We start from the raw sequence: 72,089 nt of genomic DNA on the forward strand, positions 1-72,089 counted from the left end.
AGAATAAGAAATATTTAACACTTTATAATGAATTTCAGTTTGGTCTATAAGTGTCAATTCGGGGGCATAAACTTGTGAAAGGTGTCCGGGCAATATGCCATCAAGGGGTGAAAGTCGAGAGAGGAGTGGGGATGAATGCAGCTATGAAAATAAAACCTCTTGCAAATCAAAATAAAGTTGGTGACATGAATTATCACTTCCTGGTGACAGGAGCTATTCTTTTTTATTTAAGTGACAAGAACTTGTGCAGAAATTACAACAAACTCTGAAACAAAAACTCAACACAAATTGCCGAATTTATAAAATAAAAAATGATGTAGTGAAAATGGGGACAAGGCAACAACAAAGTTCAATGTTAATAAATTAGTTTCAACCATAAAACCAAAACAAAAAACAAAAAACCATTCCAAACATATCAAAAGAGATTTCAAAAAGCATGAAAGAAGTTTAAGAAAACAAAAGAAAGGAGAAGAGCCTCCCTGAGATGCTTCCATGATGCCTTTTGATTCTTCTCCCTTGTTTCTCCCCTCTCCAAGTCCCAAATGAGTGTAGCTCTTAGCTTTTATCACTAGCCATGGATGTCATATGGAGATTCAAGATGGCTGGATATGATAAACATGTTGGTATTTTGGTATGGTTTTGTCATTGATGTCAACACCTATTGAAACACTAGCACTTTGGAGATCCAGCAACATTTACCGGCAAGCAAGTAACTATTGCATAGTTACTAGTATATGGTTCACCGATAGGATATAATGTTCACCGGCGCTTGGAATGATATGGAAGACACTTGATAATGTTGAAGACATCATGTGGACACTTTGTTTTGAAGAATTAATCATTTGTATAATCATATTTGCATATTTGCTTTTATCAGCAAATAGGTCCAGGGTTACCTAGGGTTACATCGGCAGGTTTATCTTTTCCAGATCAGCATGGCATGCTATGGAGATGATTTATTATTGTTGTAAATGTATTAAGCCGACATGTTCAATCAGTTATTGCATCAGATATTATATTATTCGTAAAATATTTTTATTGTAATATCTTGTAGAGTCAACCTACTAAAATTGGTCTTACGGTATGGTATAAATGTAAGATCTTATTTGTAAGATCGAATGTGGAATGCGAAGAAGAATTGTGTGAAGGTATATGTGAGATTAAGTAGAGGTATACACGAAGACATCATTTGAAGGTGAAGCTAGGTTTTTGTAGAAGCATATCAGCATTACACCGGTACTGAATCTAGAATATGAAGATGCTATTTTGTATAGTACATTCTTATTGGATCTAACCATCCAATTGTAGTCAGTGTGACTCCCATCTTATGATTGAGCAGTGAGCTCTAGGCTGTTGACCTTGCTGCATGTGTAGACCCCATTTATGTACACTTACTATCTGTAGTAGTATCATCTGATTGTGGGTAAGGTTTCCCACCATGGTTTTTCCCCTTACAGGGTTTCCACATACAAATATTGGTGTTATGTGTTGTGGATGACTTTATGTTTATGTTTCATACATTAATCTTTACTGGTATAGCAATTTACTATTAACACTGTCTACCAGTATACTTAACTGGTTTACCGGTATTAAGCATTAAGTTGTTCAAATGATTTTTGGTTTGAATTTATTAGACAATTGATTCACCCCCCCCCCCTCAGTTGTCTCCGGGACCTAACAATTGGTATCAGAGCTTAGTCCTCTTTTGCAGAAGTTTAACAACTTGAGGAGATCCAATGTCTACTAATTATTTCAGGAAGGACAGTCCTAAACTTGATGGAACCAACTATGGAATATGGAAGATCAGGATGGAGACACATCTGAATTGTATTGGTAAAGACATCTAGGAAGTTACAAAGAATGGTTATACTGTTGCTGTAGCTGGTCAAACTACTTCAACTACCTTAGCTAAAGATGAGGAGAATGATTGCAAAGCAAGAGAAGCACTTTTGAGCGCATTATCAGATCAACATAGCATGGGATTATCAGATAGGTCTACTACTAAAGCTATTTGGGACCATTTGGAAACACTAAATGAAGGAGATTCCATAGTCAAGATTGCAAAACTTGAAAGCTTCCGAGTCAGGTATGAACATCTAAAAATGGAAGAAGATGAAAGATTTTCTGCTTTTATGGAAAGAGTAAATGAAATTGTTTTGGGTATTAAATGTTGTGGAGGAACCCTGAGTGAGGATGAAATTGTTTCAAAAATCTTAAGAGGATTGCCACCGGCATATAAAATGAAGGTTACTGCTATAAATGAGTTAAGAACAATGCCTAATACATTAGTAACTAGGGATACATTGATTGGAAAAATTTCAACCTTTGAAATTGAGGAATTTGGTCCTGTTGCTACTATAAAGATAGATTTGGCCTTTAAAGCATCAACATCATATGTTCCATCATTTGACAAATTAGACTGGAAGGCCTTTTATGCAAGAGAACTTGAAGAAACTAGGAAGGAGAATGAAGAGCTTGAAGAACTTGAAGCACTATTTGCAAGGAAAATTCCAAAAGGTCCAGTTGGAAGTAAGTATGAAGGTAAAGCACCCTTTAAATGTTTCAACTGCAATAAAATTGGTCATATGGCTTCGAAATTCCCTGATAGACATGCTAGACTAAGAGAAGAAGATACAAGAACATACAAGCCTAATCTTGAATATCAAAGATACAGATTTAAGAAGAACAAAGACAAATCTTGTTACATTGCTGATGAAGGTGTGATTGATGATTCTGATGAGGATCCAACAAACAATGGATAGGTTTTTGTTGGTATAACAGAAGATCAACTGGCACCTACTACACAACCAGTAGAACAAGCCCTAGCAGCTAAAGTTGAAGTAAAGGATGAATGGATCATTGACTCAAGATGCTCACATCATATGATAGGAGACAAAGGTAAATTCTTGAACTTTCAAGAATACAATGGAGGTTTAGTAAGATCTGGAGATGACAAAGCCTGTTCAATCAAAGGTAAGGGTTCAATATCTCTTGATGGTAAGCATAACACTAACAATGTCTACTATGTTGAAGGATTAAAGCATAATCTTTTAAGTGTTGGTCAATTAGTTGAGAAGGGATTTTAGTTACAATTTAAAAATGGAAAATGCAAAATCATGAATAGAACTAGTTTAGAAATTGCAACCGGTAATCAAACTAAAGGTAATATCTTTCATTTGAATAACAGTGAAAAGGCATGCTTGATTGCACATGTAGATGAAAGTTGGTTATGGCATAAGAGACTATGTCATGTAAACTTTGATTGCATGGTAAAAATCAGTACTTCCAAGGTAGTTAGAGATCTACCTAAAATTGTAAAATCTCATAATACAATTTGTAAGGAATGTCAATTTGGAAAACAAGTTAGAGCTAGTTTCAAAAGTATTCCAGAAAAATCCAATAATGCTCTTGATTTGATTCACACTGATTTATGTGGTCCAGCTAGAACTAAAAGCTTACAAGGTGATAGATATTTCATGCTAATTATTGATGATTATTCTAGAATGTGTTGGGTTACTTTTCTCAAAGAAAAATCAGAAGCACTTGGAAAGTTCAAACTGTTCAAAGCAATGGTTGAGAATGAAACCGGTAAGAAAATCAAATGTTTAAGATCAGATCAAGGAGGAGAATTCACATCTAAGGACTTTAATACATTATGTGAAGTTAATGGAATCAGAAGACAGTTATCAGCACCTCGGGCACCAAAGCAGAATGGAGTTGTTGAAAGAAAAAACAAAACTATCTTGGATGCAGCAAGAAGTATGTTATCTGAAGCAAATCTACCACACGTGTATTGGAGAGAAGCAGTTAGCACTATTGTCTATACATTCAACAAAGTTCACATCAAAGGTGAAATTGATAAGACCCCTCATGAACTATGGTTTGGTAATACTCCTACTCTTAAGTATTTCAGAATTTTTGGAAGTAAATGTTATATTAGAAGAGATGAGTATATTGGCAAATTTGATCCTAGAAGTGATGAAGGAATATTTCTTGGTTATTCATCTAAGAGCAAGGCATATAGATGTTTTAATAAGAGATTGCAGATAATTGTTGAGAGTACAAATGTAAAGATTGATGAACAATTCAGAGGAACTTCAAGGTATATAGACTCTGAACCGGCAACAAAAATTGTGACAAATGAACCTACACTAAATCCACCAGTACAAAATGAAGATCTAGTTACCCCGGTACCATCAGAGGATTCCACAGTAATTGAAGAACAACAGAAAACTAAGACACCCCGGTATGTAAGATTGAATCATTCTGAAGATCAAATAATTGGAAACAAATTTAAAGGAGTTATGACAAGAGGAAGATTGGAAAATGAAGAGGTATGTCTTATTCCTCAAATTGAACCATCATCTATCAATGAGGCATGTGAAGATAAATTTTGGATTAAAGCTATGGAAGAAGAATTAGGACAAATTGAGAAAAATAATACTTGGACATTAGTTCCCTAGCCTAAAGATAAAAATGTAATTGGAACCAAATGGGTATTTAGAAACAAACTTAATGAAGATGGTAAGGTTGTCAGAAATAAAGAAAGACTAGTGTGTAAGGGATATTCTCAGAAAGAAGGAGTTGATTATAATGAAACCTTTGCAACGGTAGCTAGAATTGAGACAGTTAGATTATTCTTGGCTTTTGCAGCCCACAAAGACTACAAAGTTTATCAAATGGATATTAAATGTGGATTTTTGAATGGAGATCTTGAAGAGGAAGTATATATTGAACAACCTGATGTATTTTCTTTGACAGATGACAATGATATGGTTTGTAGGTTAAGAAAAACTCTATATGGATTGAAACAAGCCCCAGGAGCTTGGTATGCAAAGTTGGATAAGTATCTTTTAAAGATTGGTTTTACTAAAGGAAATGCAGACAACAATTTATATTACAAAATAACTAATGATGACATCTTGATTATAGAAGTATTTGTTGATGATATAATCTTTGGAGGAGAAGATGGACTATGTAAGGAATTTTCTATTAAAATACAGCAAGAATTTGAAATGTCTATGATTGGAGAAATAAAATTCCTTTTAGGATTGCAGATTTCACAGACTGATAAAGGTATATTTTTGAGTCAATCCAAGTACTTGAAAGAATTACTAAAGAAATTTGGGATGGAGAACTCTAAACCAGTAAGAACACGTATGACTACAAATGACAAATTATCTCAAAGGGATGAATCTACACCTGTTAATCCAACTAGATATAAATCTATGATAGGAGGTTTACTGTATTTGACACAAACCAGGCCTGATATTATGAATGCAGTATGTATTGTTTCTAGATTTCAAAGTAATCCTAGGGAAAATCATGAATCAACAATAAAAAAGATTTTTTGTTACTTACAAGGCACTACAAAACTTGGATTATGGTATCTTAGACATGAAAATTTTGATCTATGTGCATACATAGATGCAAATTGGGTAGGAGATGTGGATGATAGAAAAAGAACCACTAGAGGAGAATTCTTTCTTGGAAAGAGATTAGTTTCTTGGTTGAGTAAGAAACAGAGTTGTACATCTTTATCAACAACAGAATCAGAATATGTTGCAGCAGCAACTAACTGTACACAGGTACTATGGCTTAAGAAAATGTTGAAAGACATAAAGGTAAAATGCAAAGAACCTATTACTATATATTGTGATAACACTGTAGCAATTGATATATCTAAGAATCTGGTATTACATTCTAAAACAAAACATGTTTCTATCAAAATGAATTTTCTAAGGGAAAAAGTTGAAGAAAAGGAGATAAAACTAGTTTATGTGAATACTAAAGAACAGCTTGCAGATATTTTCACAAAACCTTTGCCTAAGGAGACTTTTGAATATCTCAAAGATCAGCTTGGAATCATACCACCACCGATAGAGACTTAGACAATTGATGATTTTCATCAACCGACAGAATTGAAAGACAAATCTTTTACTCTAGTCCTCGATGAGGAAGCTACTTCTCAGGGGGAGTAGTTGGTATATTGAATTGATTGGTATTTTGTCTATGAACTTGATTTTTGTAACTTTGGCATTTGATGTCAAAGCGGGAGAGATATCTATGGCAAAACACATTATCTTCTAAGGAGAGATTGGTATTGAAAATAAATCTTTGGATAAACACATGTTGCTCCTAGGGGGAGAAATTGTTTAAAGGAGATTGTTGGTTTTTGGTATTTGGCATTTCTGTTTTGACACTTTGATGGTTTTTCCATCGTGTGTTGTCATCAATGCCAAAGGGGGAGATTGTTGGTATTTTGGTATGGTTTTGTCATTGATGTCAACACCTACTAAAACACTAGCACTTTGGAGATGCAACAACATTTACCGGCAAGCAAGTAACTATTGCACAGTTACTGGTATATGGTTCACCGGCAGGATATAATGTTCACCAACACTAGGAATGATATGGAAGACACTTGGTAATTTCTAAGACATCGTATGGACACTTTATTTTGAAGAATTCATCATTGGTATAATCATATTTGCATATTTGCTTTTACCAGCAAATAGGTCCAGGGTTACCTAGGGTTACACCAGTAGGTTTATCTTTTCCAAATCAGCATGGCACACTGTGGAGATGATTTATTATTGTTGTAAATGCATTAGGCTGACATTTTCAATCAGTTGTTGCATTGGATATTATATTATTTTTAAAATGTTTTTATTGTAATATCTTGTAGAGATGACCTACTAAAATTGGTCTTAGGGTATGGTATAAATGTAAGATCGAATGTGGAATGCGAAGAAGAATTTTGTGAAGGTATATGTGAGATTAAGAAGAGGTATACATGAAGACATGATTTGAAGTGAAGCCAGGTTTTTGTAGAAGCATATTAGCATTACACCGGTACTAAATCCAGCATATGAAGATGCTATTTTGTACAGTACATTGTTATTGGATTTAACCATCCAACTGTAGTCAATGTCACTCCCATCTTGTGATTGAGCAGTGAGCTCTAGGTGGCCTTTCTGCATGTGCAGACCCCATTTATGTACACTTACTATCTGCAGTAGTATCATCTGATTGTGGGTAAGGTTTCCCACCATGGTTTTTCCCCTTATAGGGTTTCCACATACAAATATTGGTGTTATCTGTTGTGGATGACTTTATGTTTATGTTTCACGCATTAATTTTTGCTGTTATAGCAATTTACTCTTAACACTGTCTACCGGCATACTTAACTGGTTTACTGGTCTTAAGCATTAAGTTGGTCAAATGGTTTTTGGTTTGAATTTATTAGACAACTGATTCACGCCCCCCCTCTCAGTTGTCTCTGGGACCTAACAAAACAAATGTTATGCAAGTGTAGAAGGTGGTGGTATGAGAAATCTCTATGCTAATACCAGTATAGTAACAATACTCTAATGCTTCCTTCTTTGCTTGAGGAGAAGGGTTCTATTTATAGAATAAATGGGGAAATGAAAGGTTAAGATTGAGAAAACTTAACAAGGGTTAGGATTAAAAGATATTCAATCCATGTGAGAATGTCAACCCAATCTTGTGTTGATAAGTGTCACCATGAGGAGGCTTGAGAGGAGAGATAAGGAGCGTTAAATGCTTGAAGGGACATGATGGTTACCCTAGGGGGTTGGGTTAGGGTTAGGTTAATGGATATTACTTTTATCCAAGGGATAAATGAATGTGCAAGGGTTAAATGGTTACCTTAGTCAAAGAAATAAATGCTTTGAAGAGACCCATGAGTCAAAATGATGGTTAAGTTATCTAGGAAAGTGTCTAACCAAAGGTCAAAGGTGAGTTAACCATAAATGGTTATGTAAGAGCCTTTAATGGCTATTGAAGACTTTGGAGGTTTTTGAGAAGTGACTTCCTCTTATTTAGGAATGTGACAATGATTAGGATAGCATTAGGCTAAATTGCAAGTGATTAGAAGAATCTAGAAGAGGTTTAGGCATGCAAGTGGATTTTGTAGGAGAATGCAAGTGGGAGGAATTTTGGGATTTTCAATTAGAATAAAATAATTTATTTCAATTAAATGGTGCAATTTGCATTTGGATAGATATTTAAATAAATATTAATTTATTTAAATGTGAATGTGAATTTTGGATTTCATTTAAATAAATCTTAATTTATTTAAATGAGAAAAAGGGAGATAAAACATTAAATGCTTGAAGACTTTGAGGGAAACCATTAAAGGCTTAAGAAGACTCTAGAAAGAAGCCATTAAGTTTGAAGACTTTAAGGTAAATCATTAAAGGTTTGAGAAGACTCTAGAAGGAAGTCATTAAGTTTGAAGACTTTAAGGAAAACCTTTAAAGGTTTGAGAAGACTCTAGAAGGAAGCCATTAAGTTTGAAGACTTTAAGGAAAACCATTAAAGGCTTGAGAAGACTCTACAAGGGAGCCATTAAGTTTGAAGACTTTAAGGGAAACCATTAAAGGTTTCAAGTGGGTGAAGATAAATATGATTTTAAATAAATAATTTATCTATTTAAAATAGTGGTGCAACTTGTATTTTCTAGAAAGTGCAAGTGGGTGAGGTTTTTAGGGATTTAAATAAATATTTATTTTTTTAAATGTGAGAGAGGGTATTTAATTAAACAAATATGATTTGTTTATTTAATTAAAAGTTAGAATATGGTTTAAGTGAATAAAATAAAATAAATTGAATAATTTATTTAATTAATAAGAGAAGAGGGTTAAGATGAATTAATTTAATATTAATTTAATTAATTGTTGATCGATGGTTAAATAATCAAATAAATACTAAGTATTCATTTAATTAAGTGGACAAATTTTGGTGTCTATATTTGCCCTTCTTTGAGATGGTGTGGTTTATTGCATTGTTTCAAAGAAAACCAAGTAAGCATAGTACATGCCCCAACATGCACCAAGTTGGTGGTTAGGTATGCCCCCTCGAGAGATGGAACAAAATTTTAAAAATTTGGGCGATCTCTCAAAAAAATTAAGAAAATTAGGCATGGATAGAATGGAGGATTTAGGAATGAAGGAGGAGAAGCATAAGCCAGTGAATACCCTTAGGTCGTACAGGAGATATAGTGCTTTTGATTGATGTTGTACAATTGATCAAAATTGGTTGGATAGTCTGGTGTAATTGGTTGAATTGCCCCAGTTGAGTCAAAGTGTGATAGTTGATGTCATTTGTTCACTTGGACAGGATAAATTCTGAGTAAGTGAGTCAAATTGACCTGATGAGACTTAGTCAATTGATGTAATTGCTCAATGAAATCAAGGTATCTGAAGCAAAATACTCATTGAGACTTAGACAATTATGTAATTGTTTGTTTTTATTGTGTTTGATTGGCTGATCAATTGATAGTGTTTGTGTTTTAGGTTGTTTGTGGTGTTTGTTGGACTTAGCATACCTATCGAGACTAGGAAATTTATGTAAATGCCTGTTGTAGTCTAGGTGTGCGTGAGTTGATCTACCTATGTAGACATAGTAACTTTTCTTATAGGATGACCTAGGTAACATAGTTTACACAACCCCTCCTTTTAGAGATGGATGGTGATGAACATGGCTTGATTGATTTGATGCGACATGATGTAGGGTATGTGGTATTGATGATCGAGATGGGGAGGGTGAGGTGGAGAAGTCAATTTTAGATAGAAGGTATGGAGGACCTAGGACTCACTCTTGTGGAAGAGGATCAAAATAGAGTTATCCGTTGACATGAATGGGGTGTGTATCATTGTACTCAGTCATGATTTTAGGGATATCCCTTCACACGTAGCTTTCTCACAACAACCCTATTCCTTGCATATGCATGTATACAAAATATTTAGAATATATGAATGAATAGATGTATGAGCGATAAGCAAAAAAATGCAATATAAATAGATGAGATGAAATGACGATCCATGGCTTATTCATAATGCTTTATTTCCTCATCGAGAATAATACTATTGATCTTGGCTGAGGTATTAGAAACCAAGGTTGAGTGTTTCACCTGTACGAAAACATCGCAGACAAGGAACATTCCCCTCCATTTTGGTTCATATACAAATGGTCGAGGTATACGCTATAGTCAGCAAGCCATAGTGATCCATGAAGTTCTTTTTGCATAGGATCTTAGAGCTTAGCGAACTTCTCACATAGGGTGGCTGCACGAAGTTGAGTCCCACTTTTGGGCAAAAAGTGGAACTATTTTTTCTATTTTTCAAACTTTCTATCGATTGATGTCAAAATTTGATGCACTTAGAGATTGAATCTCAAAAAACTTCAGGAACAGAAAATGTAGTGCTCAGAGTCTACTTTTCAAATATGTAATTTATTTTAATACTCACATGGTAAAAGTCTCTTTTTAGTAGGCATGTTTAAAAACTAGTTTTTCAAAATGCCTGTTTCAGGACCATAACACGTGTACAACCACCCTTTTTTGATGCAAATAAATGAATTTTTGCAAATCATTTTGGGAAATGACACCTAAGACACCAAATAAAGATAAGAATTTTTTTTCTTATTTTAATATTGAATATTTTTTTTTATTAATTTTTAACTGACAATAAAGTATATTTTCAAAACATCAGGTGTACGACCACCATAATTTCATGAAAATTTCATATTTTTCAATTTTTTTTTTAAATATTCAAAATAATTGTATGTAGATCAATATCATATAATTTATTTTTCTAAAACCCTAAAAACAAAAAAAGTTATCAAATTTTTACTGAACCTTGGTATTTTAGGTTTAGGTACCACTTTTGATTAGTAAATAATACAGAAATAGTAAAAAAAATCTTATCACTATGAAATTTATATTTCTAAAATAGGGACGCTGAAAACTCTAATGGATTTTTGTTTCATAAAAAAATTCAATCAAGAAGGCCCTCAAAAAGTTAGGCCAAGGTATCAATCTGATGTCATTTTACCTTAGCCATTTTTTTGGAGGTCAAAGCATAGTGTTGGTGGGACCAAGCCTATCCTAAAGCAAAAAAAAAGACTAAGGGTTGTTTCCTGCCCCTAATTTTAAAAAACAGGTGCCCGTTTCACTTTGTGTACCGTTGAAAGCGAAATGGGTGCCCATTTCTGAAAAGATCTGTTGGGCCAAAAACTGGTCCACAAGCACAAATCCCAATGATTCAATGATTTTTCAATCATTTCCTAACAAGTACGATCTACAAAGAGAATGTTTTGATTAATCATTCTTTTTTTTTGTCTTATTATCGATTTGGTAAGGAGATATATCCGAATTCAAAATTTGGTGCAGCCATGGGATCAAGTCAACACAGGAAGAGGCAAAGGAAGGTTCTGACAGCTAAGGAGATTGCAGAAAATATGGAAGAGGCAATCCATCAACGAGAGAGAAGAGAAAGAATGAGACAAGGAGCTTCAAGTTCCACAAACATTTCAAAAAAGGAGAACATCAATGAGACCATAAATGCTGACGAAGGAAACACAATAGAACCATTTAATTCAGGTGCATCTTCTAATCCATTATTGGATACATGTATGTCTTCATAGCCCTATGGTTTTTCTCATGAAGAAATTGATGATTTAGTAGAAGCAGATTACTTATTAAATCAAATGCCAATTGAAAATCAAACCCCAAATGAAATTAGAACTCAAGTTGAAACTAAAATTGAAATCCAAATTGAAACCGCAAATGAAACATGCTTGAATGGTAATCAAACAAATGAAAAATTTGAAATTAAAAGTGATGTACTAGACAATCTTCTTGGCTTGGTTTCAGGGAGACAGATTAGGACACATGCAAATAGATTGTTTAGACATTCTTTTTATAATAAGAAATTTGGGTTTCAATGTCAATTAATGGTACAACTAATTAAAATGACTAAAATGTGAAGTGATGAAGTTAGGCTTTTATGTCAAACCCAAGAAGAAGGATGAGTCTTTAAAACAAGTTGTATCGACTATTGCTAGTGCTTTTGATACAATCAGAAATAAAAGTTGTTCTAAAGATAAACATGTGGCACGACGGGCAATAACAACAACTTTAGTAAGTCAAACAACTTCTAATAAATTAATGATGAGTAACATAAGTAGATATCTTAATATTCATCATAAAAAATTGTCAAGAGCTGTAAAAAGAAGAGTTAACTTTGAAAGTGATTTGACAAACAATTTGTGGACTTTTAGTGGTAGACTACCAAGGTCTGATATGAAACTTACTGGTGAAGTCAAAACTTTGATCGAAAAATTCTTCCATGATAATACGAGAGTATCACCTAATGCTAGAGATATTCTTAAATTAAGAGTTGGGTCAAAAATTCATGATCCGCATCCAAAACATCTATTGGACATGACTAAAACTGAATTGTAAAAATAAAATTGGATGATAAGGTGCTGACTATTAGCATTTGTCAAAGGTATAGATTGAAAAGTGTAAACCTTGGTATGTTCAAATTAACAAGGAAAGAGTCACATATTGTTGCAATACCCATGTTCAATTTTGCTACTAGTATGATGTATTTCGATATATACATGTTACCATGCATAGTAATGCAATGTTGCAAGAATGTGTTATAAATATACCACCTGAAACTATAAAGGAGTTTATATCAAGTTTGTTTTGTAACCCACCAAAAGAGCAAAATTTTCTTTTCAATGCATGTGTTTTCAGCGTATGTGATATATGTGGCAATCTTGCATTGTTGGATGATTGTTTGCATCAAAATATTTCAAATATTTTGGACAACAGTTAGTTGATGTTAAAATATTTAAAACTATTGAGTATCCACTGAAGGATGGAAAGGTTAAAAGACAGTGTGATCTAATCACTGAAAATGTTAGTGGTCATGCATTTATGAATGAATTTAAGAGTAAGATTGTACTTAAATATATTAAACACTCTCAAAATGCTAGATGGCTTGATGGTCAGTTTTGAATATACAAAGATACATTTCCTGTTGGTAGTATACTGTCAGTCATTGACTTTGCGAAGAACTACATGCTTGCACCACAAGATGAGGTCCAATCACAATACTACAATTCAATGCAAGTATCAATTTTTGTCCATATTGTCTATAGGCATGCATCAGATAATACAAAAGAGGATCATAAAATTTTGAGAGAGTACCAATTCTATATGAGTGATAATAAATTACACTCATCGGATTTTGCCTAGTATTGCTTCAAGACCTTTTTTGATAATTTGAGGGAGAGAGAAATTCAGATGACACAATATCTAATATGGTCAGATAATTGCAAAAGGCAATTCAAGAATGCTAGAATGTTTTATTGGTGGAGTAGGATTCATAAGAAAACTAATATTGAACAAATGTGAAGGTTTTTTAAGGCTGGACATGGGAAAGGAGAACATGATGGTGTCAGTGCATGTGTTAAGAGAGCCCTTTGTAGAGAGCAACTCAAATTCGAGGAAAAGGCTAAATTTAAAAATGCAAGTGCAATTGTGGATTGGTGTAGTGCAAATTTATCCACGTGATCAAGTCAAAACTCTACAATTAGACATTTCTTCTAGCTAGTTAAAGAGGATAATATCCTTCCAAGATATTATTGTGATACAATCAATGGGTCAGCTAGATGGCATTCATTTAAGAGTTCTAATTCTAACACTTGGACTATATGGACTAGAGAGCTTGCATGTTTTTGTCAATTTTGTGTTGCAAGTGAATGGGAAGAATGTGGGAATATGAAATGGGTCTAAGAATGGCAACACAAATCCTTAACACCTAGTGAAACACAATATCAAGGTGTTAGAAGAAATGAAGACCTGGATCATGCATTTGCATCAGAAGATTATCATTGTGTTTTAGACCTCATACAACCTGGTAATTTAATTCAATTTATTGTTTATAACTTTAAATTATATATTTTTATGTATTGTCATATAATTTATGATTGTATTTGAATTATAAATTCTAACAAGTTTTATTGCTACATGTACTTAAATTTGTTTTCTAGGACATGTGTATGTTGTTGTTGCACCTAAGGATAATGATGAGCAGGTTGAGTATTGGCTAGTTAGATGTGTGGAGCCTAATAAAAAGTTGATATGTGATCAAGTAGATGATGATGGTTTTCAGTATCTAGTTGGGTCTGTTGTGGTAGTTGGCACATGGCTATGCAAATACTTAACAAGAAGGAATGACTTACTAGCTTATGAAGACTACCGATCAGAAAAGAAGATTATACACTATTCTCATTTGGTGGTGTCAACAAACATCTAATTAGAAAGATACAAAGGTAGACCTACTAATAAGGTATTATGGACACTTTCAGTACAAGAGCATGAGTCAATCATAGACGCATTGTAGAAGAGAGAGGATGTAGATGGTACATTAGGTTGAATCAAATTTATATGCATGTAAGTTTGTGTTAAGTGTGTGAACTCTTTTATATTTAATTATGATATTTTTTTTCTTTGTCCCTTTAACATTTTATTTTTCTACATTTGATACAATTTTGGTTTCATAAACAACATTGTATTAGTCATCTTCTTCTTAATGTTATTTTGTGCACATTGTAATTGTGTTACAATCATTCTATTTTTTTATTGTGTTACATTGTATTTGTCTACTTTAGATACAATTTTGGTTTGATAATAATTGAATGTTATTTTGTGCACATTGTAATTGTGTTACAATCATTCTAATTTTTTATGATATATTTATTTTATCGTAATATCTTCATAGATTAATTGTAAGTTCTTGTTTTTATTATTATTTTAAAAATAGGATGTTATTGTTAATTGGGACAATTATTTTATTGAATTATAAACTATTGCACTATAAGATGATCAATCACAATGTTAAAATATAAAGTCATAAATAGATCATATATAATCACTAGAGGACACCAAATCACATGACAACATCACATATATAATCACTAGAGGGTGCCAAATCACATAACAAGACCTGATATCATAATAGCAAGTAAATGACATAATAAAAAGTCCTATATATAACCACATAACAATTCCTGATGACATAATAACAAGTCATGAAAAAATAATAACAAGGAAATGACATTAAAACAAGTCCAAATAACATAATAACAAGTCCAAATAACATAATAACAAGTCCAAATAACATAATAACAAGTCCCAGGATAACATAACAAGTGTCATCATAAAAAATCCATAATCCAATAACATGACATGATCTAAAATATATAATCTAAGAACTCTCATACATCTCATCTGTAGTCCTCTTCAATCCATGTGAAGGTGGCTGAGATGAATCATCCTACTGCACGTGGTCCTGAGATGCACTTGTTATTAAAAATATAGGGACTTGTAAACTCAAATTGGATATGGGAAGTTTACATTAGGAAGTCTAACATTGACTATGTATTTAGTCTATGTGGTGGTGCAATTAGCTGGATGACTAGGTGACAGGTTGTGGCTTCTCTTTCCACTATTAAGTCAAAGTATATGACATGTTATCATTTTCGTAAATATATAGTATATCTTTAGAGATTGGGCTAAGTTAGGAAGTAGTGAGGATTAATAGTGATAGTTAGAGTATTATCAAATTTAAGAACCCTATTTTTCGCACACACAAAAAAGCACATTCATATTCATTATCATTTTAAAGTTCAATTTAAACATAAATTAAACATCAAAACATAAATTAAACATCTAACTTTTACAAAAGAACTCTATAATTAAATACAACATTTAGAAATATAAATTTAAACATTCAAAATTTTACGCACGCTTAAAATAGAGAGAGAGAGAGGGAGAGTAGGTAATTTGAGATACAATGAGTTAGAGAGAGAATAGATAATGAGAGATAGAGAGTAGGTAATGATAGAGAGAGGGTAATGAAAGAGAGAGAGGGTAACGTGTGTGTGTGAGAGAGAGGGGGAGAAAGAGGGGGTAATGTGTGTGAGAGAGAGAGGGGGAGAAAGAGGGGGTAATGTGTGTGTGTGAGAGAGAGGGGGTAATGAGAGATTGAGAGAGAGAGAGCGTAATGAAAGAGAGGGTAATGTGTATGTGTGTGTGTGTGTGTGAGAAGGGGGGTTTATTATTGATTTTCATCTAGGGTTTATTGTTTGTTAATTTTTAAGGGTTTGTTGTTCGTTTATTTTCTAGGGTTTATTGTTCATTTTTTTGTCCAGGGTTTATTGTCTTTTTTTTGTGTCTAATGTTTATTGTTTGTTTACGTTTTTGTTTTTTGTTTTTTTCCTATGGTTTTAAGTTTTTACTATTTTTTACTTTTCATGTTTTTTGCAATATTTAAAAACTAAAAACTATTTTAAACATAAAATTAAATAAAATAAAAAATGTTTTTCAAACTTTAAGACACTACAATTAAAAAATAACAATAAATTAACATTTTTTTATGAAAAATAATAAAAAAAAAAAAAAATATATATTAAAAACAAAACTATGTACTTGGAAGGAGGTAAAAAATGATCTGGGGGGGTTGGCTGGGATGAAAAATATGGGTACCCGTGCTCCTCTGAAATGTTTACCCATTTTTGAAATAGTGAAAATAATGGAAAATGGTTTAAAAATAAAAAATAAACTCAAAAAATGGGTAAAAGGGCGCTCGTTTAGCTTCGAGCATCCAAACCAAAATGGGCGCACGTTTTTGAAAAACGGGCGTGCATTTTTGAAAAACGTGCACCTATTTTTGAATGCCTCTAGTGAACTCTTTTCCCAACCTGCGGACTTCCTCGAGATTGGGACCCAACTTTGTGCATTTACCCCATAGACACCATTAGTACATGCCCCATAACTTCATTGGAACAATTCGTAGATAGAAAACAAAGGAAAAAAGATATCATGAACCATCCCGACCACTCTAATCACTTGTGGATATCCTAGAGTAGCGTAGGAACCTGATATAAATGCAAAAAATTTGACCAAGTGCCTATCAACCAAACATAATTTTCTTGTCAAAGAAAGATGTTACCATGTCTTGTTTGTAAGGAATGATGCATCCTTGTTAAGATAGTTGTGCTCAGATGTTTGATTGGCTGGTTGATTTGATAGGTGGTCATCGTTTGAGTAGTTCAAAATGTTGTTTTGTGTCTTTTGCAATGTTTATGTACAAGGAACAATTTTTTTGCAATGTTTTTGATTGTTTTGGATGTTTTTCTTCATGTTTTTGGATTTTTGAATGTTGTGAATGTTTTTTGTGTTTTCTTCAGGACATTTTTCAAATGTTTTTGGTATTTTTTGAGATTTTACGAATGTTTTTGATATTATTTTAGGACATTCTGAATGAGTAACTCAATGAATCACAAGCATGGAGAATCCACTCCCATCATTAGGTTAAGAACACTGCCCACAGTTAAGTGTCGGTATGAAAGCATGACATGGGACACATGAGGCAATAACCTTGATTGCAAATCAATAACAAGCCATCATATAAATGATGGATGAATGGATGTGATCACAACAAGTCTGAAAGACAATGGAGCCATAGCCTTTATTAATGGCACTTGTTTACCAAGTTTTCACTACCATACTTACCCAAGGTGCCACCAAAGTGGTTTTGACCATTTGGATGAATGATTTTTCTTTATTATTTTCTTGATTTTTTTATTTTTTTGTATTTTGTTCAGGACTTCCTGAAATTTTTTAATATTTTATGATATTTGATGAGCCTGATGCTCTACATAGATTATGTATGAAACCTTTTGAGATGCATGCTATTGATTGGATCTACTAGTGGTTATCTTTCTAAAATTGCTAACTGATATGCCTTAGACCCGAAGACTGCAATGATGGCAGATGGACCCAGCCAACTGGATTCAAATTTGCCTCGGTGTTCCCAATTTGGTTGATTGCAAGGATTCCATCTGAGAACAAGATCTCTTACCTCAAATGTGTGAGGTTTGACCCTATGATTTTAGCTTCTTCTCATGCACTATTGATAGGCTTTTAGATGATTGTAGGTAGCTTATCACTTTTCATCAAGCAGTTCCATGTTCTTAAGACGTGAGACCCGATACCTTCATTAGTAATCAAATTGCACAAGGAAACTTGTAGAGATGATAATTCAACCTCAATAGGAAAGATAGCCTATGCTCCATATACAAGTGAGTATGGGGTTGCGCCTATAGGGATTTGAATACTAATTCGATATGCCCATAGTGCAGGACTCAAACAAATATGCCAATCATGACCGACAACATTGACTGTCTTCTTGAGGATCCTCAATATATTTTTGTTTGAGGCTTCTGCTTGACCATTACCTTGTGGGTAATATGGGGTGGAGAAATGGTGTTGGATATGAAACTTCTCAAAAATTTCAAGAACATCTTGATTTTTGAAAGGAAGCCCATTATTTGTGATGATCGACATGGGTACACCATACTGACAAATGATGTAATTGAGGATGATCGAGGTGATCTTCTTTCTCATGACTTGGGTAAGCAAAACGGCTTCGATCCACTTTGTAAATTATTCTGTGGTGGTAATGATGAATTTGTGACTATTGGATGAGGATGGATGGATTTTAGCCACAAGGTCAAGTCCCCACTGACAAAAGGGCCATTGTGTTGTGATAGGTTGCAATTCTTGCACTAGGGCATGCATCAGATCTCCATGAGCTTGGCACTTCTTTCACTTTTTGACAAATTAGTAGGAGTCTATTTCCATAGAGGGCCAATAGTATCATGAGCGCATGATCTTTTTAGCCAATGAAGGGCCACTTGAATGAGCTCCGTAGATACCTTCATGTACTTCTTCTAGGTTGTGGTCACCTCACCTTTCTCTAGACATCTAAGGAGAGTACCATCAATACCTCATCAATATAGGGTTTTGGCAATTATCGTGTATCAAGCAGATTAGCGTATGAAGGTTTTTTGTTGGTTGTTTGATTGGTTAGGTGGAAGGATTTGATGGTCTAGGTAAGCGTAAAATTCTCCATAGCATGCGGAATTAGGATCGATGAGTTGACATACCATCTTGGATTTGGGATATCATAAGAGGGGATCCAAAGATGTTCAACTAAGAACTCATAGCATGTTGAATTTTGTGGTAGATTGAGGAGAGAGGCTATTGTAGCCATTGTGTCTACAGCTTGGTTCTAATCTTGAGGATTCTACTCAAAAGTGATAGTTGTGAATAGTTCTTTGAAGCTATCAACTATTTTATTGTAAGGCATGAGCTTATCATCCTTAGTTTGGTATTCATCACTAGCCTATCGGATTACCAGTTGTGAATCGCCATAGACCTGTAGCTCTTTTAAGTTCCACTACATGACCATGCGTAGTCTTGTGATCAAGGCTTCATATTCTGCTATGTTGCTTGTGCACGAGAATGTAAGCCGATATGATTTTGGAATGCTATCACCTTGAGGTGTGATGAAGAGAATGTCAGCTCTTGAACCATGTCTAGTGTACGAGCCATCAAAATATAACTTCCATTGCCGTGCTGGTAGAACTGTGAAGATTTCCTCATCTAGAAAATTTGAGATGAGTGGATGGTCTCCTATGAGTGGTATTTCGACCAACCGATCTGCAATGACTTTCCCTTTGATTGCTTTTTGGTCCACATACTCTATGTCAAATTCAATGAGGAACATAACCCACTTTTCCAAATGACCTGTTAGTGCTTCTTTACTAAGTAGATACTTGAGTGGATCTATCTTGGCAATGAGTTGTATTTTGTGTGTCAACATATAGTGCCTCAATTTGGTGGCTACAAAAATTACAGCTAGACAAGCTCGTTCAATAGGGGTATAATTGAGTTCATACCCTACTAGTGTTCTAGAAATGTAGTATATTGCACGTTCTTTGCCTTTTGCATTATGTTGTGTGAGTAAGATGCCTAAGGTCATAGTTGTTGCTGATATGTATAAAAATAATGGCCTATCTAGAGATGGTGGTGTCAGTAATGGTGGTGTCATTAGGTATTCCTTTAGCTGTTGGAATGCTTGCTGGCAATTCTCTTCCCATTTGAAATGAACATTCTTGTGAAGAAAATGTGTGAAGGGATGACATTTGTCGGCCAATTATGCAATGAACCACCAGATTGATTGTAGCCTTCCTTGTAATGTTCTTAATTGACTGATGTTCCTAGGAGGTGGCATTTCCATAATTTCTTTAACCTTTTTGGGGTCAACCTCAATTCCTTTGTTTCAGACAATGTATCCTAGGAGCTTCCCGAAGGTTACCCCAAAGACACACTTCTTTGGATTTAGACATACATTATATTGCTCCAGTCTGTTGAATATTTTATCTAGTACAACGAGGCGACCCTCTTTTGTTAATGATTTAGCTAGTAAATCATCCACATAGTCTTACATCACTATATGCATCATATCATGGAAGATAGTAGTCATTTCCCTTTGATATGTGGTGCTAGAACTCTTGAGACCAAATGGCATTACATTCCAACATATGTACCCCATGGGCATGCAAAAAATGTTTTGCGTTGATCCTCTTGAGCAACCTTTATCTAGTTGTATCCTGAAAAGCCATCATAGCATTGCATATCCTGTAGTGAGGTCCATGATCATATCAATGTTTGGAAGAGGTAAGTTATCCTTAGGACATGATTTTTTTAGATCTCTAAAATTTGTACAGATACAGATGCCCCCAATTGGTTTTTCCACTAGTATTAGGTTGGATATCCATTCTGCATAGTCAATGGGTCTTATGAAACCCATATCTAATAGCTTTTTGACTTCAACTTTTACTAATAGTGCGATCTAATGATGCATCTTTCTAAGATTTTTTTTACTGGTTTGGCTCCTTCTGTTACTATTAAGTGATGCATTACTTGTTCTAGATCAAGGCCTAGCATGTCTGGATAGGACCACACAAAATTGATTTGTCTCTTGCGAAAGAACTCGATAAAATCAAGATCTTTTGCTGCAGTCGGTGATTCTGCTAGATGTAGTATGTTTGGATTTTTTGGTGCCCCTAGATTGACTTCCTTTGTTTCTTCTATGAGAATAGATGATCTCTCCTGATTAGTGCTAAAGGGGAGAATGTCAAACCTTCCATCCTTAGGTGCCTCAGAGAGGTTTTCACCATTACATACGTCCTTTGTTTTTATTCTTTTTGTTTCCACAAGTGCCACAGTGTGGTTTTCACTTGAGGATCCTATTTTGATTGTAATATTTTTGTGACTAAAAGGTTTGGCATTCTCTCCACCCAGTTTGTGATCCCCACTTGGTATGTCATCCCGTAATTCAAGAAAGTCTATGATCGCGTCATTGTTTTGGAAGGTGTCAAGGTATGAAGGATCTTGTTGGTTCAACTTAATGAGCTCAGGGTGAATAATTGCCATTGCTTCATCAATCAGGTTAAGTTCATAGGATGCATTGGTTATGGTAAGTATGGAGGAACCAAGGTCATTGTCAGTACTATCCTCTTCGTAATCAGGCTCGAGGGGTGCCCTATCTGTTGTTAAAGTATCCTCATCAACTGGGTCCCAAAATGTTTTAAATAACTGCATCTCCTTCAGCTTTCTTAACCTCAAAAGTGTCCCCATTAGATGGTTGTGAAAATGAAGAATCCCACTCATATTCATGTGAATCCATCTCAGAATCACTCAGTAGAACTCTATCACTATATGTTATAGGAATGTCTATTGATGTGAAAGGTTTGTTGATAGTTGTTGCAGGGGTTTTATCTGACGGGGTTGTTGATGTTGCTTGGGTGTCTGAAGTAGACAAGAGTTTTATCTCAGGAGTGATAATTTGGTGGGCAACATAACTCCTTTGCTTACTTATTGTAAATTGAGAAGTGTTTTCGTAAATTGAAAATTTAGACCTGGTAGGCTGATTTGCAACAGATATTGTCCTACTTATAGAAGGGGTGATCTTAGAAATTGTTCTCTTATGTTTGCTTGGAATCGGAAGCTTAGAAGAGTCGCCTAAACAAGGGTTGAATCCGAGTCCAGTTGTATCTCGTGGTTGTAATAATAGTTGCAATGGCTCTTGTACACCTTGCTTCTAGAATCCCAATGCACTATGGCCATCATAGCCCATCTTTTGCATTACATTAAAACCGTTACCATACCTCTCTGTTGGGATCCTGACCTATTGTCTAGCTATGTTGGAAGGGTCTTTGTAGATCCATCCTGCCAAATCTTCATCAATAGTTTTTTGATCTTGTGATCTTCCTGGGATGAAGCCATCAAGTGTAGTAGTATGGACTGCAACAAGTGGTTTGAGTGACTATTGTGGTTTTCCATAAGTCCTATGTGAGAGGGATAGTTGGCCAACATAGAAAAGTTGACTAATATTATACTCTCCTGGGCCTTCATCTTGTACTTTCATTTTTCATATTTTCTTATTTGGGTGTAGGGATCAGTGGACTGGTACGGTTTACTGGGTGAATGCAAGATGATGAGGCGGTGGCTTCTCTATTGCTAGGGATTGTGATATTAAGTTGATGCCTTATATTGTTACAAAAAGTGAATGGGTTGGCAACACCAAGGATAGTAATCTCTACTCTGTTATATGGAAACTTGATGCATTGATGGTAAGTAGATGGTACTGCTTGCATGGCATGAATCCATAGTCTACCTAATAGGAGATTGCATGGAAGAGGGAGGTCTAGGACTTGAGAAACCACATTCTTCATCATAGTTCCTACCCTGACTGGTAGAGTGACACACCCTTTAGAGGAGTGTTCTACATCATCATAGGCGTTGATGGTGATCCGCTTTCTAGAATCTATTGCATCTTCTGCATATCCTAATGTTGTGATTAACTCTAATGTGCAAATGCTAAGGCCAACTCCATTGTCAATCAAGACTCTCTTGATTCTATGTTTATGTATTAATCGCTCAATGTGGAGAGGGGTGTTATGCGGTTGTTGAAAGGATGTGTCGTCATTCTCCACAAAAGTGAGACATGGTGATGATTTGAGACTACCAACCATGGCTTGATATTGATCTGTATTAAGGTCAGGTGGAACTGACGCTTCTTGGAGAGGATAATCTAAGATGGTTTTATATGAGTGTGATATGCGCAAAAGCTCTAGTATGGAGATAAGTTCTATAGTCTTATCTAACTGGTCCACAAGGTTATAATGTTTGGGCACATATGCTGCTCTTGATGGTACACCTAGTTAGACAAGTTTGCTATGGAGGGTAACCACATTGCATGCGGGATCTTTGCCTTTGATGGTAATGGTAGCAACTTGTTCATTGGCATCATAAAGATTATTGACAGTATAGGTATAGGTTGCACGTGTATAATCTATCATGTTATCTTGATTCTTACCTTGATGGGAGGGACCTCCTTTCTCATATGATGGGAGTTGTTGTTTGAACATGGTATGATCAGTATTGGAAATTTTAGCATTGTGACCATCCACTTCTATGTCACCTCGATCAATCAGGTCTTGAACAATATCCTTTAGTTGATGAAAATTGTTTGTTTTGTGCCATCTTCCTTTATGAAATTCACAATACTCATTATCTCTCCACCACGAAGGTTTGACTTGTGGTTCATAGTTTGATGTTTTAGGTAATGTGATAAAATCAGAAGAGATGAGTTGGTGTAAAATCTGTGTAAGAGATTCTCCCAAGGGTGTGTAGGTGTGATTGGGTTTGTAGGTCAAGTACCTATTTTTAGGATCCTCTTGCTGTGTGTTTGAAGGTTGATTTCCTAGATTGGTTTGAGGATTACCTTGATTGGTATTGGGGTTGTTGCGATTATTTGCAACCCCTACAATTTTGACTATGGGTTGGGTGGTTTTGACAGTTTGTGCATCCACAACACCATCATTAACAATATTTTTGTTATTAGCCCAAATTTTTTGTTTGTCACTTTTGTAGGCTGGTCTTGGACCCTCCTTGTTTTCATTGTATATTTTGACAAGTCCCTTTTTTATAAGGGATTTCTTTACTTTAAGTCCTTGAGCTATGGCATCTTTGAAATTGTCGAAATGGAAAAGGAATGTCTACTAGAAATGTGTCTCCATCTTTGTAAGAATGTTGATAATAACTTCCCATTCTTTTTCTTCGTGTTGCATAGATCAGCCATGGAGACATCCCATTCTATGTTATGCACATGATGAGTGAAATTTTTGTACAAGGTCCTCAAATGTCCTGATCCGGCCACCGGGAAGGCGTGAGAACCATTGCATGGCTGAGCCTCCACAACTTTGGGGAAAGAGGTGCATTAAATATGTATCCTTGTATGCAACCTCTAAGAAGGTGGAGAAAAATTATCTCACATGATCTCTAGGGTCTCCCTTTCCTTTGTATTTATCAAACTTTGGGGTTTCTGAGATGCGTGGGAAAGGAGGCATGCATATGTTTCTATCAAATGGATATGGACAGATATCTTCAAGAGCATATTGCTTTTGTGTCCTTCCTAAGTGCACTTGTTGGGCGAGGTCTTGCATCTATTTTCTTAACATATCCATTTTTGTAAGATGAGGGGGGATGTTGTCATGTTGATAGTTATCATCATAGTTATGTGTATTCCTTTCCCCCCTTTCACCATGATTTTTTTCTTGTTGATGGCTATGTTGGGCTTGTTTTGGTATATCCTTAAGTTACGGTACATCAATATCAACAGGAAGTTTGGCTCCTTCTTGAGCAATTTTTAGAAAATGGGCATTAGCACTTTCCTTGAGAAATTCTTTAAAAAGTCTATTAAATCTAGGGTTGCTAAGTGCGTCTTCTATTTGTGCTTGTGTAGGGGTATCTGGGTCTCCTCTTCTAGAAAAGGGGTTAAAATTCTCTTCTTCTTCTTCTTCCCATATTTCATTTTGAGTTTGTCGATGACTCTGAGACCTAGTCCTAGCCATGTTTGAAGCATGCATTTGTGGGTGAAAAAGTGTCTGGTTGATCCCTTGATAGGTCCAAGATTTTATGATGATGAAGATGATTTGAAATGTGTATGGATGAGTGATCTCCTTTTACCAAAGGTTGGATATCAACAAATTTCTTTTTGAGATTGCTTGCTTGGTTTCAAATAATTGTGAGATGAGGCATAACGAGGTTTTATGTTTTACAAAGAACATGCCACCTAGCTATGAGAGGATGCACTCAAAAGCTAGTTTTAACCTATCTAGATGTTTAGTAATGCCTCTTAGGATGATTGATCCTAGATGTAGAGACACACTATAAAGTTTGTTTTGTTGTGATTAGCAATATCCTAAAAGAACTAAGGATAAAAACCTTGGTATGTTGAGATTGGAATGGATTTGTGATGTGTTTGGAATGAGTGTGAACTTTGGAATTTACACTAAGGGACTATGAATTTGATGATTGATTTTGGAAATGATTTTGAAGTGAGAAAGATGGAAGAAAATGTAGGAGGATTATGTGAACCTATGAATCTCTAATAAATGATTGCGGGTTGTGGACTGTATGATGGAGGAATGCATTGATCGTGATTGTGACGATATGATAGAGCCCTTCTTTGAAAGAAAGCTTGTGATGAAAGTGGTTCTAATTCAAAGTCGTTGGTAAAATCGTGACTAAAATCATGATATCGATGGATGAAAGTGTGATGTTTCAACAACAACTTACGGTTTTTGTACAAGAAACTTATTCTCTTTTGGGTTTTCTTTTCACTTTGCTTCTTTTTGGTTTCTTGATAAATTGACTTCTTGGCGTATTTGAGAGATTTCCAAACACGAAGCATTGATAGCTCTTTCAAGAATTTTGTTTTGTTTGTTCAGATTGTTGTTGGGATGTATCTTGTTTCAATTGTGTGAATCCTTTGACAAGAAAACACATCAAATACACAAGCACATATTCTTGCATTTTCAAAAATGGCACAAAAGGTGTGGGTCTAAATCAATCCATTCATGAACTTTTGACCCTGATAAGGCGTGTATGTTCATAAGCCTAAAGTCGGCCCAAATTTCCACTGGCATGAAACAAGACGAAGACAACTCAAACACTTTTTATCCCTAAGGCAATGGCCACTTGCGATATTTTTAGCCCACAACTTGATATTTCTTCAACTTTGGTACTACATACCTTATGTATCCTGTCATGGCAAGTAAGGGTGTGATATACTAAGTCTTGCGCGAGCATAACAGATAGGTGGTCCCTATGATGGGGGAGTCACCACTTCCATCAAGCTACAAGTAGCCTTTCAAAAATCCCTATTTCTACTCAAGAAAATATGTATAGTGAGTATCTTGAGAAAAAAACCTTCTATACAAATGATTGCCATCATGAAAACCTTTACAAATGATTGCCACCACTACATGAATCTAGAAAGGGAGGAGATACGTGTTGCTGTTGTTTTCATGACTGAGTTTTAGTGAATAGTTTTAACCACTTCTTTAATATTTGAAACCAACTCCATGCATGTGAATATTGTGTGGCCTGTGGCCAACATTTCAAAACCGAATTCATACCAAAATACTAAGTAGAGAATGATTGTGGGCCACCTTTTACTCGCAGCTTCAGAAGATAAAACATGTGGAAAATGAGTCTTTGACAACTTGATAATGAAAAGGATCCACACAGATATTATGGAAGAAAATGGTTTTTACGTGAATTGTCCATCCCTCCTTCATGATTATAAGAGACCATGGAAGCGTAGGAAGGAAATATTGAGGTGTCTAGCTAGCAAATGAAGGAACTATAATATTGTATTGGCATCAATATGTCTTCACAACAACTCTTATTACATTAACATTGACTCTTAAGTAACTTAGGATAAGATATAGATCCTATAGTAGTAGCAAGAGCTCCAATAATTTGGTTATTAGTAAAAACAATATAAACATTATTTTTTATATTTCAATCTCAAAACTAAATTAAATACCTGTTATGTATTTTAGCCATATGAAACATAAATGACATAATATGATACATAAATGGAATATGAAAATGGGAATAAAAGGGTATGAAATAGGCTAAAAGATGACGTAAAGTGGGAAATAAATGTCTCTCATCAATATGTACCTTCTTCCCATTCACTGGTCATTGTATACAGTGTATGGTAACCCACATTCTAATTATGCATTACATAGGATTGAAGAAAAGATAAGAACCAACAACATAATATAAATGAAATTTTCATTCATTGTTCAAAAAAAAGTAAGGAAATAAAAAGAATTACACCCATTCAAATTTGATAAAAGCCACATAGATTTTATGTGTATATATTTCTTAGGTGGTAATTACATAGCTATGCATGTCATTTTCAAAAAGGGAGGGAATTTTTTTTTTACAAAAATTGTGTTATTATTGTTATTACTAGTTTTCGACAAGAAACACCTCACAATAGAAGACAAATCTTGAGTCAATTGGACACATTTTGGCTACCATCCTCATCCTCATCCTCAAAATCGCTCAACCACTCATCCCCCTCAGAGTCTAGGTTCTAATCAAAGACCATAGCCCTGAACCCTTCTATCCATTCCATGTAGTGTCGGGTCCTCTCTTGAAAGCCACTTGAGAAATTAATATGTGGGAATGGAGTGGTCCTAATGTTCCTCAACACACATGGTGCAAAAATTGCCAAGGAAGGGAAGTCGTGGCATGATTGAATCCTTCTTTATTAAGGCCTTCAAGTTAGTGGCAACAAGAAGTCCAACCCCATACTGTGCATGTTTCAAAACTTAGTCTAAGCCACCAATAAGGTCCTCTCCAAATAGCCCATGAGTCATTATAGCTATAATAGGAATTGGCTCACCCAAATCTAGCAGCGACCCTATGAAATGAGACACAATCTCTTTATCTACCTAATGTCTATCCTCATTAGTGAGGAAGTCCTTTCCAAGCACCCATTTCACTGCCACAATGATCAAGTCATTTCTATCTCAAGCAAGCGCTCAAGATGAACATTGCTAATCTTACCCAAGAAGGCCTGCTAGATCTTCATCGTCATCAACCTCACTGGAGTATCCATCACAAATATTAAAAAAAATTATCTCTCTACTAAACACTATACAAATTCCTTAATTTAGAAGGGCTAACTCTTTCACACACGTATTCCATTATTTTATAGAAGGGCTAACTCTTTCACACACGTATTCCATTATTCTAGTAATTAGCACTAACATGAAATCATTCCCAAGGAAGAGGCGCCGAACAACAGTCTCGAGGATGTTGGGTTCCCAATCCAAATATTCCTCCGCTTGGTAAGATTGATGTAAAATGTACACCTAGGGTTAAGTGAAAATCAATGCATTTAATATTATGTCTATGACATGTAAGATTTGTTTTAATCTTAGTGATTTTTCAATTTCATAACTAAAGATTTTGCTCTTTTGGAGTATCTTGTCATGTATAGGTGGAGTCTCCACAATAAAGTTATATTTAATATCCATACAGTTGATTGGGTGGCAAATTAGTAACCTCTGGATTAAGTGAAAAATCTAAAGGCCGCTCCTACTAGCACTCTGGTTCCCAACTTGTCAAATGGCTTAAACGTGCCTAAAAAAAATAATGATATACAAAAGGTTTATTTATAGCCTATTTTAAAAAGGAAAAATAAAAAGGCAAGTGATGTGGACAACTCTATCAACGCTATAGATTCCTCTTTGGCAATAGAGCAATGTTCTATGAGAACCAGGGTGATATCCTTATCGAGGCTATGGATGCTTGCTTCGCAACAAGGCTCTATCCAGTTAGATATGGGAGGTCAGATCCATCTACATAGCTTAATCCATTAGGTGTACTCTTTTTCCTATTTCAATCAAATGAAAGGAAGAATTAATCAAAAACACACACTCTCACAAGAGGAGTCACTTCCCCTAACATACAAAACTCCAAATAAGTGAAACATTAAATTACTAAAGTGAAAATTCATGAGGATTTTTATTCTTTCGCTATAAATATAATATTTCATGCTTGAGATTTTCTTTTGACTTCAGGTGTAAGTTTATGTTCTCTGTCCCTAGCAGAATAAATGACTAATTTTAGGAATCTCCTTCTCCCTAATTTTCATGAACTCATTCATTGCTCAATGTGGTGCCTCAAGTTGCCATCCAGGTCATTTAGAAGAAGGTTTAAATTTATTTTCAAGCCCACGTAAACAATGATTTTCTTACATTTGAACCTTTCCTATTTGTAGTAAGTTTGATCACGAGAAAAAGGGTTGAAATAATCGAGCGAGTTAAGTCTTCCCAAAAATAATTCAGTGGTTCGGGTCCATTGCTGAAAGTCGATCACATACATCTGGTATGGGCTACTAGAAGATCCAGTAAGTGGAAGCATCTTGTCTGCAAAAACCAAGCTCATGGGATTTATATTGGTGGGCTCCGCAAATACGTCAAAACTGGTTGCGTTTCCTTTTGGATTTCTTTGTATACATGTCATGTATTGCAATCATGGGGAGTTAAAATCACAACACGAGACCTCGCTTGGCTCCATTTGTCACCGCTATTAGAAGGCCTCACCAGGAACTCAAAGGGACAACCCAAGGCCTTGATTGTTAAACGCGTGGGTTGACAACATCAGCACCACAAGAAAGAAATGATCCTTGGTCATAGGATATAGAGGCCACGCAAGATAAATGATTAAATATACAAAAATATACCTATCTATCTCTCTCTACATACCTTTCTCCCTCCCTACCAACATCTCTCTCTCTCCATCCCTCCCTCATTCCATCTCTAATTTTATCTCCCTTCTATCCCCACTCTACCTCTCTAACTCTAGAGAGAGGTAGAAATAGAGGTGGGGAGGGAGATAGTGAGATTGATATAAATGGTAAGGGAAGGTTTGAGAGATAGAGGAAAAGATAGAAATAGAGGTCTTGTAGGGAGGGATATATATATATATATATATATATATATATATATATATAGAGAGAGAGAGAGAGAGAGAGAGAGAGAGAGAGAGAGAGAGAGAGAGAGAGAGAGAGAGAGGTGATATACAAAAGTAGAGGGGAGAGAAGGAGTGAGGGAGAGAATTAGAGGTATTTAAAGAGATGTCAGGTAGATAGAAATAAGTAGCTAGAGATAGAGTATGGAGATGGAAGGAGGGAGGGAGGGAGAGAGATAAAGGAAGAGAGAGAGAGGTGAGATAAATAGTAGAATGGAGGGAAGGAGGGAGAGAACTAGGGGAGATAAAAGTAGATAGAGATGGAAAGAGAGGCAGGTAGAGAGAGGGAGAGGGGATATAAAAAAGAGCAGGAGGGAAGATAGATACCCATATCTAGAGAGAAGAGATAAATACATAAAAGGAGAGGGGAAATAGAAAGTATAGATAAATAGGTACTTGATAGAAAGGTGGAGTAAATAATACCTCTCATTCCCTCCCTCACTTTGAATACTTCTCCTTCTCTCCCTCACTCCAACTCTCCCCTCCACTTTTTTATATCTCACATGTCTCTATCTCCTTCCCTCTGCACCTCTCTTTATCTATTTCCCCCTCTAAACTTATCACTATCTCCACTCCTCTCTCTCTATTCACACATCCCTCCCTCCTTCCCTCCACCTCTCTAAGTTTACCCCTCAAGAGATCATATGATCCCTTCTAACATCCTAGTATATGACATGAGCCCTTAGGACACCATATGACCCCTTAGGATAATGTGATCTCCTTAAGGGTCATATGGGGTCCTAAGGGGTCATATGGTGTTCTAACACATGTGTGGCCCCTTAGAACCTCATTTGACCCCTCATGACACCATATGACCCTTTTTAACATCTTGGTATGTACGACATGACCCCTTAGGACAATATGATGTCCTAAGGGGTCATATGGTGTCTTAAGGGGTCATATGATATTCTAACACACATGTGGCTCCTTAGGACTTCATATGACCCTAGGACACCATATGAGCCCTTTTAACATCCTGGTATGTATAGCATGACCCCTTAGGACACCATATGATCCCTAAGGACACCATATGACACCCTAAGGGGTCATATGGTGTCCTAAGGGGCCATATAGCTTTCTAACACATGTGTGGCCCCTTAGGACCCTATATGACCCCTTAGGACACCATATGATCCCTTAGTATTAGATGATGTCCTAATGGGTCATATGGTGTCCTCAGGGGTCATATGGTGTTCTAACACGTGTATGCCCCCTTAGGACCCCATATGACCCTTGACAACACCATATGACCCCTTAGGAGACCATATGACCTCTAACGACACCATATGATCCCTTAGGACACTATATGACCCCTCAATACACCATATCACCCCTTAGGTAACTATATGACCCCTTAGGACACCATATCACCCATTTTAAAATCATAGTACACAAAATGACCCCTTAAGACACCATATGAACCCTTACGACACCATATAACCCCTTAGGACAATATGATGTTGTAAAGGGTCATATGGTGTTCTAACACATGTGTGGCCCCTTAGGACCCCATATGACACTTAACAACACCATATGACCCCTTAGGACCCGATATGACCCCTAACGACACCATATGAACCCTTAGGACACTATATGGCTCCTCAGGGCATCATATGACCCCTTTCAACATCCTAGTACATGACATGACCCCTTAGGACACCATATGACCCCTTAAAACACCATATCAACCCTTAGGACAATATGATTTCCTAAGGAGTCATATAGTGTTCTAACACGTGTGGCCCCTTAAGACACCATACGACACTTTAGGACACTATATGACCCCTCAGGACACCATATGACCCCTTAGGACACTATTTGACCCCTTAGGATACAATATGACATCTTTTAACATCCAAATACATGACATGATCCCTTAGGACACCATATGACCCCTTAGGACAATATGATGTCCTAAGGGGTCATATAGTTTTCTGACACATGTGTGGCCCCTGAGGACCCCATATGACCCCTAACGACACCATATGATCCCTTAAGACTCCATATGACACATAATGACACCATATGACCCCTTAGGACAACATATGACACCTAACGACACCATATGACCCCCTAGGACACCATTTGCCCCTTTTAACATCCTAGTACATGACATGACCCCTTAGGACACCATATGAGCCTTAAGGACACCATATGACATCCTAAGGGGTCATATGGTGTCCTAAGGGGTCATATGGTGTTCTAACACATGTGTGGTCCCTTAGGACCACATATGACCCCTAACGACACCATATGACCCCTTAGGACACCGTATGACCCCTTAGGACACTATATGATGTCCTAATGGGTGATATGGTGTCTTGAGGGGTCATATAGTGTCCTGAGGGGTAATATGGTGGCATTATGGGTCAGATGGTGTCTTGAGGGTCATATGGTGTTGTTAGGGGTCATATGGGGTCCTAAGGGGCCACACATGTATTAGAACACCATATGACCCCTTATGACATTATATTGTCCTAAGGGGTCATATGGTGTCCTAAAGGGTCATGTGGTGTCCTAAGGGGTGATATGGTGTCCTAAGGGGTCATATCATGTCATTATGGGTCATATGGGGTCCCAAGGGACCACATGTGCTAGAACACCATATGACCTACTAGGACACCATATGACCTATTAAGACATTATATTGTCCTAAGGGGTCATATGGTGTCGTTAGGGGTCATATGGGGTCATAAGTGGTGACACATGTGTTAGAATACCATATGACCCCTTAGAACACCATATGACCCATTAGTATTCATCATATTGTACTAATGGGTCATATGGTGTCCTAAGGGGTCATGTCATGTACTAGGATGTTAAAAGGGGTCATATTGTATCTTGAGGGGTCATATTATTTTCTAAGGACTTATATGGTGTCGTTAGGGGTCATGTGGAGTCCTAAGGGGCCACACATGTGTTAATAGGTCATGTCCCCTGAGAAGATAACATGACCCCTAGTACACAACATGACCCCTTAGAACACCATATGACCCCTTAGGACATCATGTTGTGTACTAGGATGTTAAAAAGGGGTCATATGGTGTTGTTAGGGGTCATATGGGTTCCTAAGGGGCCACACATGTGTTAGAACACCATATGACCCCTTAGGACACAATAAGAGAGAGAGTATTAAAAATGATAAAAGGCTACACAGGGAGATAAGTACTAAAAGGACTTGGGGAGATAGAGAGAGAGATACTAGGATGTCTTAAGGGGCCCAGAATGTAATAAGGGCCCATCTTATGTAATAGGATGTCATAAGGGGCCTAAGATCTACTAAGGGGTCGTATTATTTGTCTTAATAGGTCCTAGAATGTACTAAGGGGTCCCGGGATGTACTAAGATGTCCTAAGAGGTGGTATGATGTCTTAAGATGTACTACTTGGGGTTCTAGGTGTCATAAGGGGTCAATAGATGTCCTAGGATGTACTAAGGGGTTGCATGAGTCTTAATATCTCTTAGGATGTACTAAGGCATTGTATGATGTCTTGAGAGGTCCTAGGATGTACTAAGGGGTCCTAGGTGTCTTAAGGGGTCAAAACATGTCCTACCATGTACTAAGGGGTCCTATAATGTCTTAATAGGTCCTAGGATATACAAAGGGGTCCTAGGATGTACTGAGGGGTCCTAGGATAACATTTATACATAACATTGAAAACATATAGAATGTATACATAACATCTAAATATATTAGAAAGAAATTTAAACATTTAAACATCTAACTAAGTAGGTAGGGAGAGAGAGATAGAGAGGTATATAGAGAGAAATGGAGGTAGGGAGGGAGTGAGGGGAGGTGCATAGAAAGAGAGGAGAAAAAGAGTAGAGAGTTAAGGATTTGAGAGAGAGGTGGAGAGATAGGTCTAAATTTTGGGATAGAGAGAGGAGAGAGATAGAGAGAGGGATAGAGGAAGAGTAATATGGAGAGAGATAGGTCTGGAGCTTGAGGGAGATAAAGAGAGTGATATAGAGAGAGCGAGAAAATGTTGATAGGAGCCTGCTGATTGCTGGAATTTGACTATTTGAAAATTTATAAGATCTTATAAAATTTAGAGTTCACATTATAACTCCTAGAGATCTGAAACCACTCTCAAACATCTTGCCAATATATACATGAAATATAACTTAAAGTAAAAGACAAAGGGAAATGTGACTTATACTTAAATGTTATATTTCATGTATAATATAGCTTATTTTTAATAAAAATAAAAAAACAATAACAAAAAAAAAGAAATGGGATTTGTTTTGCTTTTTTATTTTTTATTATTGAAAAAACAAAATGGGATCCTGTTTCTAAAAATTTTGAATTTTGGCCTGGTTTTTCCTTCAGGTTTTTGCTTGGGAAATGGCTTGGAGTTCCGAACCTTTGGCTTGGATCTGGTTTGACCTGCAACTCGAAGGCAAAATCAATCTTCATACAAAATAATGACTTCAAAAATATATTTGAACATCAAATTTTTAGATTTTTTTAAACAATGAAAACCCATTGTAGTAGAGATTGTCTAGATTTCAAATATATAATTTTTTTAGAAAATGGATCAATATTTTTATTTTTTAAATAATTTCTAATGAAAGAGGTCCATAAACTTGAAATAACAAGGTTTTTTTTGTTTTTAATAACTTTTTTGTCTTTAAGTTTTTTGAAAAAAAATATATGGCATCAAACTAGAGACAATTCTATACAATTTAAAAACAAAATCAAAAAATGTTAAGTTAGGTCAAATTATGCTTGCCGTACACGAGGATTTTTTAAAACAATAATTATGCCCAATAAAAAATTAACAAAAAAAATATGCAGAAAAAAAATTACAAAACAATATCCTCATCAATGGTGAGCGAGTTACAAATCTTTTCCTGAAAGGATTCAAAAAAATACTTTCATTTAGGTCAAATTATGCTTGTTGTACACGAGCATGTTATGGTCTTGAAAAGTGACTTTTAAACTATAGGTTTTAGTAATGCTTATTCAAACTTAATTTTTAAGATCTAGGTATTACAATAAATTACATATTTGGAAAGTACACTTTCAGCACTACATTTTCTATTACTGACTTTTTTCAAGATTCAATCTTTAAGTGCTTCAAATTTCTAGGTCAAACAAGCTGAAATCTAAAAAACAAGGAAAACACTTTTTGGCCAAAAAGTGGACTCAACTTCTTGTAGACACCCTGTGACACAGAGCCTCCCAGTAGAGAGGTGGTTAGCAACACTACTCATACCTCATCCCTTCTACCTTTGTCGCCAAGTAATGGTGTCTTTTGGGAGGAAATAATTATAAAAGTTAGAAGATGACTTATAAAAGGGGTCTTTTGATCTCTGAGCATTGTATGCTATCAGAAGATCATTTTTGAAAGGGAGTCCAAGATTCCAAGAATATAGAGCTAAAAAATGCTTTAAGACATCTTTGAAATAATTATTGATCTCTAATTCTTTATGCTTATAGTGATCTAAATTAGAAGCCTTTGTATTATTTAATGAATGATAAACTATACCTTATCGCTTTTCTATTACCATGAGTAATGCACTATTCCCTTTGGAAAATCTGTGATTATAGTTCAGTTGTGTTTCTCCAGTCCCCTATGTATGAAGTCTAAATCATGTATTATGTCTACTCTTTCATATTTCATAAAGATAGGTTATAGACTATACCATTTTCATAGGAAATAAAGTAAAATCATTTTTATAATAATCAAGTTATTAATTTCATTTGGCCTTTATACACATCCCTAGAGATGGCACCCTAATATTGCATCCTATGCCTTTGTTTCTTTGTGCGCCTTATTCACTCTTGAAATAGTGGATCAGTGATATGTTGTGCCTGATTTATGAAAAGAAGTATCTTCGTAACATATTGTTTCATAGAATGTTTGAAGTGATTAAAAGCTATACATTCAGATCAATGTTTTTCTTCTTAATTTGATCAACTCCTCTCTTTTTATTTTCCTCTCCCTTTTCTCCTCTCTTAATCAAAGTTTGAAGAGATGACTTCTAAAATCCTAGAGCTTGTTCCATAGGCTACACTCGGTCCCATGCTTGTGAAACTTCTTGATTGCCCTGTTCTTAAGGTGAAAGACTTCTTGGGGATCAACAAGATTCTCTCAAGTTCTTGGGATTGATTACTATGAGACTTTTGCATCATTTTCTAAGATGAATTACATTCAACTTGTCCCTGCTATATATACAATGCATCATTGGTAAGTTCATTAGATGGATGTGAAGAGTGACTTTCTTTATGGCGACCATTAGGAGGAAATCTACATGGATTAGCCACAAGGTTTTGTTCTAAATCCTTCACTTGTGTGTCAACTTCAAAAGTCTCTCTATGGCCTCAAACAAGATCCTCAAGCTTGGTATGCCAAGATGGATGGGTTCCTTTTGACAATTGGTTTCACTTGATTTTGTTCTATTTGAACACACACATTTTTCAACAAGATGAAACTCTCACACTTTTGGTTCTTTATGCTGATGACTTGTTGATCATAGGGAGTCACTCATCCAACATCAAGACACTGAAACATTGCTCTACATGATAGATTTATGAAGTTAGACTTGGGTCTTTTGCATTACTTCTTGGGGATTGATATCACTAAGTCATCTTTAGGTATCTTCATTAGACAACCCAAGTATGCACTCAATATTCTTTCTAGATTTCACATGCCTGACTATAAGCCTACACTAACTCCATTTTTTCAAGGGTCAAACTTGAGGATAAGTTCTCTTCACCCTTGGTTGATGACACTTTATACTAATAGCTTGTTGTCAGCCTCATGTACTTGAGTCGTATGTAATGTGATATTTCATTTGTTGTGGGTATAGTCTCTTGATTCATGCAAGACACACATGACTTGCATTGAAAAATAGCTAAGTGGATCCTCCACTATATTTAGGGTACTCAAAATTATGGAATTTAGTACATGCAAAAGGTATGTATTTTGACTTGGTAGGATGTATAGATTCAGATTCGGCAAGTGATTCTCAGGATTGCAAGTCTACTTCAGGATATTTTTTCTCACTTGGATTTGGTTCAGTTTCTTGGTTGAGCAATAAGTAGTTTTCAATTTCTCTTTCATCGACAGAGGTTGTATTGAGGGGTAGTTAAAGCCACAATTGAGACTATTTGGTTTCAAAGTATTCTCACTTAGGTCAGCATTCTAATCAGAAAGCCTAGCATCATCTTTTGTGAGAATAAAAGTGTTATATAGGTCTCAAGAAATCCAGTTCATCATTAGAGGACAAAACACATTGAGATAAATATGCACTACATTTGAGAGCTTATTCAAGAAGGCAACATTGATCTTAAGTATTGTTCTACATTAGATCAAATTGTAGACATCTTCACCAAACCCTTCACTGAAAGCAAGTTCCTTCATTTGCGATCTTTGCCTAGGATGTGACATGTGTCTACTTCAGGAGGGACATATTATTCCTTCATTCTCTATATTCTAGGGAGGCATTTTTCTCTCTCTATTTGGAGCAACTATTCCTCTTATGGTGGGATTTTGGTTTCAGGGGGATCTCTATGTACATAGGTACCTAACATGGCCTCATTTGTCGAGAACCATATTTTCACCCATCTAAACTATGCTTAAGGGGGGGTGTTAGTATAGGTTTTTATTTTTTATGTTAGGGGGTATTTATTTTTCCTACACATTATTTAAGCTTGCTTAGGTTATTAGGAGTGGTTAATACAAGGTCGCATGGAAAAATACTTCAGCTACATGTGTAACTCTCTCCCTCACATGTGTAGTTGAGTTAGACACCCTCTTTTGGCTTGTTGTGCTACCTGACATAACCACTATTTTGTCATTTTCTGAGTGGGTTATGGGGTAGTTGGGTTTCTCATCCTCTTTTGTATTTATGTGCCAACTTTCACAAGTTCTTTCATATCTTCATGTAAGGAGGTTATGTCACATGTTTTTGTATTTTACCAAGTACGTAAAACCTCCCGCATTATATGGGGAGTAGGAGTTAGTGCACACATTGGATGTGTATGATATTATTTTTTTATATAATTAATACTTACTCTCACATTCACTAGTTTAATGATATCTCATTGAGATTATTGAGAGTCTTCATTTTAAATTTCTTTTCATCTAGTTGTTTTTTTAATCTTTGATCAACTATGGCTTGGAGTTGCATATGATCTATGACCAACATCAGATCCTTGCCCAGTTCTCATTTCTCACAAAATCTAACAAAACCTATAAAAAGAACATCTTTTATCATTTATGAGGTCTAAGTTACAATTTAATTGAACAATCACTTCATATCTGAGTATTCAACACTGGGCAATAGACTACAACACTCTACATCAAGTGTGATTTCATGTTTTTCATTTATGTCTATCATGTTACTACATTAACACTTGTGGGGCTTATATAAACAGAATTGCATCACCACATTTATGTGATACTTTATGAGAGGGTTTCATATCTAAGGTTTAATCATTTAATTTCAACATTTTCATTAATTTTTAGCCTATATCCTCCCTAGGAAAATCTCTCTTTCTTATCAATCATAGTTGTCATGAAGATGGGAACACCAACACAAGGTTTAACTTATGTAAGCCTCAATAAAACATAACCATCATTCCCTATTTTTGTGTGTGTGGGTTCATATACGATAGTAGTGACTATTACAAGAGTGTGAAGTAGACAATAATAGTTAGTTATAGATTTTGAATAAGAGAAAACACTAGGACTAAGACACCCAACACACCAATTTGGCTCTTTTTGGATATAGTTTTTTGGAGATAGACATACATAACCTCCTCACTATATTTTTAATCTATTTTATATGTTTGGACACACCTTGGACTAGGGTGCCCAACACACCAGTATAACACTTTCAACTCTAGATTGTAGGTCTAGGTTCCTTTCTATGTCCTTTTTCTAGATTTAACCTACTATGTTGGGTTTTTGTTCTATAATTTACCATTATCAATAAACATCATCATTTTTATATCATTTGAGCTAGTTCACTCACACACACTTCACAATCTCAAATCTATTGCAACAAAGGAACATAAACCCAAGTGTTTAGGTCTCCTATTAGGACTGTAGATGAACCTATTTGTGTTTTAATCATATGTTATGGAGATTTGAGATCTTTAACATTCATAGGCATGGGATTCGATTTATATACATGTCATAAGTATATAATATATAGGATTTAAAATGAAAACTATGACGACATAAAAGGTAGATGCCAAGAATTTCCACATAAAAATAATCCAATGCATGCATGCTCTCAAATATCCCTCCATGACATGCACAATGCTTGCATACATGCAACACCCTTGCATGTAAAGCATTGTCATGATTGGGACCCACCTGTCATAAATCAATCATAATTGAGTATTACACTATTATAATCTATCATTTGATAATATAATTAATAAATATATCATAATTAGTCATAAGAACTCTTAGCACATGACACATATCAAAATTTTAGCTACATAGTGGGGTTTGCCAAGTGGGATGTGTATTTCAACATAAATAGCTTGCATGTCATTCTAGTTGTGCCTACCACGTGGGATGTCACCTTACTAAAATAGGCCCCATAGAATGACACCATTAGATGAACATAAAATAAAATATAAAATAAATAATTTAGTGAGTGTTAGGACTTGCAAAGGTTGAGACACCCTAATCCCAACATGTTATGTGAAGAAAACCCTCAACAATGACATCTCTTCGTTGGTGATAGTTATAGAATACATATAGTATAATTTTTCTATAACTACCACCTATTATGGACAAATATATATCTATGTAGGACACTCAACTACAAAAAATGGAAAGGGAGGAGGAGCGTGCAAATGGAGCTGAAACAGGCACGAGCAGCTCTAAGGAAAGCTGCGAGCTTTTAATGATTTTAGTTTTGTTTTTCTACGAATCTCAAATGTCCTTTCATTTCATACACCATAACGATATTTTTTTTTTACTTGGTTCTTTTATTTTCTGTTATGTCATTTCCACCATTTTTAAGAACTTCATAAATCCACTTTTAACTTTTTACTGTCATTTTATTATGTTACTTCTCATTTCAATTTGATGAGGTTTCATTCCTTATTCAATGGAGAATGCTCTAATTTTCTCTAATTTTCGCTCACATCCATATGAGATTGTGTGGTAGTAACGTGTATTTACAAAACAAGAAACTGAGAAGTCAACACCCTTCTCTTTCACCTTCTCTCACTGCAATTGAACCTTTTACTTAGAATGTGGTGTATTCAAGAATGTAATAGAAAGACTTAAGAAAGGCATGCATGCAACATTAATTTGTGAATCTCCAACATTAAAATTGGTGTCAATTCTCAAAGAAATAAATTATAATTAATGAGTTCATTTCTTAAAATATAGTAATTTTTTAATTGATTTTTACTTTTTTAAAAATATCTTTACTATTCTCTAATAAGTAATTCTCTATCATAATATTTCAATGTTAAATTGATTAAAACATAATTTTAAAAAAATCTTTATTATTTATTAAAAAACCGAGTTTTTAAATTACAATAGATAAATGGGAAATAGATAAGTTCCAAGAGCATTAGTTGTTTTAATAACATATACAACAATTAATGGTCTAGGTCATAGGTGGAGTGAAAAGGATAGGCTCTCTAATTTTTGCAAATAAGATGTGTAATCTCTTCTATAAGCCCTATGTTGTTAATGGAAAACATATTTCACAAAAAGTTGAAATATGAATTGAAAGCACAAAATTTTAAAAAGATTGATTAAGAATTATATATAGTGAAATCAGTTTTAAAGTTTTATTAAGTTTTTTGTTAAATTTATTGTAATGTGAGCTAGCTGGTGATTAGACATATTGGTTTTTAAAATTAAAAATTTGATATCTATCGGCGATTTTTACATAAATTTTTTAAAATATAGGTATACAAGTTTAGAGCAATAAAACAACACCTGCACAAAAGCTGAAACATGGAATATTTCATGCATTTACTTGTCATTTCCATATCATTGTTTCAAAAATAGACTTTTGTTTACAGACATTTTGATGTCATTGTAGATGCCTCTCAACATAAAAATATCTATACTAATAATTAAATCCTCTTGTTCCTAAAAAAAAATATTTGGAAAATCATTGTTCAGGAATGTCAGATGAATTAAACCTTGTTAACTACTAGTATACCTATATTCTTAAAAAAATACAGGTAAAATAATGCCGAGAGAGATCACATAATTGTCTTGCATGTTTATTAGTTGTCAAGAAGGACATGGAGCTGAATAATGGTGCACTCTTTCACTTTCATTAAAGATGTAACAGTTTTCATATACTTAGAGACAAGTGGCGATGATTCTATTTTATTCATAATAATAAAATAATACTTATAGAGAAACTGAAACATGCATGCATTTACCTGTCATCTACACGTCAAATTTATTCAAAATCAGTTTTTTGTTTACTAATACTTGTATGTCATTGTAGATACCTCTAGGCATAATTAGACATTCCATCCAATTAATTGACTGAGATATTTTGTCGGCCTTTCAAGCTGCAGACTAAATACTCTTATCATGCCTTGCCATCTTCCTTGGGAGATCTCTCATTGTTAGATGAAATCACCTGAAAAAGCACTTTCCCGAGTTAGAATTTGTATGAATATTTTCAAGAGTCAATAAATTCGATATACTTTTGATCTAAACACAACCTGGTCCTCCTCGTTGTTACTCAAGGTTTTCACTGAAGTTTCTGAAACAGTTGTATCTTCTGTCAACCTATTTCGCTCGGCATAGAAATTGCTTGCACGTTCATCATTATGCTTTGACTGCACTTCTTCGAATACAACTGCTATTTCCCTCTCTGGATCTGTGGCTCCATGGTATAATTTCCTCTTGTTTCTTCTCCCTGTTAGGCATTCATATCAGCATGATATACAATGATCTACAAGTACAACATATGAATAAAACCCAAGATGAAATGAAAAAAAATGGGTAATACCCATGAAATAAGTTAACTGAGATCCACGAATATCTCAACAAAATCATATGTTAAGGGGAAAGAACCAACCATTCCTATCCTGTTCCCGAGATGTGTCATTACTGCTGCATATCTCCTTCAATCCATACTTTTTTGAATGGTTTTGAACATCATGATAGAGGCTAGGCTTTTCTGGTTCACTTTCCCTTTGGCTTTCCTCAGGAAACCCAAACAGTACTTGACCAAATTCAACTTCCTATGCACCCACAACTAATCGCTTCAAGCACTATCTTATGTTCAGATACAAAATCATTCAAATTCAATCAAAGAAGAAAATAATGATGCTCAAAAAGCAAACCTCATTTAAATCCAGACCAAATACAGAGGCTATTTCTCCTCTATATGCTTGCCATCTTTTACAGGGATATGTATAATTGCCTTTCTGATAAAGTACTGAGACAAAGGCATCCTCTATGTACTTAATATACAAGCTGTGATTTTCATCGGTCCAAGATGATTCCCATAATGTGGGATCCTCCAACAACTGTAGCAAAACAATTACAACCATATAAAACTCAAAGGAAAACTTAGTGTTGTAGCAAGAACTGCATCAACTCTATCAAAAGAGTAGACAAGTATACAATAAAAACATTAGTCTTTCATTTTACCAGGTTGGCATGTTGCGAATGAATTCCTGGTTTGGGCATTCCCTACGCATATCAATCCCTGGATTTGAGCAAGTCACAGGTTCAATTCTCAAATTGAAACTTTTCTCACTATCAATCAAACATATATAATGCCCAAAACTTCCCATGTTTTGTAAACAGTTGTACATCATCGAATCCTAACTTTATCTTTATTTTGGCCTGTTTTCAGCAGTGTCTTAGATATTTAATGGAAAAAAATCCCAAAAGATCAATAATATCTAACTTTATCTTTATTTTGGCCTGTTTTCAGCAGTGTCTTAGATATTTAATGGAAAAAAATCCCAAAAGATCAATAATATCTGATTAACTCTAAGTGGAAACAATATACTATTTTCAGCCAATGAAAATGAAAAAGTAAAAAAAGCAAAGTGAAGTGCACTGTTTCGGGACAGAAATGAGTAATGGGAGGCCCGTAAAAACTGTACAAATGGAATAATTTACTCTGCACATATGCCAGTCTTAAATATCTGGAATAATAATAGTTGGACCATTATTGTCAAAATATCTTAAATATCTTCCCATGGTCTATCCAGCAGCCACGCACATGAAAATATATGCACGATAATATCTTGCACTTAACTACTCATTTATTTCTCGTGCAATATTACTTCTAAATTTTTTATTAGATTTTTTTTTTCAAATCTTATTTTAAAGGATCGTAGTTTATTGGTTGAGTAGAGTTGATGTGATGATCATATGTTTCTTGATTATGACATCCATCAAGATTGAAATCTTTGAAAAGGACAAGAGTCATAATATAATATGAGAATAGATTGAATGGGAATTAGGGGCACTTAAGTATAATATATTTGATTTGTGTTCGTGTTGTGTGCTCACTAGTTACAAGATATTAGATCTCAATAGAGAAGTGATAGAAGAATGAATCAATACCAATATAAACTTATCTAATAAGAAGTAGATAATACACTCTTCTTGATGACAAATTAATAATTATTAATAAATTGGTACTTAAATGCTATAATATTAGTTAATATAATATTAATAAGTATTATGAAAAGTAATAACATGACAGGAGTAGGAGGCAAAGTGCTAGGGTTTTTGGAGGAGGAGATGATGTAGAGGAGGCAAATGAGGGAGATGGAGATGGAGATGGAGATGCAGAGACTGATGGTGTTGGTCGTGGGTTGCATGCCCTATTCTGGCTCTTTGGGATATTGCTGCTCTCCGCTCTTATACCATCGACTATGTTTTCCCTGCTCCGGTTGGGTGTAGGGGTTTGGTTTTTGCTCTTGCACTGCCTTGTTTTGGGTTTTGTCATTGTGGCCTCTACTTTGTGAGGTGCTTGGTGGATTGTGGAATTTGGTGTGATAATGATATGGGTTGCATTTTTTGTATCCTAGCAGCAGTGCACCTATCCCTAGACATTTATTTGTTCTGTATCACTTTTTCATTATTGAATGTTTCCCTAACTATTGATAGTGTTTATAAATTTGCTTCTGCAGTGGGGTTCGAGGTTGGGTTCCTAGTCTTCTTTGGGGCCTATGTGTTGTTTGGAGGAGGCTCAATATTTTTCCTTTTGGGGTCTCCTCTATGGTTTCTGGTAAGAGTTCATGCCTTTTCCCCAAGTCTAAGTTTGGTCTCATTGTGCACGTTTCCTACTCTCTGGTGTCTTTTTTGTTGGGAGCTAGGGTTCTTGGTGCTAGTGTCGTTGGTGGTAGGAAGATGATTTCTGTCACTTCTGGGAGATAGGGAGGAATTTTTTCCCCTATGGTCCTTCCTTTGAAGATACCCATGCCTTTTCCTATGATGTCTAGGAGGTACTCTTCTATTACCTTCCCTATTTAGGTGGGGGATTTCAGTTTGGGCACTCTCTCGACCTCAGATGGTTCCTTTGTGGAGAACATGGATTGTTGCCTTGCTGATAACATGCATATTCATGTGCCCCTGAAGCTTGTGCTTGTAGGGGTAGTTATGCTTAAGTGATTCTACTGCCAGAGGACCTATGGAGGGGATCCTTATGTGGGCAGGTTATTTGTTTCCAAGTTTAGGGATGCCTACCAAAACCCTATTTTGGTTTTGATTCAGTCTCTTGTTATTATGGTTTATGATTATTTGCTTAGGACTAGTTTTTTTATGATTGTAAGTTATATGGATGCCCCCAGATCCTTATAGTCTCCATCCATGGTTGAGAAAGTCTCTGCTCACGTTGATCCTTCACAAAAAAGGTTATGTGATAACTTTCAAAACCTACTATTATTTTTTTGTTTCCTTCATTGTTTGGATAGTGTAAGGGTTTTTGTTTGGTTTATGGTTCAGGGCACTTCCCTAAACCCCTTTGTTCTGAGTATGAAAACCTACTGAGGGTTCGAGACCTTTGTTACCACTAGTTGGGTGCTCCGATCAAAATCCCTTCTTTCAAAAAAGGGGTGTCCTCTTTTTTGGTGTCTAGTGGTCTCATAGCTTGTGAGTTCCTCTTTATTATGTAAGGGTATAGGCCCTCTCTCTCTTTTAATTAATTAGAACATAATTATCAAAGCATTATTATATTTGCAAGAGATTTATCACATCTAATTAATCGTTTTAAGTTAATTAAAGAAATGTAATCATTGAAGTAACAATTAGCTTAGATAATAAAGTAAGTTCAATTGTTACCACAAATTGTAAGTAAATAGAAATAGGAAAATTAAACAAAATAAATGTGTAGATACTTAGCTTTAAATTTGTTGTAGAATATTTCTTTAAATGTCAAGAATCTATTTTTCAATACTTTATATTTTTCCTCTAATAATGAAATAATTTGTACAAGAGAAAAATATAATAGGAAATATATTGCAAGTACTTGATAATAATAATACCCTTGGAGGGGGTAGCCTTCAAATGTGGGCCACTTTAAAGGGGCTACCTCCAATAGTCTTTAATGAGAACACAATAAACAACATGATGTAATTAGCTGACCTTTACCTTTCATATATACCATACTTATGTCATTGATGTTACCTAGACTAACCTAACTTCTTGTATAATCATACAACTTAATTAAGGGTTATACTACCCATAATTCAATTGTAAATATACTCATTCAACTGTAGGTTAAGGGTGTAGCATTTCTCTCCCCTTAAAATCAACATAATTCCCAATATAGATACAACTAAAGGATAAATTCATCTTCCCATGTCACATGAGCTTCAATGGCCAATTTCTTCTAGTTGATAAAAAAATCTATAAACTTTATCATTTACAACCTCATAATGTGTGTCTAAAGAACTTCCCTATGTTGTAACTCTATCTATTGAAATTATTTGTTAATCAACATGCTACTTTATCCTATTTTAAAGGATTGTAGTTTATTGGTTGAGTACAATTAATCATGATGATCATATGTTTCTTTATTATGTTGTCCACCAAGATTGAAATCTTTGAAAAGAACAAGAGAGTCATAATATAATATGAGAATAGATTGAATGGGAATTAGGTGCACTTATAAGTATAATAAATTTGATTTGTGTTCATGTTGTGTGCTCACTACTTATATGATATTAGTTCTCAATATCCAAGTGATAGAGGAATGAATCATTGCAAATATAAACTTATCTCTTAAGAAGTAGATAATACAGTCTTCTTGATGACTAATTAGTAATTATTAATAAATTAGTACTTAAATGCTATAATATAAATTAACATATTATATTAATAAGTATTATGAAAAGTAATAACATAGCGGGAATGAAAGGCAAAGTGCTAGGGTTTTTAGAGAAGGAGATGATGTAGAGGAGGCAAATGAGGGAGATGGAGATGGGGATGCAGAGACTGATGGTGTTGGTCCTGGATTGTGTGCCTTGTTTTGGGTCTTTGGGATATTGCTTCTCTTCACACTTATACCATCGACTCTATTTTCCCTTCTCTAGTTGGCTATAGGGATTTTGTTTTAGCTCTTGCAATGCCTTGTTTTGGGTTTTTTCGTTGTGGCATCTACTTTACAAGGTGCTTTGTTGATTGTGGACTTTGGTGTGATGCTGATATGGGTTGTGTTTGTTGTATCCTATATTGTCTTGTTGATGTTCATTGGACACTCTTTGCTTTGGACTCACTAGTTGTGGCTCATGGGTAGCTTTTGTGTGGGGCTTTTATCCCCTTTCTTGGCACTAGTGCATTTGTCTCTAGATGTTTCTTTGTTGTGTATCACTTGTTTGTCATTGAATGCTTCCCTAACTATTTATAGTGTTTATAAATCTTCTTCTACTATGGTGTTCAAGGCTGGGTTCCCAATCTTCTCTAGGGCCTACGTATTGTTTGGAGGAGGCTCTACTCTTTCTCCTTTCGAGGTCTCCTCTATGGGTTTTGGTAAGAATCCATGAATTTTTCCCAAGCCTAAGTTTGATCTCATTATGCACATTTCCTTCTCTTTGGTGTCTTTATTGTGGGGAGCTAGGGTTCTTGGTGCTAGTTTTGTTGGTGGTAGGAAGACAATTTCTATCACTTGTGGGAGATAGGGAGGAAATTTTTTCCCTATGGCCCTTCCTTTGAAGATTCCCACAAATTTTTTTGTGCTTTATGGGAGGTACTCTTCTATTACCTTTCCTATTTAGGTGGGGGATTTTAGTTTGGGAACTCTCTCAACCTTAGATGGTCCCTTTTGTGACAAGTGTGGTTGTTGTTGCACCAAAAGATTGACTTGTTAATGCTTGATACAACCACTAGACTTATAGAATCCATAAGAGGTGGTTAAGCCATGTCACAAACCTGAGCACTACATTGCACAACACAAGGAGACCAAGCGCGCACACCTTTCAACAATCCCCCCAGTGCAAGCGAGGAGTTTGAACCTATGAACAAGCTTTGATACCACTTGTTACAAGTGCGGCTGTCATTGCACCAAAAGATCAACTTGTTCATGCCTGATACAACCACTAGACTTATAGAATCCATAGGAGGTGGTTAAGCGTTGTCACAAACCCGAGCATTGTATTGCATAACACAAGGAGACCAAGGGCGCACACCTTGCAACACCTTTATGGAGAACATGAATTGTTACCTTGTTGATAATGGGCCTATTGATGTGGCCCTGAAGCTTGTGCTTGCAAGGGTAGTCATGGTAAGTGATTCTATTACTAGAGGACCTATGGAGGTGGTCCTTATGTGGGTAGGTTTATTTGTTTCCAAGTTTAGGGATGCCTACCAAAACCCTATTTTGATTTTGATTCAGTCTCTTGTTATTACGGTTTATGATTATTTGGTTGGGACTAATTTTTTTATGATTTTAAGTTATATGGATGCCCCTATATCCTTATGGTCTCTATCCATGGTTGAGCAAGTCTATGCTCATGCTAATCCTTCAAGAAAAAGGTTACATGATACCTTTCAAAACGACTAGTAGTTTTTTGTTTCCTTCATTGTTTGGCTAGTGTAAGGGTTTTTGTCTGGTTTATGGTTTAGGTTGCTTCCCTAAACCCCTTTGTTTTGAGTATGAAATCCCACTAAGGGTTCGAGACCCATGTTACCACCAGTTGGGTGCTCCAATCAAAATCCCTAGTTTTAAAAAAGTGGTGTCCTCTTTTTTGGTGTCTAGTGGTCTCATAGCTTCTGAGTTCCTCCTGGTTATGTAAGGGTATAGGCCCTCTCTTGCTTTTAATTAATCAGAACGTAATTATCAAAGTATTATTATATTTGCAAGAGATTTATCACATCTAATTAATCATTTTAAGTTAATTAAATAAATGTAATCATTGAAATAACAATTATCTTAGATAATAAAGGAAGGTCAATTGTTACCACAAATGGTAAGTAAATACAAATAGGAAAATTAAACAAAATTAATGTCTAGATACTTATCTTTAATTTTGTTGTAGAATATTTCTTTAAATGTCAAGAATCTATTTTTCAATACTTTATATTTGTCCTCTAACAATGAAATAACTTGCACAACAGAAAAATATAATAGGAAATATATTGCAAGTACTTGATAATAATAATCCACTTGGAAGGGCCAACCTTCAAATGTGGGCCACTTTAAAGGGGCTACCTCCAATAATCGTTGATGAGAACACAATAAACAACATGATGTAATTAGTTAACCTTTACCTTTTATAAATACCATACTCATGTCATTGATGTCACTTAGGCTAACCTAACTACTTGTATAATTATACAACTTAATTAATGGTTATACTACCCATAATTCAATTGTGAATATACTGATTCACACTATAGGTTAAGGGTGTAGCATTTCTGTCCCCCTTAAAATCAACATAATTCTCATTATAGATACAACTAAAGGATAACTTCATCTTCCCATGTCACATGAGCTTCAATGGGCAAATTCTTCTAGTTTATCAAATACTCTATAAATTTTATCATTTACAACCTCCTAATGCATATCTAAATAATTCCCTATGTTGTAACTCTATTTATTGAAATTATGTCTTAATCAACATGCTACTTTATCCTAGTACATGTTGACCTTCTCCTTGTACTCCTTAAGACTAGAGAGTGTCTCTTATTGGCACTACACGTGTTCTTCTATTGCTCTAAATTTTGAGTGTACCCTCAAAGAAAAAGTGATGGGTGGTGCATGGTTGGTCCTAGTAATATTTTTGAAATAGATTAAATCAGGAGATGGCCTAAACCCAAAATAAACTAGGGAGGAACTCACAAGAAGTGAGACCACCAACACCTACAAAGAGAAAAACCCTTTGTAGCAAGAGAGGCTTTTGACTGGAGCATCCAAATAGTGGGAACAAGGATCCCAAGTCCTCAAAAGGCTTACACTTTTAGAATAGAGGGGTTTAGGAGATCACCCTAAACCATATTCCAACTTAAAGCCCTTGCGCTAAGAACAAGCTATCCAAGGAAGTTAAAAAAGAAACATCGAGTTTTGAAAGGCTTCTTCCAACCTTTTTCCTGAAAAGACTTCCTTTTACAAAAACATACTCTAAAAAAGGAGGAAAACACAAAGGTGTCAAAAACAACTAGTTTTGGAAGGCACCCAACATCCCACAAATAGACAAAACCCCTAAGAGACCACCTTGATATGGGGCAATCTTAGACATGGGATGAGGCCCCAAAGATCTTTAGATATCTTGAGACCTTGTGCCAAAAATAGGTCACCTAGCCATTCCAACATAATATCAAATAATAAACACAAAGAATGAACTATAAAAAATAAACACATAGGGTTTTGAAAGGCCTCCCTGAACCTTATTGAGTTGGGAATCCTTGTAGACAAAGAAACATGCAACACCTCTATACGTCTGCTGCTTGCAGTAACACTACGAGGCAAGAGACTAGTAGTAGAAACAAGACTATTAGGAAAATCCCCCTCTATAGGATTTGTATGACATAGGTCATTCTCTAAGTCCACCTCCATAAAACTCACAAAATAATGAACAGGTATCTTGACATCTAAATCCCCATCATCATCCATGAAACAAGCCCCAAGAAAAACACCATCCATGACTCCACCAAACAACAATGGAACCCAAAACACATAGATGGCTAAAAAATTGACCACCATGAAAATTGAAGGACAATAGACACCCTCTGTGCGGGCTAGTGCAAGAAGTTCAATCCACTTTTTGGCCAAAAAGTGGACGTGTTTTCCCTGATTTTTAGATTTTGCCACATTTGACCTAAACATTTAAAGCACTTAGAGATTAAATCTTGAAAAATGCAAGTAAAATGAAATTTATCACTCAGAGTCTACTTTCCAAATATGTAATTTATTTTAATTCCTAGATAATAGAAATTGACTTTCGAAATGGATTTCTAAAAACCACTTTTTAAAAATGCTTGTTTCAGGACCATACCATGCACGTGTATGACCATCACTTTTCGACACAAATAATTTTTTTTTTTCAAAACCTCTTGGGAAATGATCTCTAATACACTAAAGATTAATGAGGATATTTTTGCGTAATTTTTTTTTATTAATTTTTTATTGACCCTAATTGTCGTTTTAAAAACTCATCGTGTACGACCAACATAATTTGACCTAAACTTATCTCTCTTTTTTCAAATTAAAAAGAATTTTGTGTAGATTGATGATGCATAATTATTTTTTCAAAAAACGTAAAAACTAAAAAGTTATTAAATAAACAAAATTAATCAATATTTCAAGTTTATGGTCTAGTTTGAGTACAAATTAATTGAAAAATAGATAAAATAATGAAATATTTAAAAAAATTACATATTCAAAATCTACACAAAATAATCTAAAATGGTTTTAATTTCCTCAAAAAATTCTTTGATAATGGACATGAAAAATATGGCAGAAGTCAGTATTTGAGCATTTCATTGAAATAAGCATGAACTTGCAGGTCAAAGGATAAGGGTTGGGAATTCCATGTCTTTCTCGAGCCTAAACCCGATGCACATAGCATGCTTTGGTTTCAAAATCTAAGTAGCGGGGCCCCATTATTTTTTTAACTGTTAATTTTCATAATGGGGCCCTGTTATTTAAATAGCGAGTTCCCGTTATAAAAATAGCCATTACTGTCAAAACAAGGACAAAATGTAGTAATTAAAAATATTGTTATTGGGATCTGTACTAACAGAGAAAAATTACAATTCAATTATATTAATGTTACACCTAAAGGAAAAAAAATTTAAAATTGAAAATAATACACTACTCTCTTTGAATGGAAATGAATGCAATTTTTTTAATATTGAAAGCAATGCGTTAGATAATCTTAATGGTCTAGTTTCTTGGAGGCAAATTATAACACATGCTAATAGGTTAGATAAACAATTTTTTTACAATAAAAAGATAGGAATTCAATGTCAACTTATGTTACAATAAATGAAAATGTTAAAAATGTGTAAAGTCATGAAAAAATTAGGAATATATATAAAACTAAAAAGGAAAGATGAATCATATAAGAAAGTTGTATCCATCATTGATAGTGCCATTGATTCTATCGGAAAAAGAAGTCGATCTAAAGATAAGAATGTGGCACGACGAGTTATAACAACTACCATAGTTAACAAAACAACTGCAAATAAAATAATGTTAAGTAATATAAGTGGCTATTTAAACATACCTCGTAGAACCTTGTCAAGAGTGGCCAAGAGAAGAGTCACTATTGAAAGTGATCCGCTAAATCATTGTTGGAGTTTTGGTGGTAGACTTCCAAGGTCGAACATGAAATTAAATGTTGAAAGTAAATCATTAATTGAAATTTTTTGGCATGATAATACAAGAGTTTCATCTAATGCCAGAGATGTTTTGAAGTTAAGGGTGATGGTCTTGAAAAGAACTGAGAGGGGGGGGGGGTGAATCAGTGACACGAAAACAATCAATACTTTAAACACTAACCGGTAGATGAACTTAACCAATAATTTGAACAAAATAAATGCTATCCAAAATAAAATAACAACATCCACATAAAGTAGAACATCCACCATAACACAAGTGTTTATACGTGGAAAACCCAAATAGGTAAAAACCACGGTGAGATGGAACTCACAAATTAACTTTCTGCAGTAATAGATAACTGACCGGTTAAGGTCTTACAAAGTGCTCTGCTAGGAGCGAATCTTGTTAGAGATCCCAAGCTTGATTAGAATCTTATACCCTTTAAAGAGTACTACCCTGTTAAGAGTAACCTTGCTCGAGGATTTTAAAATCCAAACTAATGGATCACCTTGTTAGAGGATTTGTACAATGAAGCTTGTTAGAGCTTACCCAGTTAGGGGATTTGATTCTATTGTAATGATTAGAAAACAACAAGAAAGATTTGATCTATTCTGAGTAGCACAATACTTTCTTGATCAAATCATTCTAAGTACATTCAACACTTCTCTTCATCTAAACACTTATCACTCTTCAACAAAAGATTTCACTCTTTATGCATATCAGTATTTGCATAAATCTTCTCTTCTATATCAATTCTCTCTCTTTAAATGATTCACTAAGATGTCTTTAAATAGACATACAAATCTTATGTCGGTCATAGGAACACAATTTCCTAGGTGCAGTGTATCTAGACAATTAAACATAACTCATCAAAAAAATGATCGCCAAACAAACAATGCTAGTAACTCATCACAAAAAAATGGATACCAGTTAGAACAGTCAATATCGGTTGGAACAAAATATGTGAACCATTGTCCTGGAATCTTCCGCTTGATCTTGATCTTCATCTTTATCTTCATTTTGATGTCGAATTAATGTAACCATAGGTTATCTCTTAGGCACATACCGGTTGACACAGAGTACTGGTTAGAGATAGACCTTAAACATACCGGTTAACAGTGTAAATCATTGAAGTTACACTGGTAGTCAATGTAATCATATGTGTGTGAGAGTGTTTCATCAATGACAAGTGATGAATACATTATAATCATCATCAAGCCAACAATCTCCCCCTTTGGCATTGATGGAAATACTTAGAATTTTTTTAGAGTAATACAATACCACTAAGTGTGCATACACAACATTTATACATATGTACTCATATTCCCCTTTTTTTAATGCAATACTCCCCCTTAATGCATGCATAAATACAAAACTTTCAAAAACTTATACATATTATTACTCCCCCTTTGACAACAATGCCAAAATGATAAAGTAATATATATATATATATATAGAAAAAAAATTTCAAAGTGTTCATCATATATTACAATTTTAAACGAGTTCATGCATTGGCTAGTCTCATAAAAATATCATTGAAATTCTGTTTCATTTGGGATAAAGAATTGTCCCATGATTCCAGTATGTTATCCATATACTTAGAGGTATACACCAACTGGAAATAGAATTCTTCCATTGAGTCTAGTGTGCATGTTTCAGTAGTAGCAAGAATAGCTTCTGTATTGGAGTAGGCTCTCTGAAGAATGTCAACCTATGAGGTGAGCTGAATCTTGAGCTCTCATAGAGATCAAAATCTCTTAGCCTTCTCATTATCATTCATGTTTAGTCTGTCATGCAAGTCATCTATAGATCGGTTAAAGGCATGAAAGGAGTCCTAGATTGGGAAATATGCCTTGCATAACCTTTCTATTTCCTGCTCAATTTCAGCTTGACTCTTAGAAATAGTAGAATAAAAGAAAGTAACATTGGAGGTAGAGGCAAGATACCTCCCTCCAGATTCAATATCTTTCTTCAATAGACTTCCATTATGAGATAAAGCCATTTTGCCACTTCCAATGTTCTTAGCCGGTTTATCTCCGTATTTCTTCTTGTGGCTCTTCTTAGCAGACATTTGAGCAGCATCTTCAAGTGATTTGATTTGATCAAATGCATCTGCAACTAACTGACCAAGTTTTGTGATGGGAGTGGGAAGATGTGCAACAACTGTGTCCAGTAATAAACCAGATAAAATTTGTACTGCATTTTGGATTGTCTCTGCTTCAATCCTTTTCTCTTTCAGTAGCTTCTTGTGTGCTCGAGATTGCATAAAATTAGCAATCTTCATCATTTCTGATGCACTCAAGGTGTTCATGTCGATAGGTCCTGAGATACTTAAAGAATCTTCCTCATCATCATCAAGTAGTTTTTGTTTCGCCGGTTTAGGGGATACACTCTTAATGATGGCTCTTTATGTTTTCTTTGTGGTATCTTCAGTTTGTTGAGTAATAGCTTCCTTAGTAAACTCCTTTTGACTAGTCTCAATGACCGGTTGAGATTGGGGTTTCTCTAGTTGTTCTGTCGCCGGTTCATTATCCACTATGAGTTGAATGCCCGGTTGTTCAACTGATGTAACCTGTACTTCAGTGATTGTAGGAGGATCCATATCTGGTGTAGTAATGTCTCCAGATAGGTCTACTGTGTCCTAAAAATCTTCATCAACAAGAATAATGGAATCATCCTTCTTCTTGGTTGGATAGACTACATCAACTTGAACAATTTCCTCTTCATCCATTTCCAGTCAAGGAACATCATCTGTAGTATCATCCTTATTGCTAGAGTGGATGACTTCTTCCCTCTTTTTAATTACATAGGCTACCTAATGTGTCTCAGACTCAACAACTGACCTTTTTACATTAAGAAGCTTCAATCTTCTCACTTTAAAATCAAAATATGCTTTGTATTGCTCAAGTAGAGCACTAATTCAATCCAATGATAGATTGGGAAAATACTGTACAAATATTTCATCAAAAATCTTCTTTTCCAATTGAATTGCTTCCTCCCACTTATCTAACAAATTATTATACAAAGAGATTGAAATATCTTTCTCCAAATCATGCAGAAATCTATTGTAATGACCCAAATAAGTTATTATCTATTGGATCACTTGCTTCTACTCATCTTCAGTGAAAGAATCATATTGTTCTTTGACATTGTCAAACCTGTTTCTTCCTAATGACTTCACTGTCCTCTCAAAGACTATGTCAGGTTTGTAGGTAGCAATATCTATAGGTGTAGTTTCCTTTGGTACTATCTTTACCTTCTTAGGTGTTCTGCCGGTTGCTTTTTCCTTCTTTGGTTCTTCTTCAAAATCTATACCCTCAGACTCTAGTTGCAAAATTAGTTTCCTATTTCTCTTCTTTGGTGCATTCTCCTTTTTTTCATATACTTTAGGTGTTGGTTCCTTCTTGATTAGGACACTCTAAGTCACCCTTGTGGTCTTTTTCATAGGAGATTTTTCATCAGATTTCTTTTTCTTTCCTTATACTTTAGTTACAAGTGCAGTACCGATTTTAGTTGGTGCAACTTGGACTACCACAATGTCCAATTTTGCCTTCTTTTTATCTTTAGGCGATGCTAATAGGGTATTAGCATAGCCGAGCAGTAAATCATGATTAACCTCATAGCTCATATCTTCCATCTCTTCCTCTCTAGGTTCAATTGCTTGCATCAAGCAGAAGTCAGTGGTAACCGTGAAGATTATGTCTTTTTCAAAGTGTTTTACCACATCTTCAGGTAACCTCATTCTCATGCTCATATTTTTCTAAAATTCATTAAAATACTTGTTCATGGCAGCTGAAAAATTATTCTTCACAACCTTAATGTTGTTCTTGATATGTGCATTGACTAGTTGTTCCTTGGACCATTCAATATCTCCAATACCTAGTAGGAAGTTCTAAAAATAGAAAAATAACCTGGCTAACAGCTAACCATATTTTAACTTTTGTGTGTTGTTCTTCTTAATGGATTTCAAATTTTGAAATATTTGGTTTCTGATAGCTTCACAAATATCATAGTCTGCATTATCAACAATCATCTATGTGTTGTGTGAATTGCTGTAGATGGAACACTGTTAAGTCTACTAGAGTACAATACCTGGTAGCCTATCACCATTGCTACAAGTTTCACCGTAGGGTCTCTAATAGTGTTGATAGAGAAAGCACGCTTATCAGATGTAGAACCGGTTAGCTTGAAGACAATGTCCTTTGAAATTCTTCTTAACACAAGAATTTCACCGGTTGAGCAATAACTTGTTACAACCCTAATAGCCTCCTTAGTTATTGTATGGGTCCTTTCCAAATACATATTCTCTCTATGGACTTGACTCAAGATGATTCTTATGTGTTCATCCTCAAAAACTTCAAGAAAATATGCGGCATTATGAAACCCTTTTTCAAAAACCCTAGCATACTTTGCTTCAATTTTTTCATTCTTATCACAAAGTGATTTCAACTGAGTATAGATGTGTAGAGTGTTAGGACCTGGAGGCAACTTAGAGGGGGGGTGAATCAGTTGTCTATTAATTCCAACCCAAATATAACTTAGTCAAACTTAATGTCGATTGACAGTTTAACAATTAATAACAATACCGATAAAGATTAATGCATGAAACAGAAATATACATAACACAAATATTTGTATGTGGAAACCCTGTAAGGGGAAAAACCACGGTGGGAAACCTTACCCACAATCAGATGATATTACTGCAGATAGTATGTGTGTACAAATGGGGTCTGCACATGCAGAAAGGCCAATTGCCTAAAGCTCACTACTCAATCACAAAATGAGAGTCACACTGACTACAATTGGATGGTTAAATCCAATGATAATGTACTGCTCAAAATAGCATCTTCATATGTTGTATTCAATACTGGTTAAGCTCTAATTGTCTTCTTCATACCTTCCTTGAATCTTCAAATGATGTCTGTGTTTATAGCTCTACTTAGATTTGCATATACCTTATTATATTCCTCTTCCACACCTTCTGCATAATCTCACAAATGAGATCTTACATATATAGGAAAACCTAAGAATAAATATGTAGGTTGGCTCACTAAGAATATTACAATTAAATCAATTACAAATGAATCAATATGTGATGCATCATGTCAGCTCAATACATTTACAATAATAACCAATCAATAAATCATCTCCATAATGTGTCGTGCTGATCTAGAATAGATAACGCTTGCGAGTCCATAACCTAGACCAATTTGCCAGTAACAACAAATATGCAAACTCGATTAGACCAATAACAAAATCACCAAAACCAAGTGTCCAAACCATGTCTTCGACATAACCAAGTAATCTCCAGATGATAACAGATCATCCTCTGTGTCGGTGAACCAAATACTGATGACTGTGCATAAGTCACTGAACATGTCGGTGAACATAACCAAAGATCTCCAGTGTTGATAAGTGTTGACATCAATGATGAAACCAATTCAACACATCCATAATACCAACAATCTCCCCCTTTGGTATTGATGGCAACACAAGATGGAAAAACCATCTAAGTACCAAAGCAGAAATGCCAAAAACCAAAACTAACAATTTCCTAAAGAGATCAATTAGCAGAAATCAAAATACATAATATCTCTCCCCCAAGGAATAATCTCCTCAAAATATAATGTGTTTTCCCATAGATATCTCTCCCCCTTTGACATCAAATGCCAAAGAAATACAAAAACCAGATACAATCAGTTCATAGAACTAATTACAAATACCAATTGTTATAACCAACTATGCCCCCTGAGAAGTATCCCTCCTTCATTAAAGCTGAAAAAAGATTTCTCTGTTAATTCCTGTCAGTCTGATGCCATGCTCCAACTGTCTAAGTTTCTACTAGTGAGGGTATAATGCCAAGCTGCTCTTTGAGATATTCAAAAGTTTCCTTAGGCAAAGGTTTAGTAAAGATATCTCCAATCTGCTCTTTAGTATTCACATAAACCAATTTCACTTCTTTTTTTTCAACATTCTCTTTCAGAAAATTGAATTTGATAGAAACATGTTTAGTTTTAGAGAGAAATACTGGATTCTTGGATATATCTATTGCTGCCATATTATCACAGTAAATAATTATAGGTTCTTTGCATTTTACCTTTATGTCCTTCAACATTTGCTTAATCCATAATACCTAAGTTCAATTAGTTGTTGTTGCAACATATTTTGATTCTAATGTTGACAATGATGTACAACTCTGTTTCTTGCTCAACCATGAAATCAATTTTCTACCAAGAAAGAATGCTCTGCCGGTGGTGCTCTTTCTCTCATCTACATCTCTTGCTAAATTAGCATCTGTGTATGCACATAAATCAAAATTTTCATCTTTAGGGTACCATAAACCAAGATTTGTTGTGCCTTGTAGATACTGGAAAATCATTTTTATTGCTGATTCATGATTTTCCTTAGGATTACTTTGAAATCTTGAAACAATACATACTGCTTTCATAATATCAGGTCTTGTTTGTGTCAAATATAGTAAACCTCGAATCATAGATTTATATCTTGTCGGATTAACAGGTGCTGATTCATCCTTCAATGATAGTTTATTAGTTGTAGTCATAGGAGTACTTACTGGTTTAGAGTTTTCCTATCAAATTTTTTTAGTAGTTTCTTCAAGTACTTAGATTGACATATGAATATACCTTTATCAGTCTATGAAATCTGCAATCCTAAAAAGAATTTTATCTCCCCAATCATAGACATTTCAAATTCTTCCTGCATCTTATTAGAAAAGTCTTTACACAATCTATCTTCTCCTCCAAAAATTATATCATCAACAAAAAAATCAATAACCAAGATGCCATCATTAGTCACTTTGAAATATAAGTTGTTGTCAGCATTACCTTTAGTGTAACCAAGCTCAAAAGATATTTGTCCAATCTAGCATACCAAGCTCTAGGAGCTTTCTTCAATCCATATAAAGCTTTCCTTAACTTCCAAACCATATATTTATCATTTGTCAAATAAAATCCATCAGGTGCACATTTAACATCCATTTGATATACTTTATAGTTCTTGTGTGCTACAAATACTAGAAATAGTCTGACTACCTCAATTCTAGCTACCAGTGCAAAGGTTTCATTGTAATCAATTCCCTCTTTCTATGAATATCCCTTACACACTAATATTTCTTTGTTTGGTGCAAAGGTTTCATTGTAATCAATTCCCTCCTTCTGTGAATATCCCTTACACACTAATCTTTCTTTGTTTCTGATTACCTTACCATCTTCATTAAGTTTATTTCTGAATACCCATTTAGTTCCAATTAAATTTTTTTTTGTAGGTCGGGGAACCAATGTCCATGTGTTATTCTTTTCAATTTGTTCCAATTCATCTTCCATAGCTTTAATCCAATGTTTATCTTCACATGCATCATTAACTGATGTTGGCTCAATTTGAGAAATTAGATATACCTCTTCATTTGCCAGTCTTCCTCTAGTTATTACACCTTGATACTTATTCCCAATTATCTGATTTTCAAAGTGATTCAATCTTACATACCTGGGTGTATTCACTTGTTGTTGTTCTTCAGTCACTGTGGAATTCTCAGATGATGTCGGTGTGAATGGATCAACATTTTGTACTGGTGTATTTGGTGTAGGTTCATTTGTGATTATCTCAACTATCAGTTTAGAGTCCATAGGCCTTGAATTACCTACCTCTAAACTGTTCATCAATCTTCACATTTGCACTCTCAATGATTTGTTGCAATCTCTTATTGAAACATATATATGCCTTGCTCCTAGATGAATAACCAAGAAATATTCCTTCATCACGTCTAGGATCAAATTTACCAATATAATCATCTCTCCTAATATAACATTTGCTTCCAAATATTCTGAAATATTTAAGAGTAGGAGTATTACCAAACCATAGTTCATGAGGGGTCTTACCAGTTTCACCTTTGATGTGAACTATGTTGAATGTGTAAACTATTGTGTTGACTGCTTCTCTCCAATACACATGAGGTAGGTTTGCTTCTAATATCATGCGTCTAGCTGAATCCAAAATAGTTATGTTCTTCCTTTCCACAACTCCATTTTGCTGGGGTGTCTGAGGTGTTGATAATTGTCTTCGGATCCCATTCACTTCACAGAATGTATTAAATTCCTTAGATATGAATTCACCTCCTTGATCTGATCTTAAACATTTGATTTTCTTACTGGTTTCATTCTCTACCATTGCCTTGAATAGTTTGAATTTTCCAAAAGCTTATGATTTCTCCCTAAGAAAAGTAACCCAACACATTTTAGAATAATCATCAATGATTAGCATAAAATATCTATCTCCTTGTAAACTTCTAGTTCTTGCCAGACCACATAAATCAGTATGAATTAAATCAAGAACATTATTAGATTTCTCTGGAATACTCTTAAAAGTTGGTCTAACTTGCTTTCCAAATTGACATTCCTTACATACTGGATTGTGAGGTTTTACAATCTTAGGTAAGTCCCTTATTGCCTTAGTAGTACTGATCTTCACAATGCAATCAAAATTTACATTCAACAAAGTCTCTTATGTCATAACCAACTTTAATCAATATGTGCAATCAAGCATGTCTTCTCATTGTTATTCAAGTGAAAGATATTATCTCTAGTATGATTACCAGTTGCAATTTCCAAACTAGTTCTATTCATGATTTTGCATTTACCATTATTGAATTGTAACTGAAATCCCTTTTCAACTAATTGACCAACACTCAAAAGATTATGCTTCAAACCTTCAACATAATAAACATTGTCAATATTGTGCGACCATCAAAAGATATAGTGCCTTTTCCTCTAATCAAACAAGCTTTATCATCCCCAAATCTTACTAGACCTCCATTGTATTCCTGAAAGGTTAAGAATTTACTTTTATCACCAGTCATATGATGTGAACATCCGGAATCAATGATCCATTCATCCTTTTCTTCAATTTTAGCTGTCAAGTCTGTTGGCAAATGCACACTTCAATGAGAAATTGTAGGTGATTGAAGGTTTTGTCATTGATGGCAACCTTGTAATCATATGATACTGGCAAGACAATTATACTGGCACGGGCAATGACAAACTCTACACTGGCACACAGAACACCGGCAGTGAAAGAGAGGATACCGGCACCCAGGCCGACAGGAATTTTATTTGTAATTAATTGTAAAATCATTGTAAGCCAACATGGTGAGTTGTAAGATGACTCATATATGTATGACATCATTATAGAACATTTAAAAATGAACAATAGGTGAAATAATGCAAACCTAATATGTGAATTTTAGGTTAAGGGTTTATGTATGTAGTAAAGCTAAAACCAGTACTAGATCTGGCATAGAAGATGCTATTTTGAAGCAGTACAAGACATTGGATTATTATAATCCATTTTTGTAATTGAGCAGTGAGCTCTAGGCACTTGGCCTTCCTGCATGTGCAGGCCCCTATTGTAACAGTAATATTCCCTTATTGGCCAGTAAGTGAATATTCTGGGTCACAAATCCCATTGAGTTTTTTCCCACACTGGGTTTCCTCGTTCAACTACTGTGTTATGATGTGCTCTTCATGTGGTTATTGTTTTTCTTGTTTACTATGTTACTTTTGATTTCTCAGTGTTGTACAAAGCTATTGATGATACAATCCCAATTTTGAAAATGATTGCACCCAAGTGTAATATGGATAACAAAGATTCTTTAAATCAACTTGACACATTGTCTAACTATATTACTTACAACGTTGTGACAATTGAACAAATAAATGAGGAAGCATTCAAAGAGAAAATTGAGAAAGAAAAACATAAATTCTTTGAAGAGGAAATAAAGAAGTGCATGAGATAATTTGACAGTCTTTTACCAGCACTATGTAAAACACTAAAAGAATTTAAAAAGTTGTACAGAGATACATGCAAAACAAACTTTTTGATAGTAGATATAGACAAGAAGATCAATATGGTACAGGAAGAAATAAATAAATTAGCTGATAATTTCATTAATTCATCTGAACCATTATCAGTTTTTGAGCAGAAAATAACAAGTTTTGAGGAGGAACTTCAGAAATTTGAAAGAGAGAAGGAAAGAATAAAAGGAAAGGCAAAAGATCTGAAATGGAGACTTAGTCCAAAATTGGACTACCTCGCCTCCTTGAAAAAAGAGATATCTGAGGCATTGGTTCAAGGACAGACGACACCGAAATAGCAAATGCAACACCTCACTGGTAGAATTCAGAGGACAGAGGTCGCATTAAAGGACAGTGAATGATTCACTGAGAGCCTGAATCTAGTATTGGCTGACCTTTTTCAGATTGTAACCAACTGGTTATAGGGATGAAGCTGGAAACCACACTCTGTTGACACTTTGAAAATCTTTGTCATTGATGCCAAAGGGGGAGTAGTGGTAATGAGAAAAATGACTAGCAGAGAAAAATGATTAGCAAAAGACACCATCAGCTCAAGGGGAGCACATATGTTTCGCACACAGTTTTTGGTAAGACAATTTTTTTAGATTCTTTTTGGACGACACTTTTTGGATTTTTCTCATGAGTGTTGCCATCAATGCCAAAGGAGGAGATTATTGGCAAATGTACACTTCAATGAGAAATTGTAGGTGATTGAAGGTTTTTTCATTGATGGCAACCTTGCAATCATATGATACCAACAAGACAATTATACCGGCACCGGCAATGACAAATTCTACACCGGCACACAAAACACTGGTAGTGAAAGAGAGGATACCGGCCGATAGGAATTTTATTTGTAATATATTTTGTAACTAATTGTAAAATAATTGTAAGCCGACATGGCGAGTTGTAATATGACTCATATATGTATGAGATCATTATAGAACATTTAAAAATGAAGAATAGGAGAAATAATGCAGACCTAATATGCGAATTTTAGGTTAAGGGTTTATGTATGCAGCTGAGCTAAAACCAGTACTGGATCTGGCATAGCAGATGCTATTTTGAAGCAGTACAAGACATTGGATTATTATAATCCATTTTTATAAGTCACTGTGACTTCCTTTTGTAATTGAGCATTGAGCTCTAGGAACTTGGCCTTCTTGCATGTGCAGGCCCCTATTGTAACAGTAATTTTTCCTTATTGGCCAGTAAGTGAATATTGTGGGTCACAAATCCCACCAAGGTTTTTCCCACACTGGTTTTCCTCGTTAAAATACTGTGTTATGGTGTGCTTTTCATGTGGTTATTGTTTTTCTTTTTTACTGAATTACTTTTGATTTACTGGTACACTGTATTGACATGCTTTACAAGTTTTAAATCAAGCAAATCCTTAAACCGGTTAGATACAAATTCACCCCCTCCTCTCAGTATCTTTGGGAATCCTAATAAGGGTGTATTCTACTGGTTATATAGTAGGTGTTGGTTGATCTTTTGTTATTGCAATAAAAGCCCATCCATTGTCTTCTGGTTCCTCATAAGAATCATTAGTAACTCCTTCATCAGCATAGTAACATGATTTGTCTCTATTTTTCTTAAATTTGTATCTCTGATATTCAGGGTTAGTCTTGTATGTTATTTTAGCTTCTTCTTTCAATCTTGCATGTCTATCAGGATACCTAGATGCCATATGACCAATTTTATTGCAGTTAAAACATTTAAATGGTGCTTTACCTTCATACTTACATCCAATTGGACCTATAGGCATTTTCCTTGCAAATAGTGCTTCAAGATCTTCAAGTTCTTCATTCTCTCTTTTGATTTCTTCAAGTTATCTTGCATAAAGTGCTTTCCAATCAGATTTCTCAAATGATGATGATGATTTTGCAGATGATGATACTTTGAAAACTAAATCTCTCTTAATTTAGCAACAAGACCAAATTCCTCAAGTTCAAAAGCTAAAAGTTTTCTAACCAAGGTATCTCTAGATACTTATGTATTAGGCATTGTTCTCAATTCATTAATAGAAGTTAGTTTTATTTTGTATGCCAGTGGCAATACTCTTAAAACTTTAGAAACAATTTCATCTTCACTTAAGGATCCTCCACAACATTGTATACCCAAAACAATTTCATTAACTCTTTCCATAAAAGCAGAAATCCTTTCATCTTCTTCCATTTTCAGATTTTCATACCTAACCCGGAAGCATTCTAGTTTTACAATTTTGACAATGGTATCACCTTCATTCAATGTCTCCAATTTATCCCAAATAGCTTTAGCAGTAGATCGGTCTAATAATCCCATGATTTGTTGATCTGACAATGCACTCAAATTTGCTTCTCTTTCTTTGCAATCATTCTCTTGATCTTTAGCCAAGGTTGGTGGATTAGGTTGACTCTGTGTAGGAGCAACATAGCCATTCTTTGTAACATCCCATATGTCTCTTCCAATGCAATTCAGATGTGTCTCCATTTTGATCTTTCGTATACCATAGTTAGTTCCATCAGGTTGCAGACCGTCCTTCCTAAAATAGTTAGTTGCCATAGAATCTCCTCAAACTATTAAACTTCTGCAAAAAGAGGACTTAGCTCTGATACCAATTGTTAGGACCCTGAGGAAACTAAGAGGGGGGGGGGGGGAGTGAATCGGTTGTCTATTAATTTCAACCCAAATATAACTTAATCAAAATTTATGCATAATACCAGTAAACCAAACTTAGTGTTAGTTGACATTTTAATAGTTAATAACAGTACCAGTAAAGTTTGATGCATGAAATAGAAAGACAAATAACATCCACAACACATAACACAAATATGTGTACGTTGAAACCTTGTAAGGGGAAAAACCATGGTGGGAAACCTTACCCATAATGAGATATACTATTGCAGATAGTATGTGTGTACAAATGGGGTCTGCACATGCAGAAAGGCCAACTACCTAGAGGTCACTGCTCTATCACAAAATGAGAGTCACACTAACTACAATTGGATGGTTAAATCCAATGATAATGTACTGCTCAAAATAACATCTTCATATGTTGGATTCAGTACCGGTTAAGCTCTGATTGTCTTCTTCATACCTTCCTTGAATCTTCAAATGATGTATGCATGTATAGCTCTGCTTATATTTGCATGTATACCTTATTATATTCGTCTTCCACACCTTCTACATAATCTCATAAATGAGATCTTACATATATGACAAAACCTAAGACCAAATGTGTAGGTTGGCTCACTAAGAATATTACAATTAAATCGATTACAAATGAATCAATATGTGATGCATCATGTTGGCTCAATGCATTTACAATAATAACCAATCAATAGATCATCTCCATAACGTGTCGCGCTTATCTGGAATAGATAATGCTTGTCGGTCCATAACCTAGACCAATTTTCCGGTAATAGCAAATATGTAAACTCGATTAGACCAATAACCAAATCATCAAAACCAAGTGTCCAAACCATGTCTTCGACATAACCAAGTAATCTCCAGTTGATAACAGATCATCCTCTATGTCGGTGAATAATATAACTTGCTGGTGAACCAAATACTGGTGACTGTGCATAAGTCACTGAACATGCCAGTAAACATAACCAAAGATCTCCAGTGTTGACAAGTGTTGACATCAATGACAAAACCAATGCAACACATCCATAATACCAACATAGAGTTCCTAAATCTTCCATTTTGCAATCTATATAGCTGGACAAGTCACCTTTGACCACAACACCACTCGGGACTTGCGATAATGCATTATAAGATGTAATTTTATCTACCTTTAGAGCTTCCTCAGGCTCAATAGTGATCATCAACCTCTCTATAGGTTTAGAAGTACATGCCTTTCTAGATAAACAAGTTTTGAAGCGGTATACAAAGAAATACCTTGTATCTTGCATGTTGCTCCATTTTCTAGTTGAAATGTTCAAATGCACACCCGTTCGCCTCTCTGCAACTTTTGATTGAGCTTGATTTCTCTAATCACAATGAAATTTGCCAATTTACACCAAGAGAATCTTGTTTTTCTCTACAATTGCTTTAAATTTCTTTTTCAAAAGAGTTAGGGTAGAAATGATAAGGTAAAACTTATATTTATCCTCTTTACCAACTGTAATAAATGCTCGCACTTTAGATTACAAACCCTAATTTTTATTTACCACTTGAGAGAAATACTAGTTGATAACACGTTAATCAAAATGTCACAAAAAAAGTATAATTCAAACATTCTTTCCCGCTCATTTTACAAGGGGTCCGGAGATGATTTACCGTTACGCTCCCCTTAGCCATGTTAGACAGGCTTAAGTCACCGGTCCTGGGTTCTCTTCACTTGGTGAAGGAATAGTTTCTTCTCTAGGAGAGTCATCACCTTTATTTTTCAAAATTTGATTCATATCTTCTCTAGTTTCCTCAATATCAACTTTCTATTTGCCTTTCTGATCCTTGAAAGAGTTGACCGGTCTATTATTTCTTGATCTGCAAAACTTTGCTAAGTGCCCTGGTTTGTTGCAGTGGTAACAGACCATACTAGATGATCTCCAGGATCCTGCATTTCCTCTTCCTATTCTTCTTCTGCAGTTCATAGCCACATGACCAAAGTTATTACAAAAGGTGCAAACAACATTTGTTTCCTTTTCCATTTCGAATGGACTATACCAATTGCCATAAGATCTTTGCCAATTCCGGTTTACCCAGTTATCAAAATTCCTTATCCGGTCACCATTTGGTCTAGGATGCATGTGTGGTATAGGATTGTTCGATCCATATCTGCACTCAATATGTCAATGCCCATACATTCCACATGTGTAGCAATGACCTTTAAAATTTCTAGACACATACCTAGCATTAGTATTATAATTTGCATTTATGTTAGGTTTGTTTCTACAAACATTTGCAGTATGACTAGGCTTGTGACAAACAAAGCAGATAGGTTTAAAAACCTTCTTATTGATAGTCTTATTGAATTTAGAAGCAGTTTTGTTCTTTGTACCAGAGGATTCACCTTTTTCAGTTGTATGAAAACCAAGTCCAGAGATATCACCCTTCATTCTCTATGATTGAATTTGTTCTTCCAGCATGGTAGAACTTTTGATGAACTTCTCCAATTTCTCATTGGCTTCAGTAAGCTTTTTGACAAGATCTTCATTATGCTTAGACATGTTCTCTTTCAGAGATGATGCCAACTCAAGGTCTAGCTTTAGGTTCTCCTTTTCTTCTATTTTAGCAATCAAATCCTCATGTATAGTGTCTTTTTCCCATTTGATCTTTATGATCTCTTGATATCTTACCTTGATAATATCTTCAGTAGCTCTTTTGGTTTCCAATTCCTGACTCATGTGGATAGTGAGACCTTCTAGTTCTCTTCTTAGATTCAGGTTTTCACCATTCACCTTTTCAACTTCATCAGTTGGCTAAAGCTTAAATATTGGCTTCATTTGAAGAACTATTATTAGATATTTCTAGCACTATTTCAGATAGCTCTCTCCTTTTGACTTGACAAACTTTCACTTTGCCCCTAAGGGATTCAATTTAATTTCTGCTAGCTACTAGCTCTCTAGCCATCTCAAGTAGCTTTTGTCCCCCATGGTAGTTTCAAGATTCCCTTCTAAGCGGTTAGGATTCAAAGAATTTAGGCTCTGATACCAATTGATGGTCTTGAAAAGCATTGAGAGGGGGGGGGGGGGGGGTGAATCAGTGACACCAAAACAATCAATACTTTAAACACTAACCGGTAGATGAACTTAACCAAGAATTTGAACAAAATACATGCTATCCAAAATAAAATAACAACATCCACATAAAGTAGAACATCCACCATAACACAAGTGTTTATACATGGAAAACCCAAATAGGTAAAAACCACGGTGAGATGGAACTCACAAGTTAACTATCTACAGTAATAGATAACTGACCGGTTAAGGTCTTACAAAGTGCTCCACTAGGAGCGAATCTTGTTAGAGATCCCAAGCTTGATTAGAAGCTTATACCCTGTTAAGAGTAACCTTGCTGGAGGATTTTAGAATCCAAACTAATGGATCAACTTGTTAGAGAATTTGTACAATGAATCTTGTTAGAGCTTACCCGGTTAGGGGATTGGATTCTATTGTAATGATTAGAAAACACAAGAAAGATTTGATCTGTTCTGAGTCGCACAAGACTTGCTTGATCAGATCATTCTAAGTACATTCAACACTGCTCTTCATCTAAACACTTATCGCTCTTCAACAAAATATTTCACTCTTTATGCATATCATTATTCACATAAATATCCTCTTCTATATCAGTTCTCTCTCTTTAAATGATTCACTAAGATGTCTTTAAATAGACATACAAATCTTATGTCGGCCATAGGAACACAATTTCCTAGGTGCAGTGTATCTAGAAAATTAAACATAACTCATCACAAAAATGACCGCCAAATAAACAGTGTTGGTAACTCATCACAAAAAAATGGATATTGGTTAGAACAATCAATACCGGTTGGAATAAAATATGTGAACTGTTGTCGTGGAATCTTCCCCTTCATCTTCATCTTCATCTTTATCTTCATGTTGATGCCGACTTAATGTAACCATAGGTTATATCTTAGGTACATATCGGCTGACATAGAGTACCGGTTAGAGATAGACCTCAAACATATCAGTTAATATTGTAAATCAATGAAGTTACACCGGTAGTCAATGTAATCATATGCGTGTGAGAGTGTTTCATCAATGACAAGTGATGAATACATGATAATTATCATCAAGCCAACAAAGGGTGTTAGACAACTCAAATAACCGGAAGACAACCCAATTTGATCTCCAATGATCAACCAAATCCTCTGCCTGAATGATATTACATTATTCACACATTGCATATCCATATCCCATACCATGATGATCTACAATGAGATCTTACATCTATATATACAAACCCTCAACCATAAACAATTAGGTTGACCACCAGACAATAAACCAATTACATAATTACAAACCATGTCAACCTTAGACCAAACAAATAATATCCAACACATAAGACATGTCGTAAACATATCAAGAGGTCCAATCCACATGTTACATTAAAGTCAGTCCATAACCTAGATCAACTAGGACCTAGAATAGGTCCACATGTTACATCAATGATCTCCATCCATCAAGTCTCAAACATGATCACCATCAACATCCTGAAACTCCACCAACACCACTTATGCATTTCATCAAAGATCTTCATCAAAATATCTACTGGTGAAACCCTCACAGGAACCAGAAGCCAAACTTCTAAGCAAACAGGATATCATCCGATCACCAAACCAAAACCAACTTACTGAATATGAGGATGAGTATCATGTACAAGCCAATTTCATAACCGAATCATATTGGAGCCTACCAGATCATGCCGGATCCAAACCAATAAGAAAACCACTCATCCTACCGGGACCAGAAGGCTATCAGTAAAGCATCCAAATAGCTAGTGTTGGCATCAATGACAAAACATCAATGCAACACATAATCAATTCCTCCAAATGGCCAACAAAGGGTAGGATTAAAAATTCATGATCCTCATCCAAAACATCTTCTAGACATGACTCAAACTGAATTTTATAAAAAAGTCTTATATGAATCTGTGTTAGTGAATGTATGTATTAGTCGGAGCTCATTTGAGAAATGCAAACCTTGGTATGCTAGAATCAATAAACAAAGAATCTCTTGTTGTTGTAAAACTCATGTTCAATTTCATTATTATTATGATGTTTTTTGATATATACGATGTACATTGCATGGTAGTGATAATGTGTAGGATTGTGGTGTGTACATGCCACCTGAAACTATCAAAGAATTTATTGCAAGTTTGTTTTGTAAACCACCTAATGAGCAATTATTTATTTCAAGTTCATGTATTTCTGGTATTTGCAATGTATGTGGAAACTATTCATTGAAAGGTGAATGTTTTTGTGAACATGTTTCAAATGAGTTTGGACAAAAATTGGTTGATGTTAGAAGATTTAAAAATATTGAGCACTCTCTAAAGGATGGAAAGGTTGGGAAACATTTAGATTTGATCATAGAAAAAAATAGTGTGAATGCATTTATCAATGACTTTAAGAGTTGGATTGTTCCAAAATATATGAAACACTCCCAACATGCTCGATGGCTTGATGGATAGTTTCACATATGCAAGAACACATTTCCAGTTGGAACAATTTTATCAATTGTTGATTTCGCAAAAAACTACACTCTAAAACCACAAGAAGAAACACAATCTCAATATTATAATTTAGTGCAAGTGGCAATTTTTGTACATATTATATATAGACATGCACATGATAGTACAAAAGATAATAAATTTTTTTTGAGGGAGTATCATATCTATGTCAGTGATAATTGATTACAGTCATCGAAGTTTGTTTAGTATTTCTTCAAGGTATTTTATGACAATCTAAAAGAAAGAGAAATTTAGATGACACAACATATGATATGGTGAGATAACTGCACATAACAGTTCAAAAATGCAAGAATGTTTAATTGGCTAAGCAGAGCTCACAAGGAAATCATTGTCCAATATATATGGAGTTTTTTTGAAGAAAGGCATGGTAAATGAGAGCATGATGGAGTTGGTACATGTGTAAAAAGAGCCCTTGCTAGAGAACAACTGAAATTCTAGGATGCAATGAAATTTAGAGATGCACGTGCAATTGTGGATTGGTGCAATTCAAATTTATCTACAGGATCAACTGAGAACTCCACAATTCGACGTTTCTTCTAGTTAGTTGAAGACGACGATATTCCTATTTGACATGATTGTGATACCATCAGTGGATCAACTAAATGGAATTCATTTAAGAGTTTTAATTCAAACACATGGACTCTATTCAAAAGGGAGCTTGCTTGTTTTTGTCAGTTTTGTGTTTCTGGTGATTTGGAATTTTGTGAGAATACAGAATGGGCCGAAGAATGGCAACAAAGATCGTTGACACCCATAGAAACAAATGATCGACATGAAAGAACAAATAAAGACATGGATCATATATGTTTGCATCATATGACTATGATCACATTTTAGATCTTATACAAGAAGGTAAAATTCAATTCAATTTGTTTTGGTTTATTAAACCGTACCTATATGAATTTTTACAATGTATATATGTGAATTTATATCTCACTAAATATTAAATTGAAATTGGTTTGTATAGGACATGTTTATGTTATTGTTGCACCAGAGGACAATGAAGAGGGGACATAGTACTACTTGGCTCTATGTGTAGAGCCAAAACATAAGTTAACTCATCCTCGAGTGGATGATGATGGTTATGACTATCCAACAGGATCTGTGGTTGTTGTAGGCACCCGACTACACAAATATCTAATAGGAAAGAATGGATTGCCCACATTTCAATATTATGAATCAGAGAAGAATATTATGCACTACTTGCATTTGGTAGTGGCAACTAATATAAAATTGTATAGATATCGCAGTAGCCCTACTAATAAACAATTATGGACACTTTGTATGGAAGAACACAAGACAATCATAGATGCATTGCAAAAGAGAGAGGATGCAAATGATATAACAAAATGAATAGCTACAAGTAAGTTGTAGTTTTGTACCCTTAATTCATCTCCCTTTTAAAAGTCATGATGTATACTTTATGTTGCATTTAAGTCATGCATCCTAATTATAAAAGCTAATCAAATAATTTTTGTTTCAGGTCTCCCATAAATAGAAGGCATTGGTGACTAATATTGTTTGTGCATACTTTATGTTATATTTCTAGAGATAGATGCTATTTATTATAATTTAAGTTGATCGAATCATTTTTGTTTTAGGTCTTCCACATGTAGATGGCATCAATGAATACTACTATTTGGGCATTTAAGGATATATAATAAAGAATTATCTTTGTAAGATGGTAAGGTTCAATTGTATAACTTTACTTGAATGAATGTAATTTTCTTGCACAAAATATATAGTTATGACAATGTATTTTTAAAAAAAATTAATTTTTTTGCAAGTCCCTTACAAGAAGATCTCAATGATTATAGATAGGCTTGATACTCTTTATGTAATTGATATGTAATTGATAGGTTTGATAGGCTTTTTGTCATGTTAATATGTAATTGTTCAAACACATACTTTTCTAACTCTTTATGCATGAGTTGATAGTCTTTTGGTCATGGGGACCACTATATCTCTTATTTTTTGTTCATTATGCTCAATTAAGTTCAATTATTTTAACTATGTTCATTATGATTCAATTAAGTTCAATTAAGTTAACTATGTTAATTATGATTCAATTATTTTCATTATGTTCAATTAGGTTAAATTAAGTTAAATTAAGTTCATTATGTTTCAATTATGTTCAATTAGTTAATTATGTTCAAGTAAAGTTTGAATTATTTTTCAATTAAGTATATTATGTTTGAATTAAGTTCAATTAAGTTTGAATTAAGTTCAATTAGTTAACTATGTTCAATTAAGTATATTATGTTCAATTAAGTTCAATTAGTTAATTATGTTTAATTAAGTATATTAGGTTGAATTGAGTTCATTTTCTATGAGTAATTACGATGGTAACATGATGAGTCATTAAAAAGATTACATACATCTCATTAAATTATATCTAATTTTGAACACTAGATACTTTCAAAAAGGAGATCAACATATATGCATACATCATATATATTGTCACGCCCCCGCTATGAGGTCCAAAGGAAAAACAAAATACCAATAAAAATGCGAATAATATTTTTTTAATATCAATAAGAAATAACTATACATTACAATGAACATCATGAATATACAAGAAGAGAATAGCATAAACATCATATAAGTGTCCTCAAGTCCTCACAATGAAACAACTC

General features: G+C 34.8%; 1 protein-coding gene across 1 annotated transcript; it reads right to left on the reverse strand.

The window, feature by feature from the left end:
• Positions 1–40,941: 40,941 nt before the first annotated feature.
• On the reverse strand, positions 40,942–42,412 carry LOC131044981 (uncharacterized). The gene is made up of 5 exons (XM_057978480.2): positions 42,256–42,412; positions 41,946–42,131; positions 41,678–41,843; positions 41,319–41,515; positions 40,942–41,233 (listed from the first exon to the last, which is right to left on the reverse strand). Exons 1-5 carry the CDS (start codon positions 42,292–42,294, stop codon positions 41,183–41,185), a joined length of 639 nt encoding a protein of 212 aa, XP_057834463.2. The 5' UTR covers positions 42,295–42,412; the 3' UTR covers positions 40,942–41,182.
• Positions 42,413–72,089: the final 29,677 nt, after the last annotated feature.

Source organism: Cryptomeria japonica, chromosome 1 (genome assembly GCF_030272615.1).
Source record: "Cryptomeria japonica chromosome 1, Sugi_1.0, whole genome shotgun sequence".
NCBI lineage: Eukaryota > Viridiplantae > Streptophyta > Pinopsida > Cupressales > Cupressaceae > Cryptomeria > Cryptomeria japonica.

Coding starts and splice junctions, on each gene's coding strand:
- LOC131044981 (XM_057978480.2), bottom strand. CDS start 42,294: ATGCCCAAACCAGGAATTCATTCGCAACATGCCAACCTG. Junction 42,132..42,255: donor ATTCGCAACATGCCAACCTG/GTAAAATGAAAG, acceptor GTTTTGCTACAG/TTGTTGGAGGATCCCACATT. Junction 41,234..41,318: donor GTAACAACGAGGAGGACCAG/GTTGTGTTTAGA, acceptor GTGCTTTTTCAG/GTGATTTCATCTAACAATGA.